Genomic DNA, 58,063 nt, shown 5'->3' on the forward strand with positions numbered 1-58,063 from the left:
TAAACAAGTAGGCGTGGGGTCTGTAGGACGGACCCCCCTGTAGGGGCCTAAGTTAGACACCACAGGAAGCTCCTGCATATTTAGCGTCTCCAGGGCAAACTTTTAACTATCTAACTGCAAAAATAATTACTATATGAAACGTTCCGTGCTCATTTTGTTTGTTTGTTTGTTTTGCTTTGAAGAGACTCCACTTCCTAGGATCCGCATCCGGTCTTTACGTACAAATGATCAAGAGCATTACAAAACTATGTGAGTGAAACAGGAACAATCTTCATATCAATTAGACGAAAAAGATTTTGTTAGTCACTAAGTAAACTTAGTCATACTAATGAATCATGTGGATGATAAATTTTATTTTGTGATAACGAATAACAAAATCACTTTGTCTGGGGAATGGAATGTCTTTAATAATTTCCTTTTGTTCATGTAAGACAAATAAGGGTGAATTAAGGTTTGCTTAAGTGAAGGACTATGCCTAGTGGGGTGGGTGTTTGGAAGCAGCGTTCAAGAAGTGCATATATGGGGTAAGGCTCCATCGTATTTTCCCCAGAAAGGCACCACAGTAAATTTAAATGTTCTTATCCTATCCGTTAACTAATCCGAAAACTAGGTACCGATATACCATCTCATTATGACCGCTCCGGTGGCCTAGTGGTTAGAGCGTCCGCCTCGGATGCGAGAGGTCGTGGGTTCGATCCAGGGGCTGATTAAAGCTCACTGGTCCCCTAAGCACTGACAAATCTTGGTGCCCCCCTCCTTTCCACTTACATCTGGGAAGATAACCCTAGGGTGCACCATGATCAAGAAACAGAACATTATGATCAATTTGCACTAGTGTTATCAATTTTTTTTACAAATCTTCATTCGTTTTTTTTTTTTCACCCTTTTCTCAACTTTGTGGTGCCCCCTTTGGCCCTGGTGCCCTAAGCACGTGCTTAGTCTGCTTAATTATTAATACGCCCCTGGTTCGATCCCTGGCCGATTCATGCCAAAGACACAAAAATGGTACTCACAGCTGCCTCGCTAGGCGCTCAGCATTAAGAGGTTAGTGTTAGGACTGGTCGGCCTGGTGTCAGGATAATGTGACTGGGTGTGACATCATGCTACATGTCTGCGGCATGATGCCCCAGTACTAGACATCACTACAAACTGCCACACTGCAGTCATCGTAGCGATATGACTGAAGAATTGTTAAAGCTACGTTAAAAATCCAAATCACACACACACACACACACACACACACACACACACAACTCATTATAGTTAATCGTTATGAAAACATATCCTTCCTATACAGACGTGCAAAGTCTCCCAGCTTGCTTTAAATTATAATTCAGTTGAAAATTTGGAATTTTTTTACCTTCCATTTGCATTTAGAATTCACCTTTGAGGATCTAATATATATAAGTACTGCAACGATGAGAATAATAATTCATGACAATGTGAAAATGATGGTATAAATACAAAGAGTACTAAAATTATGACAATATGAAGTTTATGGTATATTACAAAAAGAGTACTAGTTTATGACAATATTTGGTTATGGTATAATACAAAATTAGTATTAATTCACGACAGTGTGTAGATTATTGTGTGTGATTTGGATTTGTGATTTGGATTTTTAACGTAGCTTTAAGAATTTTTCAGTCATATCGTTACGATGTCTGCATTGTGGCAGTTTATAGTGATGTCTAGCACTGGGGCATCATGCCGCAGACACGTAGCATGATGTCCCACCCAGTCACATTATCCTGACACCGGGCCGACCAGTCCTAACACTAACCTCTTAATGCTGAGCGCCAAGCGAGGTAGCTGTTAGTACCGTTTTTATAAGTCTTTGGGTATGACTCGGCCAGGGATCGAACCCACGACCTCCCGCATCCGAGGCGGACGCTCTAACCACTAAGCCACCGGAGCGGTGAAGATTATTGTATAATACAAAAACAGGTATTAATTCACGAGAATATTAAGTTGATGGTATAATACTAAAATAATACTAATTCATGAGAATACGAAGTCGATGTTATAATACAACGTTTCCCAAATTTATAACATTCGCGTACCTCTTTTGGGACATCGGTATTATCGGCGTATTTTAGTGATATATTTTCTGCCACGTACCCCTTGAAACCCTTTCGCGTATCACTGCTGGTACAAGTACTACGCCTTAAGAAACGCTAGCATATACAAAAAGAGTGTGAATTCAAGAGAATATAAATGGATGTAAATATATGTGTATTAAACAATTTAGGAGTAGTTTCGACATTATTCTCGAGTTGGTGTTTACATGAAAATCTTTATGTCTGTAATCAAGCCCTCCACAACAACAGCAATAATTCACTAGTTTCCTTATAAGACAGCGGGGAACTATCAAGTATCATGCAATTAATCTGCGACGCTGCTATTCTTGTAAATCACATAAATTGTATTATCAGCGAAGAATATTTGTTACGGGAAATTAAAGGTTGATTCACCATTTCGGGCTGGCTAAATGTATGTAAAGCAGTAATGCGGGTTTTGGATTGTTATTACTTTTCTAGGTCGTAGCCCCATGACTGTTTCTTATTTAGCAAGCAAAGTCACAGACGTTGTGCAACCCGTGGACTATTAGCATTAATAATCCGCGATAGTTAAATGACCCAAGCTAGAATCATCCTGAAACACAGAGCAGGGACCGCCTATAACATTATTACGGTAGACGTTTAACTCGACTTTTATTGTCTCATATTTGCAATAGCATGGTTCCTTATTTGTGCTTGGAGTTGTCGGTGATTTTGCATTTCCGCCAACACTGTCTTGAATTCGGCCACGCTAATTGTTTTAATATCAATTAGCACCAAATATAGTTTCCTAATACGTATTGAACCTACTTTGTGCCGCTGAAAGCAGTTCTGAATGTTTTTATTTCACTTGTTTAGGCTCGAATAAACATTAACACAAGAAAGAGTGAAACCAATAAGCTTTGGAAAGAATGCAATAATTTATTTTCCTGGAAGAATTCTGTAAAAATTAAAAACAATATGAACTTACGGTTTGATAGAATCAAATCCAAAATGATCCAAGAATAAAATTTTAGTAGTCCTAATAACAAAATGTCCTACTGATTTCAAGTTCGAATCCCGACGAAGAATCCAAGATGGAAGACGATGACGTATGGTGAAATCTGTATTGTTGAATTCTACAGTTCATTGTAGAAAGAAGAATTATCACTCCGGTTTCTGATAGCTTAATAAATGTTTATAAACAACTGTCCTTGTTCAAGCATTTTACATGAGCACATGTATTTTCAAGAAAAATAACAGAATTAATCCTTTTGAATCCAAGCAATTCGAAATAATTCCAATCCAAGTAATTTTAAATAACTCCAAACAGCAGAACATACATCTTCCAATTTAACAGCACCGCTTCTACTGAGAATAACTCTCCAAAACAGAGGTTATATCGTCTCCTAAAACGTAAACAAGGGGTCACGTGATCATCTTCTGGAAGCTTATAGAAACTAAGTACTTGTTAAAGGTCACGTACCATGCCGAAAACTAATCATTTTACTCTTACAAGAAGAAAAAAAGTTTACATCTTAAATACGAAGTCTCATCATGACCTCGACAACAACCAATAATTTTAAAATAAAGATAGAACTTGTTCACGTGATTGCTACAAATTTCGAAACAAGTTCAGGATTTCGATCATTACCTGGTGTTTATAAACTAACATTCAAGGTCAAATTATTTTCAGAAAAAATTATCATCTCTAGTGAATAAATGTATATTACAATATCATGTAATAAAAAAGCCCACAAAAAACTGACAAACAATTTAATTGAAATAAATGTATATTAAATCAGATATAATTAAATCAAATATACATAACAATATACACGTATTCGTGAATGTAATTGCATCGAAACTAATTTCCAAGCACCACCAGAGACACCTATTACTATCGATATCCCTACTATAATTCCAGTTGGTGCAGCTATGATTGTTCTCGTGGTTGCGACTCCAGTCACAGCAAGACAAAGCGAGACCGCACATGGCACCTACAGCCAAACACGGCTTTTCTATTTCATGATCAAAGTGGGGTTCTTGGTGATTTGATCTCCCAGCTGCTCCACTTCGATTATTTATTTTTTACGTCGGTAACACTGGGGGTATTTCATAGTTCTTCTATTGATAATATAATCACATAGTACAATTGTACGACTGGGAGACTCCATCCCGACTCATTACGCCCAGGTGTAATATGCACACGCAATTCTAACCAATTACACTTTTATACTGGTACAACTGTCATACAATTATACAAATCTTTGAAAAATTCTTAAATTTTAATAAATTTTACTTTCTTGAGATCTAGCATTAAAGTTATATACAAAAATACACGGGTTGCGCCTGTGTCTGATGTATTAAACGCTTGTTCTCGTCGTCTGACAACAGCTATTCCACGGGTATGTGCATCCATGCTCAATAACAGTCGAGATATTTTTTGTCTCAGTTAACTTAATGTAAGTATTACAAATTCGTTGATGAATATAACCAGGGTGAATACAGCTGCGAATTTCACTCGAGTTGTCGTACAATTAGGGATCGTAGCCAGTTATCTTTCCTGTAAACCGCCAGGTGGCAGCATGGCACAAAGCGGTCCAAGATTATATCCGGTATTATATTTCATGCGGAACAAACAAACAATAAAAAATAGAGCATATTCGTCTTGCTTTACAAAATATCTCAGTCGGATGGATTATGTAAGTTATCGTCGGTGAGAGAGGATTTAAAAATGACGAGGTGCTATGCTATCTGGGTGAAAAAATTTCATCGATAGATAAATAAATGTTAGGCATAACCGGTGATATTGTAGTCGTAAGTGGAACATCAAATGTTCTCGTATCTGCATAAAAATAAAATACTCATTTCCACATAATTAACTCTGTGATTATCTTTTGAAATTATTGCTCAACATGTTCGCATCCATTTAATTGTATTAATCATGGACGATTCAGCCATCTATTCTGAATACTTCTTTAGACAGTTACTTGGTGGGGTAATTTTGTAAAAATATTCGACCTCATTAGAATTGATTTTAGCTGTTTAGTTTTGAAATTTACAAGATTCTCGCTGAATATCTTTTACGTTAAATATGTATCTGATATATTATTACGGTAATATCACATCTGCATTATATGCTACTGTAAATGTTCTTTTTCTCCTCAGGTTAGAGGTCGACGACAATAAGCTTTTTCAAAGATGTCATCCTAGACCAGTATTTTTATAAGTCATATAAGTGAAAAGGTTTGCTATGTTACTGCTGTACTCATCCAAAAATACAAAAATTCGGTGAAAAAGACCTATTATTAACTTTATTAAGACGACTATACTTCTTATTTAAATTGGTTTTAATTTGATATTAAGCCATAGATTGGTGAGAGAGAGAGAGAGAGAGAGAGAGAGAGAGAGAGAGAGAGAGAGAGGATGTAAAGGTGTGCGTGTTTTGTGTGCGCATGTGTGCGCAATGATATATGTAAGAATTGCTAGAAGTGAAATGATCTATTTTCATTTTATTCCGACAATCTATACATAAAATATTAATTGGAAGAACATAAAAAGAGAATTATCATGGTGTAAATACAGTTGTATTGTTCTCGGTCTGTTAAATTCAGTTTTGCAGTGACAGTATGCAATAAGATTCAAAACATTACATCGGATTCTGTCACAATAAAACATGTGGTGCAATATTTTAAAGGGAGTTGTTTCTGATTACCACACACACACACACACACACACACACACACACACATCTGTTCCTTTTTTAATCAGTTATTTATATGAGTCCTTGCCCTTTTCATAGAGGTAATCATTATAAATTCATACCAAGTCTATCTTCCTCTTTGTGACCATATATTAAAATTTTTTTAGCAAAATAAAGGCAATTATTTTCTTTTCGCTTAAAGTTTAAATACGAAATTGTTCTTACAGTTGTTTTGCATAAAATGTCTTATAATAAGTGAATAAAAATAATAAAACAATAAGTTGTACATTTTTTATTTACTTATTAAGTCCTTCCTTTCATGTAGTTAATTATAAAATGCAGCGTTCCATTTTTAACTATTGTTTAAGAGATTTCAATTAGGCCACACTAATCTGGTCGTTTAATTAAAGCCATGCTAATTGGAGGATAAGAAAATGAAGTTAATAGCATTAAGATTTTATATATAATAGGTTGGCAATAAGGGTTTCAACATAAGGAGACCAAAAGTGGTAAGATATATTATTCTAATTAAACAGAAAAAGAAGACAAACGTCGATTATGTGTCTTATAGTGCTAATATAGTATATATTTTGCTACATCTAAACATGAAATAAGACAATATCACAGTCAACACCAAGGAGCTCAACAGGTATCCTAAATTCGGCTGAAGTAACAAAGTTGGCTTTTTCTGAGATGCACGATCAGAACATTCCAAGCAAAACATGTTTCCTCTCTTAACTGTATATGTGGCACAAAGGAAGTAATTAGTAAATTGGTTACGGGTACTGATACTTTAAACGATGTTATGGAAAAATAAGGGGAGACGCTCATGGAGAACACCACCCGGTCAGTAGCGTTTATAACGAAACTTACATCTGCCATCCATGAGCAAACCATGACCTGTATGGAACTAAACAATAACATCACAAACATTTTATAACACCTTATCGAGAAGTGGAACCACCATGAAAAATTGGTTGGTGATAAAGATAAAAGTGAGGGGCGAAAAAATCCAAAAGAAGAGGGGGCAACGAAAAAAGGAAGAGGAGCGAAGAAATCCAAAAGAAAAGGTCAGAAGAAACCATTGACACGTCTGTGACAGGGAAAACCAACAAGAAAGAAGCGACAAAGAACAAAAGGATAAAGAAGCCCCGAGGGATAGCCAGAAAGAGAACATAAGAGAACGGTCGGCAAAACGTTGCAAGCATCGACTCTCAGCCTACTAGGGAGAGGCATTATTTTAGTATCAATTATGTATCTCGTACAACTGCTAATTTTACTCTGGTATCTGTAAAAAAATTGAGATTAAAACAAAACTACTGAGTTAACTAGGTTGCTGTAGCATTGTATTTGTTTAAAATTACCAAGTAAGTTAAGATTTTGGATGCGTTATATATATATATATATATATATATATATATATATATATATATATATATATATATATATATATATATATATATATATTCATACATTTTTAGACAGCCATGCTAAAATCAATTTTCTAAGTTTTTTCCAGGGATTATTGTGTATTTACTGTTTGTGTGGACACTAAACAGAAACGCGGAGGGTAATGTACTGGGCAGAAAATCTAGCCTAGTAATTTTTTAAAATTAAGTTCATTAACGTAAAGCTATCGGTGATAAAGCAAGGTAGGTAGTATTACTAATACTAGCGTCCGTATTTTGTGGACGGTACTACTAATGTATTGTATTACTATCCAAGATATCAGCCTCGTTTCCATGTAAGCACATTTGGAAGTCTCCCTTCGACATCTCGTCTGATGGTCGATTACGGTACCACCCACTTTAAAGGTAAACCTTTTTTGTATTGTAATTGTTATAATTTAGACATATATTCGTTATATGCAGACTTAGCTAATACTCTAAGTAATCTAGGATTTTAATCAAAATTATTAATTAAGGTGCGATTTTGTTGCTATCGGTAGCAACGTATGGTTGCCCCTGCAAACGCTGCTTGCAAAATTGTCCCTGTGGTTGCCATGCAGAGAACGGTAGAGGTTTCCCTGCCAGGCGCAGAATTCTGCAGGAAGTAAAACAAGGTTTGTTGGCGTCTGTGCTGGGACCTGTTCGGGTTTCCGTGGGTCGTGTTAAGAGTTCTGTGTGTTCATACAGTGCGTGAGAAAGTCGCTTTACTACTATACTACGAAGTCCATATAAGGCAGTGTGCAAAGAAAAAGTAATTCCTCTGTTTATTAATTTCCCGCTAATAAGAAATTTACAGTTAATATTAGCCAAGAAAAACAGCGTAAATTTTAAAAGTAAAATTTGGACAGGACTAAAAGTCAGTTTTGAAATCTGCATCTATTTAATAATACCCTAGGCAGTAGTTTAATATAAAATCGAAACATTGGAACTTTGATATTTGTAAATGTTCATGTCAATTTCTATCATACTAAGCGGTTAAATTACTTATTTTTGTCCAAATGCGCACTACCACAGTGACATAAATTCAACGAGTTCTTATTTATAAGTGATGCACCTGCTATCTGAGTCTTGCATTCTTACTGCCATATGATTTTGCGACTTTTAGTAACTCAGATGAAACTGCGTTTGATTCCTAGACCCACTGTTGTTGAAATGATTCCCCACTTCATCAGAGAGTCCCAGATATTTCTTAGAGTTAAGGTCTAAACGGGTCTTTATTCTAATGAGATCTTCTTTTTTGGCCAGAGAGCATTGATCATTAATTTCTCCCATTTGTTAAAAAGAAAATATTGCTTGGACTGAAAAATGAGCATGTTTGTTTCCTTGCTTACTTTCTCGTGACATTTGTTTATATATATGGTATTAGCTGGCTTAGTGCCGTGCCAGGTGCAGGATCCTATCACATCAGGACATACTAATGACTTTCTTACTTTGAACTGAAGACTATATAACTATTTTGATCTTGCAACACTTACAATTAACAGTTGACTGCGACTGGATCTAAACCAAAAATGATTACTATTTTTAAGAAACTGTTCATAAAATGTTACTATTTTAACGGACTATATGGAACGGTCCTGATGTGAGCTTTCGCTCCACCCACTAACATTTTTTTGGGACAATCTGTCCTCTTCATTATCATTTTCCCGAACTAATATCTATTTATGGAGCAAGGGTGTACCTATTGTGGACTGCATATTCTGTATGATATGACTCTGGTCACAATTATTACTTCCGGTTCGGTATCCATGTTATGTAGTGCCGTCCATTTTTAGGCATTTTAACTCCTCTCCTCTTGTTGGTGACAGAAGAGTTTGATTTTGGCATTCGTAGTTTTGATTTAAAGGTAATTGTTTATTTTTTAAAGAATTTCAGTATCACGGTATGGTTGTCTGTGTGTATTTCGGCGACAGTGTACATTGATTAATGAGAAATTGATGTTGCTCCGGTAGTGAAATCAGTGACCCAAAATGCCCAATGCTTTGACGGTAGTGCAGCCTATCTAAAAACAAAATGCCGGATATCATACACCAAACACTTCACCACGAGTTCATCATAGAACTTACTTCACAATGAGATATGATTTATATTCATTTGGACACCACGGAAATTTCAGTACTGAGAAACAAATGCTGAGTATGTATAGTAAAATTAATAGTGACCTGATTCCTGTCAGTAGTGTATTGTTGAAAGTTTTAATTGGTATTAAATGTTTATTATTATTGATAGACACAGGAAATTTTGATATGTTGTTTATACTGATTTTAGAAAAAGAAGAAATGAAATTTAATGTTTTTAATTTTTACCTAAAAATGTACATATATAGAACTTATTGGGAATTATATTAATTATTATCAGCATATCCAAGATGTATTCAAATGACAAAATTCAGCCTTTATTCAAAACACATGAAGACATGTTTCAAGTTGGTATTTTGCCTTTCTGCCATTTATTATGGGTCCATGCAGTAGAGCATTCAATAATCGTCTATATACATAGTTATGATAGAGATGATAATTTTGTGGTAGAACCTACTCATGTTGTCTTCTAAATCATTTTAAACTGTCAGAAAATGACAAATGTCAAAAGAAATATAGGTCAAATGGATAAAATATACTTTCCCCAGCTATTTGTACCCTTGGATTTGAGAAATAACACAATGATGTAAATTGAACACGAAATGCATTCCATTATATTGTTCAGCATGGTTAAGACACTGATTGACATAGTGCGGCTTTTTGTGGCCTAAGCCAATATTTTGAGAATTCTAAAGAACCATTTCACTTTATGCATTGTTAATTACTAATAATAATTGTTAACTGACACTCTAAAGATTACACCAGAAATATTCAAACAGATTATTTAGATTTGACATTGTACAACTAATCTGAACATGGTTATATATCCCACATGAGCAAATATCGATATATTTTAAAATGTTTGGGATCAGAAGTTCACACTCAGTACATCATACATGATCTCACTGTACCTATATATCATCTGTTAGGCACATAGCTGGCCCTATGCACTTAAAATATCCCAAAATGTTTTTTTTTCTCATTATAAATATGCTTTTATATGGTAACATATTTTAATTAAATACTTTGACAGAGTGCGGTATTGTAGCAACAGCTTATATCACATTGCAATGAAGCATTCCTTTTAATAATTTTTAATCGACACTCTTAAAAATCTACTAAAAGTTTTCAAACACATTATTTGAATGATATTTGTGCATTTGATCTTAATAAGTACATGGTACATGTCCCAATTATTCAAATGTGTCTCCTTGTTTACTTGTTTTGGGGATAAGAATTTCACATTTAGTTGATGAAATATAACCGATAGGTGATCTATGAAACATACAGTAGGCTCATTTTGCTTGCAATATCCAAAATTGTTTTGTTTTTTTAAAATAATGAATACGATTACTTATGGAAATATCTTTTACTTTATAACATTGTCACTTAACTTCCCTGTATACTGGTATGTACTAATTTTTCCACCAATGATCAAACCTCGACCTCCCCACATTGTCTTTTACTTTATGATACCTTGTGTACTTAATTAGTTATTTAGTCTGTAAATGGCCAAACATACTTCTAGAAACCTCATATATTCTTTGGATGAATTGTCACTTTAATACACGGCCATTGCGTAACATTTCTTAGTGACTCTATGTCAAGTATAGTATTTTTCCCCCTGCTTGCACCCTTATTGTAATTTCTGAAGACACCATTTCTAGCACATTTTAAAATTATTAACTAACATCATACTGTTGTATAAGATTAGGAGAAACATGTCATATGGTTTCAGGTAACTGGAAGAGTTTGATTGGTTCAGAAGCTCTCCAGTAGTCAGGCGGTAATATAAGGTTTCTTAAGAACACATAGAACGTACTTGCTATAAGTGAGCAAAATTTGCACGTATTACCGCACTGATATATAGCACCATACCTCAAATACATATCTCAAATTTTCATGAGAGAGATGATCACCATTGTTCAGTGAGTTAGAGCCTCCTAGGAACTATATTTTTCTATTACATTGGCGTGTTTTGTATTTATCGACAATAAAACGCAATGCATTTTTGCTCTACAAGATGATACTGATCACATCAAAATGTTACCTAACACAATGAATGTTGAAAATAGCATTTGTAATTGGTTCTTTAGTACGTACACTTATATGCATTTGAACAGGCATATTGCAATTTGTTTCAAAAATCACTGTACGCCATATTGCTTCAGCACCCCTGGGATAAATGCTATAAGTTGTACAGACCCAAACTAACATGTGTTTTAAATATAATTCATTAATTAACTTTGCTGTCTAAAATTTGTCAGTGTCTAAATGTAATGGTTTATTTAAATTTCCAGCAAAATTTATCAATATTTTTATTTATGAAACATTTTTGCAGACAGAACTTATTTGTATTACAACTGTTTTTTACTGCATTGAAAAATTCCTATAATTAAGGAAGATATAGCAAATTTAGCTTTGGTTACTCAAGATCACTTGGGCCAAATCTTGCACCTGTTAAACACCAGCACTACGCACTTTCCGACAGCTATGAAATTTTTTTAAAAAAGTCTTCATGTATAAAATTCAAATAGGTGCGGCAGATCAATATTAAAGTTTGACTAAAATTGGCCATAAATACTTTGGCCTGGTAAGGAATCGGGTCACAATTATTACTTCCGATTCTATATCCATGAATGTAGTCTCAAACTTATTTTTTAGAGCATGTTTCCTCTCTCCTTTTGATGACGATACAAAATTTCGATTTGGTCATTCTTAGTATTGATTTAAAGGTAATTGTGTATGCTTTAGAATTTGAGCATTATGGTATGGTTGCCTGTGTGTGTTTCGGCGACAGTCTACATTGAATAATGAGGCATTGATGATGATCCGGAAGTAAAATCTATGACCCAATGCACGGTGCTTTGTCTATATTCAGCCTCTCAAACAAATGCAGGATAAACTAAGATAAGTTTTTCACCGTGAGTTCATCATTGAAGCTACTTTAAAATAAGAAATGATTTATGATCATTTGGGTACAAAGAAAAGTTAAGTACTCAAGAAAATAAATGTGGGGAACATATAGTAAAATTAATTGTGACCTGATTCCGTATAAGCAATAGCAAAACCGATGGGCTCAGTACGTTCACACCTGAAACATTCAGAGCTCTGTTCGTAACAGGCGAGAAACATTGTATATTGTTTCAAATTTTAAAGGTTTGCCTCTTTGCTCACTTTAAGAGCCTTTCATCGCATAATTTAGTAAAATAATCTGATTTTTAAAGGTATTTAGCTTTCATGTCATGTATCTCTTCCAACAGCTGTTATTTTCTTTTGTTGCGAAATATTGTTTTAACTTGTATTATAAATTTATGATGTGTGATAATTAGTTTTAGAAATAATATACTTTCGAAGTTAGAAACCATGATGTTTCGGCATTTAGTGACGATCATTCAAAATTTTGTATTTTTTGTAATTCATGCAAAACGATGAGAGCATTATATATAAATTTTATATATATTTTGACTATCTTTGGTTGATTTGACATTTGGTCACTTACTTCATATATTAAATACAGAAATTCGATACCTTTATGAAATATTCCAGTCATGATTAGGTTTGTATAAAATAAAAAACCGCTTCCGCAACATTTAGAATTCTTGTTCTCTTCTTTATAGGTATAGCTCAACCCTAGACACCTCTTGCACAAATGAAATGTGACACCTATTACATGTCAGAATGGAGCGATACCTTCCCAATCATTATCTCTGTGTGGTGGTACAAAACTGCCCTTCTATCTCTCTTCTTTAGATCCAAAGAGTTTCCTGAGCAAACAATCCTTATGAGAATCATGGTGAAAACGTAACCTTAATGATGAACCGGCAAACAATGCACATTTCTGTCATAGTAACTGGTGTAGATTGTTTTCATCATAATAAAGGGATTACCTAAACAAGCCACGGAATGTGCATTTTGTACTAATGGAGAAATCGGTTATGAATTTCATTGTTTGATCGAAAGTAAATTTATTGGTCAAAAACTGCTAGTGTCATTTAAAAAACCCACAATACTTTTAAATTAGACCATTTATGATAAATATATAAAACTTGGAGCTGTGAAAAATATTGGTGAAGTGGAAGCATGTTTGTGAATATTTTGCTAAATACATTTTAACCCCTTCCATGTTTAATCATTAAAATTTGTAGTTCAACAAGTATGTAAAATGTCAATGAAATTATTTTTATTGTTATTAGTATAACCAAGCTGTAGTGTGCTACGAAAAATACACGGATTATCACCTGTCAACCGACCTGAGTGGATGTGTTATAACTGTGTCGAGGACACTGCATCTCATTATGAATCTGAGAGGTTTGCAGAACAAGTTATTCTTGGATTACCAAAAAGATTTAAATCTGTTCATGTAAATACATGTAGCTTCATAGACAAACTTCATCAAGTAAAATTTTTAGTCAGGATGCATGTGTTTGATATTGTTGCCATTGCTAAAAGTAAATGTGACTTTATTTTTGTTCATGATGCTGAGTTGTTTTATCCATGATGCTGAAGTTCGAAGCAATAGATACGGAATATAATCTTCACAGAGGTAGTGTTACATTATATTTCTGGTGATATCATCATGTGAATAACATAGCAGTATCAATTCCTGCCAAACTGAAAACTGTGGTGTTTGAGGCAAAGCTGGTAAACACATCCGGTATTGTATATGCAGCTGTTTACTGATACCCAGTTTTCTTTATGGAATTATTTTAAACTTTTAAACTATTGATGGAATAGTGAAATAAAATATATGACAGACTTAATTTGATCGAGGATTTCAATACTAAGGAATGTAAAACGTCAAAACTTAAAGACACGATGAATATTGATCAGATGTATGAAATAATAAAATAAAACACTCATGACACAAAGGACATAATCACACTAATTGACCGTATCCGTGCCCGATATTAATTTTTATTCTGGAGGCATTTCCCATCGTTTCATAAAAAATAAAACAATAAAAACAGCTGTTCATTGTGTGGTATAGTCAGTGAAGAAAAGAAAGGAAATTAAAATGGAGAATAGGAACGAAATTAGGCAAAGCACTCGTGTAAATCTTAAATACTGCGATTTGAAAAACTTAGATGAGCTTGGTCCAAGGATTGGAAATAAGTTTATTTTTAGACACAATGTTTGATAATATAAATATTGTATTCATAGATTTCAAGGATTTATCATTTCATACAGCATTTACCATAGGAAGAACGTGGCATCACATCAAATTCTAAGAAGTGGATTATGATGATCTCTTACCTGTCATGAGTACTATAAAATATCTCTTATCTGTCATGAGTACTATAAAATATCTCTTATCTGTCATGAGTACTATAAAATATCTCTTATCCGTCATGAGTACTATAAAATATCTCTTATCTGTCATGAGTACTATAAAATATCTCTTATTTGTCATGAGTACTATAAAATATCTCTTATCTGTCATGAGTACTATAAAATATTGAATATTGCATTATCTGCATACTTTAATTTAATGGGTTTTTTTAAATATTATTTACTGCACATGCAATAAAACAAAATAATGTATCTGCACTGAGTAAAACAAATATGGTGGCATAGGGTCTCTTTGTATATAGGCTCTTCTTACTAAAAATCAGTCTGATAAAAAGCCATTCTGTATAATCAGGGTTTAAATGGTTGTTATTAATAATCCATTTTTGCTATGTGCTCAAATTAAAATGCTTCATAACTTTGCAAAGAAGATTCCAGATGCTGAATCAAATGCATTTTCGTAATCAGTGCAAACTAGTTGACTAGGTATTTTGTATTTTAGGGACAGTGCAATGAAGCTAGCTGTCTAGCCTATTTACCTGCCTTCAATACATTTTGTACTCTCTGGGCTACATACATGAACGGTAATTTACAGCACAAATTTAGAAGGTAATAGGAGTCGATTGTTTTTGTTGTTTATTTGTTTATTTTATAACTGTTTTGGATTATCTCCTTTCAGTAAGCAAAGAATAAGAACGTGTATCGGACTAACTGAAAACTGTTGCTTTTCATGAACCTCATTCATTATTCTCGATATGAAATATTTTAAATCACTGTATTCTAGAGAAATAAATTATTTGTTGAATTTTACAAAACGTTTCGTTTTTGCTCTTTTCTATTACTTAATTTACGACCATATGGTCGTAATATCGCAATTCAGCAAATCCAAAAGTTGCATCTTTTTATCCAAGTTTAGGTTAGTAAGGCGGACATTTAATGAATAGTCATATATTTTTTCATTAGACAAAACTCGTCATTCTTGGACATACCTAGACAATATATTTTAACAGAAAGTACACTTGTTATGACATAAAATACGTGTTTTTGTTTAATCAGGTATGTGTTTGTTAAAGGTATCTTATGCAATAATTAAAATGCGAATATTCACTGATATGTGCCTTTGTGTAATAGAATACATTTCTTCATGCAAAGAATACGAATGTTGAAAATGAGGATATGCCAGTAAATAGGTCGGGCCATATTATCAATTGATCACTATAACCATTTGGGTCACATTTATGATTTTTTAGTATTTGTTAAACGTGCACTGAAATAAACATTTTGAAGATCCAGCCATGTTATGCCCTAAACCCACAGATAAATTGATAATATTTTTATCCAAGGTTTCAATCTAAAAATATATGTTATTGCTTTTCAAAACAGAGTACTGCGCATTTATACAAATATGTTAATGAGGGTAATGGGGCGACCTGTCGATCTTAAGTAAACAAGTAGTACGAATGAGAAAAAGGAAACATTAAACCATTTGATATTATTACTTAATTATCACATTTAATCGACGGGTGTCATATGAAAATAACAAAAAGTCATTCATATATGTAACACTGATAACTTTAAACTTTCATCAATTCTAATTGGGATAAAGTTTTATGGTAGACAACCGTACGATACATAACAATACTGGGTACTGTCTACAGAACAGTTCTAAGCGAATAGGGACGGAAGAGATTTCTAATTCATGATATTCTTGGAAATCAATATATTTCTTTCGTAGAAACATGTCAAGTATTGCTATTACTAATGCAGTGATACGCTACATGGAAATCTTGTGGAATAGCGTGTGGACTGATGAATGAACCACTCTAATTAGTAAGTGCAGGAGTTTTCATCTGTTTAGAATGTTGATTCAAGTGGCTGTGTTTGGTGCTGTTTGACAAAGTTTGAAGAACACAGGTGTGATATAACACATGTCTAGTTGTTGCGGTCTTTGCAGTAGCTCTTGAGAGAGGTTGGATTTTAAATTTGTGTAGTCTGTGATGTGTACAGTCTATGTGCCTGAGACAGTGTTTACTATCATAGTTCATTCATCACAGCATAGCGAATTTTATGCTATCTGTAGCTCAGTAAATTTTCAGGTCAGCATCATTAAATGTAGCTAACAGTATCTAGTTCATTTCTCACGAAGTATTTAAAACTAATTAGGTGCCTGTAGCTACATTTAATGACGTTGACCCGAAATTTTAGTGCCTTTGTTCTACAGATAGGATAAAATGCACCATGCTGTGTGGAACGAACTATAGTTTTAAGCACAAAACCAAATAGCTCGACTTCGCGCGCGCGCGCGCGCGTGTGTGTGTGTGTGTGTGTGTCTAAAACTGTTTTATATGGTATGTTCGCAAAGTTGGAGAGATCTTAAGTTGATTTACGTTTTTGTGTTATATATCTGTTGCTGTTGTTGTTTGATTTTATAAAAACTCTGTCAGGCACAGCAGAGAACAACAAGGGTTTCTTATTTTTATTAGTTCCTGGCGTTTGGACACCTTAACTGAGACGATTTGACTGAGACAAAGAGACAGAGATAAGAAAAGTAAGTTTATCAAAACAGCTAGAATTCTCTGTCGCATGGGTGAGAAAATAATTAATGAAGTCTCCATTCATAAATTACTAATATGGACAATATTAGTAAAATCCCAAAGCAAGGCGAATAATTGAAGCTATCGAATAATAAAAAAGAAAAATTATATGAAAACAAATTTGCAGGTAAACATACAACTTTATGCGAAACGAATAGGGTCCCTATACAATACTAATGACATTTTGAACAAAACAGGTAAATAGCGGTATCATTCTGAGTTGATTTTATTGCAAGTGTCTTTTATGGGTAAGTGTTCTTTAAATGGACACTGATTTTAGAGCAGGTAAAAGAAGTATTAAGCAACACTAGCAAAAGAAACTCGGTCGTTGTAAAGATTTATTTGAAATATTTCCCTCTTAACAGACTGTTCTATACGATCAACTCTAATGGTATTTGGCAATGTAAACTTAAAGTACAATGTATATTATTTGGGAACAGCAAATGACAAAATAAAATTAGCTGAGTGTTTAATACACTTGACAATTAACATATTTCAATGTCGTAGCAATTCAAAATACAAAGTATACTAGCATGTGGTAAAATTATTCAAGAGTTACACAATATATCATATCTGAAAATATTCATGCGGCTCGTGACAAAACACAAGTACAACAATAAATACTCGTCCTCGTTATGAATATTAGCAATCAGAAGTCGACGTATAAAGTATTGATTTCAAACGTCAAAGTCATGTGATGTCATCCACATTGTTCTGGTCTTCTTTTGGTTCTGAAAGAGTGGCAATTAGGGGAAGGTCAATGCAAAAACTGTATTAGTGTATTGGGCATATATTCATTCAAACCATTCCATAAATGTGAGGTTGCAGCTTTAATCCGAGTTAAAATAAAGCGCGAAAAAATTCATTTTGCTTAGTTTTAATGTTTCTAATCTAGACTTGTTCAAAAACAGTTAACACATGTGTATTAAAAAAAACAGTGACGCTTCTTTAACATTATTTTTGGAACTTGTTTCTTAAACTGTATTACCCCCAAATGGACTAAATGTTTTCGCAATTTGTCTAGGGTCCTCTCCTTCACAGAAATTACTAATGCAAGTCTAATCGCAAGAGGCGCTCCTAGCGATACTTTACAACATCGAAACAAAATGCAAGAAAATATTATGCAACGAACAAATGACAAAGTAACATTCTAGATGGAGCAGACAAGGAAGAAGAAATTAAGAAAATGAGACGCAAAACAAAACGAACATGAGCACGGAGCAAACTAAAATATAAATAAAATTAAACCTATGGACTCGCTAAATCAAATTATGGGTTTATTTTGGGAAAATGCCCTAATAAAAGGAGAATAATAAGTTCTAATTTATTTTTTGTAACTGTGGTATTATAATAAACGTTCTGCTTACTTTGTATAACGACCGTCTTCTCGCTGTATCCTCTAGCGAAGTTCTTGGTTCTACAGACATATCTGCCGTAGTCCCCGACTCCTAGATGACCTTTCCGGATGACCATGGACAGAAACTGAGTATTGAAGTCTTTCACCAACTCTCTATCCCGGATAATATCATACTTCCGGCCGGCACGGATTTCCTCTCCGTTATTTTCAAACATCCATTCCAATTCCCCTTCCATAGGATATGCCTCTACCGCGCAGTGCAAATTCAATTCCTGCTCCCCTGTGGTGGTTATTGTTTCTTGGAAAACTTTAACGTCCGGTCCAACTTATTAAGAAACATAAACAGTTCGAAATTGTAGCAAATAATTTAGGCGCAAAACGGATGATCTTGTTGGACATTATTAATAGTAATTCTATCTGGTAAAGCTGGTTCTATGTCATCGTACAAAGTTGGTAAGCTACTAAGTGATTAACCCTTTCGATAGTAAAAAATCTATATTCCAGATGTACTCGTGTGAACTGTACTTGATTAATCCGATCACACAAATAAACCCATATTGACACATACACATGTTGTAGGGACATAAATGAGTCAAAAGATGTGAACAGAAGTCTCGCAAGCATGAATGAATACGTAAAACTGAACAATATATGCTTCACAAATAATTGAAAGAATTTTTTATTCTTCAGAGACAATCCCTCATTTGACACCAAATATTCCATTTTGATATTTTCAAGTATCTAAATAATGCTATTAAATTGTCTTTATAGACAAACATTTAAAGAAGAGAGAGAGAGAGAAAGAGAAAGAAATATCCAAATAATGCTATTAAAATGCCTTTTAGATACACTTTTAAAGAAGAGAGAGAGAGAGAGAGAGAGAGAGAGAGAGAGAAAGAGACAGAAATATTCAAATAATGTTATTAAAATGCCTTTTAGATACACCTTTAGAGAGAGAGAGAGAGAGAGAAAGAGAGAGAAAGAGAAGTATCCAAATAATGGTATTAAAATGCATTTTTACATACACCTTTAAAGAAGAGAGAATGAGAGAGAGAGAAGTATCCAAATAATGCTATTAAAATGCCTTTTTACATACACCTTTAAAGAAGAGAGAGAGAGAGAGAGAGAAGTATCCAAATAATACTATTTAAATGCCTTTTTAGATACATCTTTAAAGAGAGAGAGAGAAAGAGAGAGAGAGAGAAGAGAAGTATCCAAATAATGCTATTAAAATGCCTTTTTAGATACATCTTTAAAGAGAGAGAGAGAGAGAGAGAGAGAGAAGTATCCAATTAATGTTATTAAAATGCCTTTTTACATACACCTTTAAAGAAGAGAGAAAGAGAGAGAGAGAAGTATCCAAATAATACTATTAAAATGCCTTTTTAGATACATCTTTAAAGAGAGAGAGAGAGAGAGAAGTATCCACATAATGCTATTAAAATGCCTTTTAGATACATCATTAGAGAGAGAGAGAGAGAGAAGTATCCAAATAATGTTATTAAAATGCCTTTTACATACACCTTTAAAGAAGAGAGAAAGAGAGAGAGAAGTATCCAAATAATGCTATTAAAATGCCTTTTTAGATACATCTTTAAAGAGAGAGAGAGAGAGAAGTATCCAAATAATGCTATTAAAATGCCTTTTTAGATACATCTTTAAAGAGAGAGAGAGAGAGAGAGAGAGAGAAGTATCCAAATAATGCTATTTAAATGCCTTTTTAGATACATCTTTAAAGAGAGAGAGAGAGAGAAGTATCCAAATAATGTTATTAAAATGCCTTTTTACATACACCTAAAAAGAAGAGAGAAAGAGAGAGAAGTATCCAAATAATGCTATTAAAATGCCTTTTTAGATACACATTTAAAGGAGAGAGAGAGAGAGAGAAGTATCCAATTAATGTTATTAAAATGCCTTTTTACATACACCTTTAAAGAAGAGAGAAAGAGAGAGAGAGAAGTATCCAAATAATACTATTAAAATGCCTTTTTAGATATATCTTTAAAGAGAGAGAGAGAGAGAGAGAAGTATCCACATAATGCTATTAAAATGCCTTTTAGATGCATCATGAGAGAGAGAGAGAGAAGTATCCAAATAATGTTATTAAAATGCCTTTTACATACACCTTTAAAGAAGAGAGAAAGAGAGAGAGAAGTATCCAAATAATGCTATTAAAATGCCTTTTTAGATACATCTTTAAAGAGAGAGAGAGAGAGAGAGAGAGAAGTATCCAAATAATGCTATTAAAATGCCTTTTTAGATACATCTTTAAAGAGAGAGAGAGAGAGAGAGAGAAGTATCCAAATAATGCTATTTAAATGCCTTTTTAGATACATCTTTAAAGAGAGAGAGAGAGAGAAGTATCCAAATAATGTTATTAAAATGCCTTTTTACATACACCTATAAAGAAGAGAGAAAGAGAGAGAGAGAAGTATCCAAATAATGCTATTGAAATGCCTTTTTAGATACACATTTAAAGGAGAGAGAGAGAGAGAGAGAGAGAGAGAGAGAGAGAAGTATCCAAATAATGTTATTAAAATGCCTTTTTAGATACACCTTTAAAGGAGAGAGAGAGAGAGAGTTCTTGGCAAGGAAGGATAAAAAGATAATTACACTTGACATGGACTCGGATCTCCCTACGATTAGTTGCAACACTATTTGAAGCCTCACATATGTATATGTTGTCATAGTAACGCGTGATATTATGAAGTACAAGTCTGGCTCCTTCAGCCCCACTATCTAAAAGAAGAAATTAAAAAACAAATTAAAGAGAATTAAATGAAAATATAAATGTGTCTTTGAATTCACATAGATGCTTGAACCGAACGTTCAACTTAAATAGCATGCACTTCACACGAGGAATCGGATAACAGTTCCGTTCCCATCAACATTTTTAAACCCTTCTTTCTATTTGTATATCCACGTTTGTTACTGTATTCTCGCGAGTACTGATACAATTCACCTGTAGCTTTTATTCATAAGCCAAATTATGCATTAAAATCCGTATATTCCTCGCTAATATGCAATGTGTTATTATGCATCAAAAACACCGGTCTTTCCTCATTAGTAGGAAATTAAACGGTCGCCCTCTGACTTGCCCTAAGTTTTACGTAAAGAATGCAACTCTTATAATTATGCCCTGGTCCACTTAAATAAAGAACACTTTTTAAAGAAAACACTGAAAAATGTAAACCAATGGGCCTCTGGATGTTTGATTTCCAATTGTAATTTTAGACAAAAATGACGTCACACGCAGAAAGGAGAACAAAGCCTAAAAAGTCATATGGTACAGTGATCTCTTTTACTGTCTGTGAAGGGCATACGACACAGTATGATATAAACCCTGTCATTATTATTACCAATGATGTATCGTGCAGTTGCTACACATTGTATTCATAACCTTTCAACGAGTAAATTCTCAATATTTAATTCCTGCGTTAAGTGTTCATAGTCCAGGTAGGTTTGTGTGCATGTTAATACGGCTCAGTAAGGTATTATTGTTATACATGATGTGAAATTAACATATATCAGGTGAATGGAAGAAAATAGTGTGTGTGTGTGTGTGTGTGTGTGTGTGTGTGATTTGGACTTTTAACGTAACTGTAACAATTTTTCAGTCACATCTCTACGATGTCAGTAGTATCGCAGTTTATAGTGATGTAATTTTAGATGTAGCATCATTTAACACCCAGTCACATTATCCTGACACCAGGCCGACCATTCCTAATACTAAACTATTAATGCTGAGCGCCAAGCGAGGCAACTGTTAGTAACATTTTTGTAAGCCTTTGGTATGACTCGGCCAGGGATCGAACCCACGACCTCCCGCATCCGAGGCTGACGTTCTACCCACCTGGCCACCGGAGCGGTTAAGAAAATAGTAAAAAAACTATGCAAAATAATAAAATAGTAAAAAACTATGCATAATAATACGAAGAGTAATCGTGATAGCATCGATAAATGTGACATAAAAGATATATTTCATGCTCTTCTTCCCATCAGTGAATCGCTGCAAAATGTTTCTTTAGACGCCGTTTTCCATCGACTAAAATGTGATCAATAAAGAAAATTTCATCAGCTGTTTGTGCATAACTGTGTGAACACCATCTAGGCAGAAAGATATAACTAACCATCGTAAGTTTCCTTAGGTGAATATTGTTGTCTTTCCACATGGAATTTTCAACACAATAAAGTTAGCATCTCAACGCCTGTTATTATAAAAAGAATTATTTATGTTATGTCTACTATGATGATAGAATTACATGTGTAACAAACTACGTTGTGAAAATAACTATTATGTTCGGAATTCTCAGAGAAATGTTACGTAGAAGAAACAAGGCCCAGTTGTTTATCTGTATTATTACAGGCACTGGTTTGCATTATATATACAGTTTCCCTTTTGTTATTTCTATAGGCATTAACAATATACCTTAGATGGAAAGTTTGTTACCCTTCTAAATATACATACATACATATCCTACCCGATTTTTCAAATGACCATTGTTATTCTCTGTTGTTCTTCATTTGGGTTTGACTGGTTTGGTTTCTGTTGAATACGTGAGTGGCTGATCAGGTCAATGTATGTTCTGAGCTGTCTTTGGCACATTTGACAGGAGATGTCACTAGGTTTGCTTCATCAGTTGAAACATGTGTTGCTTTAATAATATTTATGCTGCTCGCGCTTCGGTACTGCCTTTGTGGTTTTCCTCCGTTCAAAATATGTTGCTACGTGGATGAGACTCCACCAGGTGGAACCATCCTGCGTGAGATCTTCCCAAGACTAAAGGTCAATGTTGAAGTGTGTCTAAGATGATTTGAGAGGTTCTTTTAAGAATTTCTTCTGACCACTCTGTGATCGCCTTTTATCCTTTTTATGTCGCCGTATATTTGGTTTGATAATCGCTCTTCTGACATCCTGGTGACGTGCCCTGCCCATCTCAGCCTGTAATATCAACAGCAGAGTTTGGATAGTTTGAATGGCTGCTTGTCTGAGAATCTCAGTATATGGGACCATGTTCTGCCATCTTATCCACATCAGTTTCCTCAGGCATCCCCATGTTATAATTGTTCAGCTTCGTGGCATGGAGTCTGTTCACCGTCTAGGTTTCGCAAGAATCTGCAACACAATGGTTTTACAGACCTTAAGTTTTATTGGCAGACTGACACGTCTGTGCTTCACACATTTCCATGTAACTTGCCAATTGCCACACTTGTGTGAGCAATTCTGGCATTGGTTTTGTCATCGAGATAGGTGAGCTTGTGTACTGCCACGAAGGTTTGGCCATGTGCAGTGATGGTGGGCTGTACGTAAGGCTTTCCTGGTGCAGGTTGGCGCATCACCTCTGTCTTCTTGACACTGACCGTGCCACCAAAACTGTCACAAGCTGAAGAGAAATTGGCGATACTGTGTTGCATTCCAGACTTTGAACTGGCATTCCAGGAACAATGGTATTCAGATAGGAGATCACGAACGGCCAATTCCTGTGACTTCGTCCACTGACACAACATGCGACCGGTCAAGATCAGTAATTATTTAATGTCGCAAGGAAAGCCACCAACACCCCTTCTCCGCCAATTATTATCCGATTAGTAAGACCAACCAATTGTCCAATTATTGTATTTTAAGCTGATTTCTAGAGAGAAATTATTCACTTCTTCTGAAAGATTTTTGATGAGAGTTTTAAATATACCATGCTCCCATTCGAAATCATGAACCCCTAAAGGGACAATAATACCCTGTTATAGATAACACATAAAGCAATACAAAGGCTTGTCACATATAACAACATTCATTTTATGAATTCATGTTAGAGACAACATATAAAGTAATATGAATTCATGTCACAGATAGCACATCAAGTAATATGAAGTCATGTCATATAAAACGCATGAAGTACTATGAAGTCATGCCATGGTCAACACACTATTAGGATGAATCCATGTGACGCATAAGTCATAAACTACTATGAAGCCATTTCATAGATAACACATAAAATAGTTTGAATTCATGTCACAGATATATAAAGTAATATGAGGTCATGTCACAGATAAACCAGATCACTATGAAGCCATGTCACAGATAACACTTACAGTACTATGAAGCCATTTCACTGATAACAAAGTATTTTGAAACCACAGCTTATAAAACACACCAAGTAATATTACGTCATGTCACGGATAATACATAGAATATAATGAAACCATGTCACAAATACCACATTAAGTAACACGAAATCGTGCCACAGATAGCATATAATTATTTTGAAGCCATATCATAACGAACACGTAAGGACATGGATGATATGATATTTAGATACTTAATATGACATACTTTGTGTGTAGATCATAACCAGTAGCTGCTAGATTCTGTCATATCCAACAGCATTGTCTGAGTCTGTCATATCCCTCAGCATTGTCTCAGTCTGTCATATCCAACAGCATTGTCTCAGTCTGTCATATCCCTCAGCATTGTCTCAGTCTCTCATATCCGGCAGCATTATCTCAGTCTGTCATATCCCTCAGCATTGTCTCAGTCCATCATATCCCACAGCATTGTCTCAGTCTGTCATATCCTACAGCAGTGTCTTGGTCTGTCATATCCTATAGCATGGATTGTCTCAGACTGTCCCATTTCCACAAATATGGTAAAGCTTCATTTATCACTACGATACATATTTCATTTTAGGTCGCAGTTAATTAACCAGAAAATGTGATGCGAATGTAGATACAGTCTGTCATTCTTGTCGCATTACATAGTTGAAAACGTATAAAGTTAGTAACTTAAATTTAACAAGAAATACGATTTGAATTGGAGTGATAATTTTGCATTGTGTACCATTCATTATGCTTACATTCTTGTTTCTATTTTTTTCTCTCCTCTCTCTCTCTTGCTATATATATATATATATATATATATATATATATATATATATATATATATATATATATATATATATATATATATATATATATATATATATATATATATATGTGTGTGTGTGTGTGTGTGTGTGCGTGTGTGTGTGTGTGTGTGTGTGTCTTCTGTGTAACTGACATCCGGTGAACATATTTGACCTAGCTAGTTGGTTCATATTCTGTGATAGAAATAAATTTCTTTACATTTTACATCAGGAGAAAAATAATTGATAGGATAGGCTGGAAAACAAAAAAGGTGAACTCGCTGTATGTGTGGTGATTTAAATCGAAATGCCACATTATCAATTGAACATTCTTAGTAACTTTTTCTGGTGTTTTTCCTAAAGCCTTGATAATTATCAATACGAATAACAATATATTGTACACAAGTAATGTACATCTAATTAGTTCATTTTCTTTTTTCCCGGATTTATTAAACTCAGACTTTCATTATAGCCCTTTTATGCTTATATGTAAATACTATCCATTTCCACTGACATCTTATATGTAAATAATACCCATTTCTACTGACATCTGATATGTAAATAATACCCATTTCTACTGACATCTGATATGTAAAATATTCCCATTTCTACTGACATTTTATATGTAAAATATAATACCCATTTCTACTAACATCTGATATGTAAATAATACCCATTTCTACTGACATTTCATATGTAAATAATAATACCCATATCTACTGACATCTGATATGTAAATAATACTCATTTCTACTGGTATCTGATATGTAAATAATACCCATTTCTACTGACATCTGATATGTAAATAATACCCATTTCTACTGATATCTGATATGTAAAAATTAATACCCATTTCTACTGACATCTTATGTGTAAATAATACCCATTTCTACTGACATCTGATATGTAAATAATACTTATTTCTACTGACATCTGATATGCAAATAATACCGATTTTCACTGACATCTTATATGTAAATAATACCCGTTTCTACTGACATCATATATGTAAATAATACCAGTTTCTACTGACATCTGATATGTAAATAATACCCATTTCTACTGATATCTGATATGTAAATAATACTCATTTCTGCTGACATCTGATATGTAAATAATAATACCCATTTCTACTGACATCTGATATGTAAATAATAATTCCCATTTCTACTGACATCTGATATGTAAATAATACTTATTTCTACTGACATCTGATATGTAAATTATACCCATTTCTACTGATATCTGATATGTAAAAATAATCATTTCTACTGACGTCTGATATGTAAATAATACCCATTTCTACTGGCAACTGATATGTAAATAATGCTACCCATTTCTACTGACATATGATATGTAAATAATCCCCATTTCTACTGACATCTGATATATAAATAATCCCCATTTCTACTGACATCTGAGATGTAAATAATACCCATTTCTACTGAAACCTTATATGTAAATATTACTCATTTATACCGACATCTGATATGAAATAATAATACCCATTTCTACTGACATCTGATATGCAAATAATACACATTTCAACTGACATCTGATATGTAAAATATTACCCATTTCTACTGACATATGTAAATAATACCCATTTCTACTGACATCTGATATGTAAATAATAATACCCATTTCTACTGACATATGATATGTAAATAATAATACCCATTTCTACTGACATCTTATATGTAAATAATACCCATTTCTACTGACATCTGATAGGTAAATGATACTTATTTCTACTGATATCTTATATGCAAATAATACCCATTTCTACTGACATCATATATGTAAATAATATCCGTTTCTACTGACATCTGATATGTAAATAGTACCCATTTCTACTGATATCTGATATGTAAATAATACTCATTTCTGCTGATATCTGATATGTAAATAATAATACCCATTTCTACTGACATCTGATATGTAAATAATAATTCCCATTTCTACTGACATCTGATATGTAAATAATACTTATTTCTACTGACATCTGATATGTATATAATACCCATTTCTACTGACATCTGATATGTAAATAATACCCATTTCTACTGACATCTGATATGTAAATAATACCCATTTCTACTGACATCTAATATGTAAATAATACCCACTTCGACCGAGTCATGCCGAAGACTAATTAAAACATGGTACTAACAGCTGCCTCGTTAGGCGCTCAGCATTAGGAGATAGTGATAGGACTGGTCGGCCTTGTGTCAGGATAATGTGACTGGGTGTTACATGATGCTACATGTCTGCGGCATGATGCCCCAGTGCTAGACATCACCATAAACTGCCACACTGCAGACATCGTAACGACAGGACTGAGAAAAAAAATGTTAAACCTACGTTAAGGTCTAAATCACAATCCCACACATTTCTACTGAGTGCTACTATGTAACTAATACCCATTGAGAATGAGTGCTGATATATAATTTCTACTGCTGATAGTACCCATTTCTAGTGACATCTGATATGTAAACAATACCACATGCAGATATGTGAATATTACCCATTTCTACTGAATGTGGATATGTACCTATTTTTACTTACTGCTGATATGCAACTAATACCCATTTCTATTTACTGCTGATTTGCAAATAATACCTGTTTCTACTTACTGCTAATATGCAAATAATACCCATTTCTACTTATTGCGGATATGGAAATAATACACATTTTTACTTACTGCGAATATGCAAATAATACCCATCTGCACTTACTTTAGATATTTAAATAATACCCATTTGTACTTACTGCGGATATGCAAATAATAACAATTTCTACTTATTGCGGTTATGCAAATAATACCCATTTCTGCAGAGTACGCATTATACAATATGCAGAAAAAGAGTACATAAAGTTTGAAGCGTGTAGTAAAGATTTGATTACAATGTCGTTTCTGTAAATGATTACACTCTATTGATTTAGATTAAATGGTTTGAAGGCATGTCAGTGCAGGGTTTAATCAAGAAAATTTAAGCTCTCATAGGTTCAGGCATTTTTTTACATATTGACTTGAAAATCGGCAAAGCATCTAACTGAGCGCATTTCACCTGTCATACTGTCGAAAGTACCCTTTTACCCCTTAACATCTCACTTTTAAATGTTGTAGAATATGCAAATGTTTGTAAAAATTAGAGTGCAACCCAATGATGCTGACAAATGTGTCTAATGACTCTCTAAGACAATGTCAATGTGTTTCTTCCTACGAGCACATTCACGACTATATTAGAAAGAAGAACTAATTCTGATTCCTAAGCGCGCGCGTTTGCGTTTGCGTATATGTGTACCTTTCTTTATTCTGCAACTTTCTGCGAATTATGCTGTGTACCCACCTTCGTCAACAGTTTCTGCACGTAGATAACGTAAGGAGGGCACTAGCCCCTTTGGAGGCTTTTCCGTATATTTAAACAAAAAAATACAGGTGCTTTGCAGCTGGGTATGTGGATGGGGTAGGGAAAACTACCTTTATATTTCTGCTCCCAGTTAAGACAAAAAGAAAGAAAAAAAGTTATACTGCTCCTACAAAGCGGACTCTGTACTCCGTAACAGCTCGAATAACAAGTAACACCGGTAAATAAAAAAGGACTTTCCTCTTATATGCTAGCTGTTTTTAACCTGTTAGTGTTTGTCAGGCCGTTGATTTTAAAAGACATTATACTTAGTTTATACTTATTTTTGTGGACGTACACTTAGACTGTAAAGTTTATAGTAATCGGCCATGTTTGAACGAATTAGTCACAATCAGAGAAAGCTGCCACGTTAATGGGGAGCGAGAAAGTACATTTAGTTCATATTACGAATGCTTTTGACAGAACGCCAGACACTGCTACGGAGGACTAAGCAGATTTTGCAAAAGAAGTGATATATATACTAGTAGTTTTGGCTTTGTTGCATTAAACTTTAACATTAATATATTGTTCACACTATCATGCCGAGGAAAAGTAGTTAAGTGCCCTTCCCAAGGACACGCCAAGCCAGCCGCCTAGCAGAGAGATATGCTGATATCCGTGGAGACATGCGCTTGGAATTATTTATGAAGGCAGTATATACTGAATGTACGGATTTCTACTGCGGGTCTTCTTTCCACTTTTTGATGGAAGCAGTACAAACCTCCTTGAATTATAATGATTAGCGGCTTTTCATCGATTTTCATAGCAGGGTGTGCTTTGGGGCATGTGATCGAATTTCAGTTTTCATCTGATATTTTGAAACTTCATCCATGAGTAGCCAAAAACCGTCATCAGAGATGTCAATCTTTAAAGCCCTAGATGTGTGGTCTAAGACAATATTCAGCTTAGCTTCCACTACACACGGACTTTGTTGTGCCGTTGGTTTTTAGCAGGAGGGTTCCGGCTAATAAACGTACTAGCAACCCCAGGCAGTTCGTAGGCTGGAAAGGCTGTCTCAAGTCCCACATAAATGTGGGTAGCAATAAAGGCAGAAAGCAAGTATTGTAAGCTCCCATTCCAAAGGACAGCTATAATAAAGATGAAGTCAACGGCATCAATGTCATTAACGCGCCAACGATAATTTTTTTCTGCGAGCCGCTCTCGCCTCCCTTTCCTGCTCAAACCGGTGTCAGACCTTGCAGAGTTCGTAAATCCTAAATGTCGCTCAAAGGGTACATATGATTAAAATCCGACTTTGGTGTTGAAGAATGTAGTAGCTTCATCTTTTAACATTTTCGGAAATCATCTAGGTCTGAATTGAAAATTGGAACCCATTCTAAACCATTTTAACTAATTCTTATTTCCTGTATTAGAAAAGACATCTTTATATCAATGGACTATTTCCCCTTTCAATGTTGAGTCTTAAGATAGATGTTCTGACTAATTTATCAGTGACAATAATTGCGTGTCAAAATGAAGGTTTTCTCTCCCACCCATCCCGCTTATATATATATATATATATATATATATATATATATATATATATATATATATATATATATATATATATATATATATATATGTCTTTTTCTAAAGGAATTAAACCTTAAAATGTATTATGTTTCAACTAGTTTATTTCAACTTTCTGCAGACACAACGGTATTTGTGTTTCATTTGTTTGTCTTGTCTAGGTTTTGCATTTGCCTTTGAAAAAGACTCATTGAGAGTCGAAATCGCATAGGCTAGTTAGATACTAGTTTTGCACTGTTTGTTGTCAGTTTATTGCATATATATATATATATATATATATATATATATATATATATATATATATATATATATATATATATATATATATATATATATGGTTTCGAGATAGATTGTCCCACCGGCTGAGAATATCTACTTATGTTAGTTTTATTCAGCAATCAGTCAGGACAGTAATGTATAATCCTTTTTATATACTTATATAGTTTGCACCCTTAAGGGTTAGACCGATGTGCCCATCTACCCATCCATGTCAAAGAAGATAGTTGTAACTGAACGGTCGGATCTAAAAAGGACCCAGACTGGTTGTACAGGCCACACGTGATGCTATGCCTACGAAACAGAGTGACTACATATGACTTTTCAACATATTCTTGTAATTGCGTTGGGACACAGCTTTCCATTGTGACGCTGCAGATTTTATCAGGAATGTCAATGTTCGTTGATGAATCGCTAGAACTACCGCGATGTTTATGAGGCTACATTGTCCGTCACTGACAAGAAATTATAACTCGTTGATTATTATGCAATGCCGGTATTTAATCTGTGCATTAGAATATTGGACGGCCGTGGCAACGACACATTCGGGACAGGATGCATGAGTAATTCATAGCGTCGTGGAGGCAGTGCTATTGGAAATATTGTCTCTCGAGTAATCGTGGTTCGGACTGATAAAAAAGGTCATTTCGTACGGCCAATATACTTACTCGTCATAACGGCGGCACCGAGTTACCCATCACCATCTAAACCCGGGAGGGAACGCAAGCCAGTGCTACAGGATAAATCAACAATGACTAGATCCTCCTTCATTATCAGTCACCCTTGAAAACCTTTAGTGACAGATCTGAAAGACCCCAGTTGCAAGGCCTTCAAGCCATATAGGTTGACTCCATAATTACCGTATTCCAGGTAACAGTCACCTCCCGCTCACCCCTAACCCAGCAGTTGTCAGTGTAATGTTGCAGGAACTTCTTTCCCATTTTAGACACCTTCTAGCGCAACACACATGATGCAATAATTCATTCGCTGATTGCGGATACTAAATACCAAGTCGGATAAAACCGTGTTGGATGGAAAAGATTTAACGGTTGAAACTTTGTTGATTAATACGATTTGGAACTTACTTGTCACAATTCTGGGCGTATGTTCCCAACACTGACTCACCTACATTAAATATGAGGACAAGGCTGCCAAAACTGGAGCGAAACCTATTTCCCCGTTTGGTGCGCTATAATGGAATGCGTCATTTCGGCAGGGGACCACCTCATATCAAGGATCCTCTATGCACACCGGATGTCTGTTTCAAGTTGTATTATAAGACGCACATCATCGTGGCTGACATAGGTGCTCAGCAGCATATCAAATTTGCCTGTCGCGCTTAAAAAGACATGCTTGGTATGGAATATTATTACTCCTCTCAGATCGCCTACTAACCAACATGTGCAACCTTAAAGTACTCCCGACGAATAGTGTTGTACCGTGTCTTCCATGGCAAAACTACTAGCAGACGCTTGCTGGCATCCAGACCCCATCTTTTTGCGAGGCTCGTTTTTCCTGTCCTAGGATATTTTATGAGAGTGACAAATGAGCCCGCTCATGGTCAACTGGCAGCAAGCTCTTTTCCCATGTCTACCATCTCACTCCATTCGCTGAGCAGTTCTGCAATACAATAGTTCATTTCGTCTTCCGTCGCCTTCTTTTGGAACGTATTCTTCCATGAGCCGAGTGGCATCTAAGTCATCCCACTCATACTCTATTTGAAACTGTTTCTGTTGTTAAAGTGGGGTGGTGGGGGTGGTGCGCGTATGGAATATCCAAGAATATCTTTGTCCGACGCGTTTACCCGAACCTCTTGAAAAGGCCCACATCTTCACAGCGGCAAAGATCCGAATTTCCATAGCGAAAGCTGGCTTTTCCAACGCATTTTGGCTTCATAAGCAGACAAAGTAGTTTAAACGCAGTCTGTGCGTATGGTAACTACGGATTCGTCCAAGACGAAATGAGACGAGAAATGGGACGGTATCCTTCTGAGAGCTTATTCTGTATATGGTCGACGAAAAGCGTAAGGTCCGGGCTCACTCGGTATGGGGAACCAGGTTGGCAGAGTGGTCTAATGCGCTTGCCTTTAAAGATCACTTACACATCTCACCTTTGTCCACATGAACTCGAGTCTGGATTAGTGTGACGTGTGTAAGTAACAAAGTTGCCAAGTAGTTTCCCATGGGTCATTGTTTTTTTTCCGGGGTTTTACACCAGCAATATACTGGCCGCCATGTAGCATGTACTGAAAATAGCGTTAAATCCAAGAAAGTCAAGCAACCCATTCAGTATCTAGCTCACGCTGACACTGCATATAGACTTCCATGGGGTATTTGCAGAGCTACACCCAAGTGACCTTGATCTGTGGCTGAAGCCAGTGGCAAAACAACAACAGGGTAGCTTTAACATGATGAGATGAACTATAATCAATGTGACCGGCTTATGTAGTCATAGCGATGCACCAGCTAATGCGGACCTAGCAATGCGACCGGCTAATGTAGGCCTAGCAATGCGACCGCCTAATGTAGGCATAGCGATGCGACCGGCTAATGTAGTCCTAGCAATGTGAACGGCTTATGTAGGCCTAGCAATGCGACCGGCTAATGTAGGCCTAGCGATGCGACCGGCTAATATAGGCCTTGTAGATACTTTACTTCATTCACCATGTGTTTATCAGAATAACTGTGCTGAGATACATCTTTAAATAATAATTAATCACCAGATAGGAATATGCAATGGCCTTAAACACCTCCACGTGTGGAATATCAACTCCCGCACGCCACCCCTTCCCCCTACCCTAAAGCGGAAAATGAGATGTATGCGGATGGGGGTTTACAAATGCAGGGACGCCGCAAAAGGGATAGTGGACTCGTTTCATCGCCCGATTGAATCTCGCCCCTACGTCTGTCAAAGGTGTGTAATCTTGCTGAATAATCTAAAAGCAAATCATGTCGATTCCCTTCTCCAGCAAATTCACCATTAATGAAAGAATAAAGAAAAGTACATTTGTTTACTACAGGAATATTTAGCAAAGGTTACCCACCCTGCCTTATTCCGTCTACTTGATGTGGCGATTTCCAGTACCAGCGTACAGATGGAGCCGGGAAACCAGTCACGTTACACCACAAGATGCCCGTGTCTCCTTCTTCAAACGTCATATCATGCGTCTCTTGTATCATGGGTGAACCTGCCAGATAAAGAAATAAAATACATAAATACATCAATGAAACTGAAACATTGTAATTCTTCTGCTTTTAGCATACTTCACACTTTGAAACTGAAAGTATCTCTATTGGGATGCATAAAGTGTGTCGTAGTTTCTAATTCCATTTTCGGTCATTCAGATATGAGTTTCTACAGTGTACAGACACATTTATGCTACGTCAAATTTCACAAACGTATTACCACAAACATGCAGGCAGAGTTAGAGAGAGAGAGAGGCAGAGAACTCACAAAAATAAATCTGAGGCAACACCTTAACATTGATGTTCTGCACCTATTTAAGCCCGCCGCCCCCCCCCCCCCCCCCGCCACGGGAGAAGTAAGCTCACTTACAACAAATTAGCTTTTCGACCCAAGATATATAGTTTCCAGCATCTCTCTCTCTCTCACACACACACACACACACACACACACACACACACACACCAAGAAGAAAATGTATATTCACTTTTCACCACGAGATGGACCTGTGATATGACTTGTTTTCCAACTTTACATGTGTATTCTCCAGCGTCTACCACGTGCACATGCTCTATATGGATGTTCCATTCTCCGTCGTACAATTGGCTGATACTCATCCGCTTATTGTAGGTGTACTTGTTAATGCTTATGATGGTATTTGGGTTCTTGTACCAGCTGACCTGTTATCAGAATAGGAAATACAAAGACCATCTGAGTGTTCAGATCTATTCTGAGATATATGACACGAGTTCAACATTATGTATTTGAACTGAACTTATAAACTTAATTATAAATTAACACAAATGTAAGATTCTAACATCATGACGAGTACTGACTGAATCTATAAGCGGCTATATAGTGAAGAGAAATGAGGCCGCTTTAAAAGTTAGATACCCTAGACATAACGGCCTTGACATTTATAACGCCATGACACTTAGGGTCGATCAAAATATCGCTCGGATGTTTCCATCGAATGGAGAAATACCCTCGGATTAGCTGTAATACCCATAAATTTGTTGGTTTGTATGAATTGTCTCTGACGGAATGTACTACGTATGTTACAACAGACAAGAATGACAATATTCCCATTGTGACTTTGTCTTCGTTTGCCGCCATATTATGAATAAGTTCTCAAAAGCGGCGAATTACGTCCCATTTGATTTACTCAGCTAGACGGAAAGGCCTAGGGTATTCCGATTGACATTAGACTTCTTACAGGATGATAATTACCTTTAATATCACTATTTAATGTAACAGTACATTCACTATTCGCATGACCACCATCAGCTGGTAATATTTATGAGTCGCGTAAATAAATTAATTGAAGTTACCATTTAGAAAATGGCGAGTATGTAGTTTGTAATTCAAACACGTACATTCACTTTGTTGAGCATATGAATAAAATGAAGAAAAAAATCTGCAAGCTTCGCACCTGCCACCATCGCTCCAGTCTGGCAATAATACGAAACGTCATTGAGCATATGGGTAGAGCAAATTGTTCTTGGTTATACCTGATTTCGGGTTTCATTTTATTTGGTGATTTAAACAAGGAGGCTATTTAGTACCGAGGTAATATGAGTAATAGGGGCCCCGAGTGGCCGAGTGGTCTAAAGCGTTCTCCGTTACGGATCACTGCCATCTCACTTCTGTCTGCGTGGGTTCGAGTCTCGGATTCGGCTAATCTGGGTATGTGAGAAAGCTTGCCAGTAGCTTCTCGTGGGTCGGTGGTTCTTTCCGGGGTTTTTCTCGGGTTCTTCCTCCACCATTAATACTGGCCGCCATGTATAGCCTATCTTGTGCTGAAAAATTGCGTTAAACCCTACAACAACAACAATAGGAGTAATATGCCTTGCTAATGAACTTGAAGGCTGCACCACTGTTGTTAAATCGAAAGAAACACACCGGGTAAGTGGCATGAAATCAACTCTTTCAATATTATCACGTTTACAAATGGATATTGTTAACTGTACCTTCGTGTGTGTGTGTGTGTGTGTGTGTGTGTGTGTCTGTGTGTGTGCGCGCGCGCGTGCGTGTGTGTGTGTGTTTGTGTGTGTGGAGAGAATGGGCGTTTCAAGCTGTCGGGATAATAAATTAAAGAGGAATCAGCTTCCCCATTATGCACATTTACTTTGATGCAGTAATAATAACTTACTTATATTCCCGTATACCCAGTTTTTCTATATTTTTTCTCACACATATAAAGAGCCCGCGTTTTCGTTCTATATGAACTGCTGGACATAATTCATTATGAAATATGGGTGGCGTAGCTGATACATAGCTTGTACTACAAATCACACAGATTTCGTGGCTGCTTCTGAAGGAAACAAACATTAAGTAATAATTAAGATCGTTCGTTTCTTAAGAAGCTAATGATTTCAATACTTACCATATCATTCGGAACGTTTGTGATGTAGGTTGACTCTGACTTAGTACATTGATGCCGAATCTAATGTCACTAAAAATTTACCCATCCACCCCAGTCTCCGTTGGCGAGCAAAACACGCGGCAGGCAAACTTTACTGGTACAGCTGTTTTGACTGGTGTGTTTATGTTGTCATCAATGAAAATCCCTTATATACAAATACACACTGGAGTAAGTTTGACTTTGATGTTGACGAAAGTTGATCATTTTAGTGATTCGGATTGACATGAGTAAGCTCTGAAGTCGAACTATTGTTGTAGAATTCGAAACAAAAACTCACGGGGAAAATTCTCTTTTTCCGCTTTATTTTTTGATCTTTTTATATGAAGAAATGCATATTTCTTCATCTATAAAACACATACTTCTTGTTTTTTTGCTATTGTTTTCCTTTTATTTTCAACTTGCTAATTGAAGTTTGTCATTGTGACTATGATTTTCATTCAAGAAAATTGATTGGCCTATGGTTTTGTGGGATTTGGCTTTTCTGATTTACAAAGGGTAATATTCAAACAAGGAAAACATGCATTAAAACACAAAGGCAAATATAAATTACTCCAGGGTACCATTACAACAGCTTAATGTTATTTTTTGCGTTTATCATTGCATGAACTATAATTTACCGAATCAAAACTCCTTTCCAGTGATATTTGCTGCATGTTTCTGAAGCTGACAGTTTATACCACAATACACGAAGAAAACAGTTAACAATTAAACGACTTCTACGGACCATTATCACATGACTTCAGTGATATGACGTTCCTCAAACGCGTTCAAACTGTTATGTGTATTTTTTCAGATTGTTTTATGGTCAAAGAAATGAAAGATTCTGCCCGTTCAGGCCAGCAGGCTGTGTCGCTGCCTGGTTGAGTCTTTTGGGAGTACACTTAGTTCCCATTTCCTCGGCATAAGAATGTTATCTACATGCAATATTTTACAATAGTACAGCTTTCGTGAGCTGAATATTATTAGTCACGTGTTTGTTTACCTTGATGTTCTGAACGTTATGACAATCTTGAACTCAGCACACTCTTCGGCTTAGAGGTACTAGACAAGTCAATCTAAGCACGGGACATTATAACATTCATTACAGCACAGCAGATTAACATGTAATAAAATTATTACCTCATATACCTTAAATAAACTTATTTGGCGAAAGAATTACACAAAAGTTTCTCTCAGTTGTCATTTTTTCATATGTAGCCCACTTTTTTAATAAACAGCGAGCTAGTTTGAGGAGTTACCTCCCTTGCCGATTTCCTTACGCTACAATAACCCACCTTCCTCGCCCCTCCCCCCAGAAAACCCTGATGAAATCTTCCCGAACGACCAGTGAATCAGCTATTTGTAATTAACATAAATGTTCCTTCCTTTGGAAATACTTTTCAATGATAATAAATAATATACACCACGGTAACTCCCGTCGATATATAATAAAATAATGTCAGATATTGGATCATGAATAATCTGTTTGCATTTAATTTCTGAATATAAATTTTCCGCCATTTTTTTGTTGTCTCCATTTGTGTGTTAAAAGTCGTCGTGTGACTTGCTTACATCCATTTGATATGTTTGCTGATCCGCCAGCACCAAAGGCCAATAGTGTTTAGATTGTGATTTTATCTCTTCCGCTGTCATATTGTTCCACGTGAACGAAAATAATTTAGAATATTGTTCTCAATAGCAATACATTACATCCGAAGTTTCTTTCTCCACTTGACGGAAAAAGCCGAGGATGTTCCGATTGCCGTTTGTAAGTCTAAGTCACATGATCTAGTAATGATGCTATTGGATTTATTACATCCCTTTTTATCCAAATTATATCCTAAAATTTTGACTGTTGGCTAATAGAGTTTTATGATCTAGTAAACCTCGTACTGACCAACGCGAAGAGAATGTCACTATCGTAGGTTTACTGGTTCATTAAAATTTATATTGAAGAAACATATATCTGTAATTGTTTTGTTACATAATTTAGAGACTAAAATGACAATTTATTTTCCTTTAGATTTATATAAATGCATGATGCTATGAACCTAAGGTTATAAAGTCACGTAAAAGTCAATCACATCATGAGCAATTGACATAAAGCATGACCATCCAACATGAAGACATATCACATATCATGCAATGTTGAGAAATCCAATGAGAGAACCTCTTTCGCCGATCCTATAAAATAAATAGCACACTACGTCATTGATATAAAGTTCCATAGACTCGTTCACATTTATTCGCATTTAAAAAAAGAAGAAAATAAGTAGTCCCCTCACAAGAAATAAATAAAGATAACCACACACAAACAAAAACAGAAAAGAAAACTGCTAGAGTAATGGTATAATAAAGACAGGTTCATAAATTCAATGAGAGAACCTCTCTCGCCATGCTATAAAATAATTAGCACACAACGTCATTGATATAAAGTTCCATAGATTCATTTGACATTTATTTGCATTAAAAAAAAAAAGAAAATAAGTAGTCCCTCACAAGAATAAAGATAACCACATACAAACAAAAACAGAACAGAAAACATGCTGCTAGGGTAATGGTATAATAAAGGAAGGTTCATAAACTATATACCGTATTACTAACGCCTTGATTCGACACTTTACAGGGCAAAGTCGCCGGTTTGTTGATTTCAGCATTAACTTCGATCACTTCGCATTTTACACCACTGAAGACTGACCCTGAAATTGACAAGTCACTTTTGTAATGAACTATTTGCAGTCTTAATCCAATACCTACGTTGGAGTGTTGCCGTAGCTTAGCTGACAATGTGTCAGTCTCGTAATCATAGGGTCGCAGGTTTGATATCAGCCCAAGGTCGTTTGCTTCAGTGTGTCCGTAGGAAAGGTAATTAACTCTTATTTCCTCTGCATCTTGTAGCCATACATGTCTTAAAAATGTCGTTAAACCCCGAAAAACCCGAACAAGTAAATCTTCAATTGATTAATCAAAGACATGTGTTCAGATGTCTGTTCTATAAACGAAAATCAAAATAATTTTTACAAGAACAAGGAATGAGAAAACACATTAAAAGTTCGAAGTGCGACAAAACCAGTAGTTATTTGTTTCTGCCTAATGAATCAGATGTTAGTTTTGTATAAATGCAGCAAAACTATATATATATATATATATATATATATATATATATATATATATATATATATATATATATATATATATATATATGTGTGTGTGTGTGTGTGTGTGTGTGTGTGTGTGTGTGTTCATTACACTAATGCCTTTAATAAGATGCAAAGAATTTATGTAATTCTTTTTAACTGTTGTTTTATTACTTATATTTTCTGTTAGGTGAACGATGGTCATATTGTTTATTGTCACTTAATTTCCAAGAATTATGAAAATAAAAATCAATCATCTCTTCAATTTAATAAAAAAAATTAACTTCGGTTTTGTGCATTAAATGGATTATGATATTGATACAATTATGTATATTTAGTTGTCAGAAAGGAAATAGAAAACAGGTCCCTATTAGATGTTATTACTTACCGATAAGAAAACAAGCGAAGAAGGTAGACATCATCTGTAGAAATATTGGCTTCCTTCGCACTAGAACGCACAACACCTGTGAAAACATGCATAACAAACACGGATTCAGTATCGAAATGATTTAGCTATGATAAGGAGTACACACAACACACTCGACGTTTAACTAGGTAAAGGATGTGATAGTTCACGTTTTCGGGGTGTACATACTTTTCATTTAATTGGTCAGATTCAAATTAAACTTTTTCAATATCTATTTTGTTTTGTTTTGTTTTGTCATTTCACCTGAGCTTTCTAGAACTTCTTGTTTCATGGGTGAAAGGCACGGAATTAATGCATACACTAAGTATTGATTGTATTAACTGAGTCTGATGTACCTGACCTGTTTTTTTTTTCTTTCTGCTTTCTGATACGTCTACCTGTACGCAGCAAGTGTTTTGTCAGTTTTATCCTCAGATGTACCAAACAAATTCGCTTTCTTGGTAATTTTAATAGAAAAAATTGTATGTCTCTCCACTTATAACTTGCTCCTAAAATACAATACATTAGACCATATTTTTGAAACTCTGAAGTTTAAATGGTTTTTATCTATGTCTGGTGGTTTAGAAGATTGACATTGTGGAATGTCTTCTGGCAATTGACCTTACGCGAGATGATAGATCGCTCCGCCTACCAAAGCACGTGACATGACCACCTGTTAACCTCCGATAAGCATGCAGTATTTGGCAAAGAAATATGTTTCAATTTAGGTTATAAGTTTATTAAAAATGATTTGTGTTATACTTAGAAATGTAAAAATGCAAAGTTGCATAACTTATACTGCAGTAAAAAGTATGTATATTTGTATTTCAAGTTCGTGTAGTAATAACCTTAGTGTTTTATTTCAGTGAATAATAAAAATCAATTTAAAAGCTGCTCAAGAAGTTATTAATGGAAAAGGAAATTCTCTCCAAAAGATGCTAATGTATTTGGTATATAATATTATCCTCATTAATTTTATCTATCTGATGTTTCTGCTGCCTTGAAAGTAAACAACAACATAATCCTAAATGATTGCTGTTTAGAAGTATATTGTTGAACATAATAATTTAAAGTTCTAATGTGTTCGTCAGACGGAATTTTGATCAATGATGTATGTTGATGGAAACATGTCTATGCATGCTTAATACATCGAACGACACTTATCTAAATCTGTTCTTATTGTATTCATCTATTACATTTTGTATTGTCATGTATATTTGATTTAATTGATATTTAATTTGATCAGGTACTTTGCCTTTTTCTGAGAAGTCTTCTTCCAATGAGAGTTTTCTTATTCAGGGAGGAGAACGCGGCTGATTGATTTTGGAGGAACAGATCTTTGGAATTCAGAAATTATGAATGATCAGGACCAGAAACTTTCATATTTGCACCAGCAAGAAAGGAACGAGCTTAAACAGTTATTATTTGAATATGAGCACTAATTTCCAGATGTTCCTAAAAGAACAAACGAAATTTTCGATGACGTTGAAATTATACATTCCAAACCTGTGAAACAACACCCATGTAAGATCAACCCTCTCAAAAAAGGAATAATTGAAAACAAGAAATTCAGTATTTTCTGGAGAATGATTTCATAGAGCCCAGTAAAAGTGACTGGAGTTCACCATGTATACTTGTTCCGAAACCAGATAAAACTTTCCGCATGAGCACTGATATAGGCTGACAAACAGTTTGACTAAAACAGATTCATTTCCATTACCAAGAATCGATGACTGCATTGATAAAATCAGAAATGCCAAGTATATCATCGAATTTGACCTTCTGAAAGAATTTTGGCAAATTCCACTGAAGGAAAGAACAAAGGAAATTTCGGCATTCGTGATTCCAGATAGACTTTACCATTATAAAGTGATGCCGTTTGGGATGAAGGGTTCGCCAAGTACTTTTCAATGTCTAATGAATATGACCACCTCTGGTCTAGATAATTGTGATGCTTACACCGATGGAAAGAACATTTAGCAACAATTCGGAAATTTTTTGGTAGACTCACTGATGCAAGTTTGACAATCAATCTATCCAAACGTGAGTTCTGTCGTGCTAGTGTAACATTTCTAGAACATATCGTGGGACGTGGAAAAGTTAAACTTATGGATGCTATGGTCAAGGCTATCTCTGAAATCCCTGTGCATGTTAGCAAAAAGCAACTGATGTGATTGTTAGGTATGTTTGGATTCTATCGGAAATGTTCTTTTCAATTTATCCCTAATTTATATACTTTCTTTGGACTGAACATTGCGAGGAGGCTTTTAATACGTTAAAACCCATACTTAAAAGCGCGCATGTTCTTACGGCTCAAAATTTTAGTCAATCATTTAAACTGTCTATTGATGCAAGTAATGGTGCAGTTGCTGCAGTATTGGTTAAAGAAGACGGAACGCACCAAAGAAATTATTCAACAATCGAGAAGGAATGTTTGGCTTTGATATTGGCATTACAACATTTTGAAGTTAACATTAGTTCAGCTCCTTCTTCGATTATTATGTTTAGTGATCACAGCTTCCTTACTTTCATCGGCAAGATTAAAAATAAAAATAAAAGACTACTAAGGTGAAGTTTGTTGTTACAGAAATATAATCATGACATCAGGTACATGAAGGGAAAAGACAATTTAATAGCAGATGCACTTTCTCGTCTATGGAAATGTATTATTTTATGTATACTTTATATAATTCATAAAAATTCTTTTTTTTTTTAAACCTCATGTATAATAATTATATGGTAAAAAGAAAGCTTTATTATATAAATCTTTCTTTTTCTTGATGGGGAAGTGTTATGTTTACTTTTTTAAATTTATATTTGATTTAAATTAATTTTTGTGTGTTAGTTTTAAATATTTTAACTCCATTACATGCTATTGTAATGAAATTGTATTTGCTGGATTTGATATTTTCCAGAAATTAATTTCAGTTTTTCACAAACACTTATAATAGGAACTTTGTATCTAATGCTGACCTAGTTCCTGACCTTGAGTCAGAAATCTTATTCTTTTTTAGAGCAGATTCATAAAGTGAAATCGAGGCCATGCTTGGAGTACATGAGAAATAACATGTATCAATTGTTTCAAACTCTGATTTTTGCGGAAGATTGACCTGTACTGACCCGCATCCGGGCATCAATTTTGCGCAGTAGCCAGAGTTAATATTGATGTATTGAGAAATAGTCATTATTCTTGCCTGAACACTTGAGAAGTCAAAGTGTTTTTGTTGTGACCAGTTTGAGTTGAAGTTTTAATTTTTCTTCAAACTATTTGGATTCCAAGAGATTATTTTCTCCTGGAAATGCCTGTTGTCTAAGTTAATTCTTGGACAAGGACAGTACTCGAATTTTACTCAGAATGCAAATACTGGAATATTGTTTCTGTGGTTCAACAAAGAACTGTTGACACATCAGGAGTACACTGACCACAGCATACGTCATCGACTTCCATTTTGGATTTGGGATTTCATCGGGATTCGAACTCAGTTTCATTAGATCATTTTATTACTAGAACTTTTTTTTGTTCTCGGATTATTTTTGGATTGGATTCGTTGAATCGTTAAGTTCTTTTTCTCATTTTTACTTTGTTTTTATAGGGAAATAAATTCTTTGTTAAACTTTACAATGCTTATTTCTTCACTCTTTTCTTGTTAGGATTTCTCTCTTTTATAGGGAGCAATTCTAGAAATGTGAGACAAAGCAATCCTTGCCATCACTGTACAATCCCGAAACTGATTAATTTGAATATATACAATGATGTCATAATTTTAATAAGAATGTATATACAACATGGAAAACCGTATTCATGGCCTATACCTCTGTGTTATAGATTAGAAATATGTGCTAAGTATAGAAGTAAAAAAATGACAAAGTTAGCTGGAAACATGGAAATTGAAATTGTCCAACCCCCCCCATTTCTATAATTGTTCTATCGTGAAAAGGCAACCTGGACTTATTTCTGGTCAGCTCTAGAGTTGCGACACAAGGCAATTCTTATCATCCCAGTTATTTACTTTGACGCAGGGTTTCAAATCACATGTTGACTAAACTACAAATAAAGAAAATTTGTGAATAAACTATAAAAAACTTAATTACAAAATCAGAAACATTGCATACAACATTTTGTCTCATAGAAAGGTGATCTGAATCAAGAGGGTATGCCACATAATGAATAATGTGACAATTAACCAATACATCTATGAAATAGAAACGGTAAAATCATTGTACACTAGTAATACTTGTCCAAAATCATAAATATCTTGCCACCATTGAAGCTGGATGTATGTCATCCGAGAATAGACTACAAATGAATGAATACGGAGACAACACAGTTTCGTCTGGCATTTTTTGGATAATCGTTTCTGTTCCTGTGTTCTCAAAACGTGTCATTCAAGAGGTGGTCATGTGAAATGTAACTATTGGTAATATTGCTTTATTAATTGGTTACGTGCCATGGTTCTCTCATTCCCCTCTATATATCTTTGTGCCTTCCAGTGATCATATGATTTCCTCTGTTCCATTCCACCATGAACGTAAAGGGGATTTCAAGAAGTGCAAATTTAATTTAGAGATATTTTGCGTTTCACATCACACACAGTGCTTAAAAAAGTGAAATTTACCTAAATAGAATACCTTTGATTTAGAGTAACGTGTTTAATATAACCAGATGCAACCCACCCACCTCAGAAAGTTGGTTCTGTAGAGTTAACTGAATATGTTATAAAATGTACACATTTTGTAATATAATATTTGTGTTTGGGTATGCAAACTAGTGAAACATAATTACACAAGCATTAACTAAGTAAAACCGTTCTGTTTTCTTTACTTTATAACTTAAATCTCTAGGTTATATTTCAGTTCAAAGTTTGGTCATTATGTACTTACTGACTATATAAGTATGTCATTTTTGAAAATCTGTTTTCAAACATAACCAGAGTTCAGGAAAGTAGCTATGTAGAAAAGGATTTAAAAAATCAATCTTTATACCCGGCAAACGTCACACGGTTTTGAGTTCATGTAATGATCGGAACAGCATTCAGTCATTTGTCAAGTCATAAAAACGACTTCGTGATAACGACAGGTTCTTCTGATTGGATATTTGCTGGTTAGACCGAGATGTAGCGATTGATACCAATGTTTGGAAAGATTATGTCAATGAAATAACCAATCACTGAAACGATTATGATCTAATCACATTCCCTCCGAAGTAGTCCCCGAACGTGTAGAGGTACTTAAATGGGACATGAGAAAAAGGTGTGGAATGTCTTCTTAAGTTAGGAGTGACTAAATACGCAGATAGTCCGGAAACATTAGAATGGAGTCATCGAGGGGTCTGTTATGTATATTTTATTTAATTATATCTGATTATATATATATATATATATATATATATATATATATATATATATATATATATATATATATATATATATATATATATATATATATATATATATATATATATATTTCAATTTAATTGTTTGTCAGTTTAATATTTTTTTCATTACATGCTATTGTAATGTAAATTTATTAATTAGAGATAACAAGATTTCCAGAAAATAATTTGACCTTGACTGTTCGTTTTGTAAACAACCAGGTGTTGATCTAGATCCTGACCTTGATTCAAAATTAGTATCAGCCACATAAAAGAGTTCTATCTTTATTTTAAAATGATTGGTTGTTGTCGAGGACATGATGGGACTAAGTGTTTAAGATGTGAACAATTTTGTTTATTTTATTATTTCTTAGAGTAAAATGACTGGTTTCATCAGGGCCACACTGGGTGAACGTGATTTTTAACAAGTACATAATTTCTACAAGGTTCTGGAACATGATCACGTAGCCCTCTTTCTGCGTTTTAGAATACGATTAACCTTTGTTTTGGAGAGATATTCTCAGTATAAGTTAGGCTTTTTCTTTCACTGGAAGTTGTATGTTGTGCTGTTTAGAGTCATTTCAGATTACTTGGGATTCAAAAGGATTAATTCTTTTTCCCCGAAAAATACGTGTGCTCATGTGAAAATGTTGAACAAGGACAGTTTTATAAAAATTTATTCAGATTTACAAAACCGGAGTGATAATTCTTGTTTCTACAATGCACTATAGACTTCAACACTACAGATTACAATGTACGTCATCGTCTTCATCCTGGATTCTTCGCCGGGACTCGAACTAGAAATTATTATAACATTTTGTTATTAGGACTTCAAACATTTTATTCGTGGATTTATTCTTGGATTAATTTTGGGTTAGATTCTTAAAACCGTAAGTTCATTTTTGTTTTAAATTTTAAAGAATTTTTCCAGGAAAATAAACTATTATATTATTTTTAAAGCTTGTTGTTTTCACACTTTCTTGTGTTACGGTTTATTCGACCGTAAACACCTAACAGGTCAGATTGTGACCTGCGAGAGTTAGTTACATTGTGTTAATTGGGAGTGTTATCACTGGTTTCCCAGGTACCGTCATACTGGATTGTTCTTTTCTTTCTTTTAGGCTAGTGTGATAATATATAAATATAAATCACACAGAGAAACACATATGTAAATATGTTAATACACCAACAAAAATATCAGAATGCAAAAAAATTGTTACAATCTGGATTGTTGAAAGGAATAAAGACCAAAATCTGCAATATGTTATAAGCGAAAGATGAAAAAATATTTCTACAAATATGTGTTTTATATGTGACAAAATAATCAAGAACACAGTTTACTATGGCGAAGCGTATGAGCAGAAGGCTCGTGAACACAAATATTGTATTGGTACATTTAGATTTCCAGAATCAATGAAAGTATCTTGAATTATAAATCCTCAGATTTGCATACACGTGTTTATTCAAATGTTTCGTGACTGATATAGATGAAGAGAGTGCTTTTCTTGTTTTGAGATTAACGCTGTTTCTCATTGCAAGATAGGCTATACATGGCGGCCGGTATAAATGGCGGAGGGCGAACCCTGGGAAAGCCCCGGTAAGAACCACCGACTCACGGGAAGCTACTAATATCTTTCTCATATACCTACACTGTCCGAACCCGAGATTCGAACCCATGCAGAGAAGTGAGACGGCAGTGCAAGATGAGGAGATACATATCATATTAAACAGCAGCGAGAAAAATATTTTGTTCGGCTAGAATTTCAAAGTTGTTATGTTTATGTAAGAAGCAAACGAAATCACAGTCAAAAGAATAATAAGACTGGTAGACGGCTAAATATTAATAACACAGTCATCATAATAACTAGATAAACATTTAACTGATGAAAAAAATTACAGAGACACTGAAATATTTTATAGACATGACATCTAAATATTTGAAGAAAAGCATTAGCCGTACGAAAAAATTGATATAATTCAAAGGTTCAAAACAACATTTATGCCACCCAAAATAAGCTTTATTCCAATTTAAATTATTAAAACATCAGAACAAAGTCCTTTAGTCTGCTCAGTACCTCGTGGAACATTTTTACATGAAATTACGTACAGAAATATTAAGTAAAGAAATATGCATCGATGTTGTGTGATATCTTTTAGGAATTTAGTATTGTTTGTATAAATAATTACAAACAATGCTCTGCTCACTTTCATAATCTAAGTCTGAAGGTATCAGGTGTTGAATTAGAACTGTTGACATACAATTACATTTTCGTGACGACCAAGGGTAGAAAGGCGGTAAAATTAGAATAATACTACAAACATAAGCTGAAGAAAATTATGGACACTAATTGGGCTAATTGGGTCAGTTAGGCTAATTGGGTGTTTGTGTGTGTGATTTGGATTTTTTACGTAACTTTAACAGTTTTTCAGTCATATCACTATGATAGTTTATAGTGATGTCCAGCACAGGGTCATCATGACGCAGACACGCAGCATGATGTCCCATTCTGTCACATTATCCTGACGCCAGGCCGACCAGTCCTAACACTAACATCCTAATGCTGAGCGCCAAGCGATGCAGCTGTTATACCATTTTTGTAAGTTTTGGTATGACTCGACTGGGAGTCGAACCCACGCTCTCCCGCATCAAACATGGACGCTCAAACCACTAGGCCACCGGAGCTGTCGGGCTATTTGGGTGAATATGGTAAGATTTATAATGATGGTGAGTATTAGAAGTTCATGGTTATTCAGAATATATTGAGGTGCTACACCTATCTGATGATACATATCGGTTACGGTTGAACAAAAATTAAATAAGTAGAAGGAACACTTGTTCGAAATACCAGATAGTTACGAAACTGCTTCTGATTTGTAACGGAATTTGGGGATCCCATTAAACTTGGATGTCGTTTTTCAAGAGCTACAGAGAAGCTAATTCCAGAGAAAAATGATGCATCAGAGTCACCGAAAAAGCTCATAAATTGTTACAAGGTCGCCTAACTAACTGCATCAAAATTATTATGTATATTAAAAATTAAAGAAAACAATCATCATTCGCCACATACATTTACATACATGTAGATTTAAACCCTGCCCCACTCCCTTAGGAATACACCCACACCTACAAATTTGAACTCTTGCCTTGTTTGGACAACAACAAATCCACAACGACCTGAATACTAAAACGCAAGACATAATTTGAATACAGATGTTTTCACCGTAATTATTGGCAAAATATTTGGTAAACAGATGGACGATTTGATGAAAAGAAGAGTTAAAATATTTTTACAGATGAAAGTATAATCTTCAAATGCCATAAGCTCGTTTGCAATGAGAATATCTAGTTTGGATGACTTTACGTTAGGCATCTTTGAAAACAAGAAAATCCAATTCACAAGACCAGTGTACGGCGGATTTAAAGTTCTGGAGGCAACCGTGTAGATGATCCAAATACTCTATTGCAGCAGACTGAACAACAACAAATACGCTAATATGACAAGACTTCCGGTGACTGACACCTGAATTGGTGTGCATTCGTGTAGCAGTAGTGAAATGTGACTTTGAGACCATCATAAATTACATTTTGCTAAGGCACGGAGTATCAGTCTTTGTACTAGACCCCGTCAGCCTTTGCAGGAATGGATGAAGGTGGGAGTTGGGCAAACATGGTAACCTAGTATCAGGTGAGTGACGGGATCTTTGATCACCATAAATAACATAGTGTTATGTCACAGAGAAGCAAAGTTTTTGTAGGTAGGTCCCAGGCGTCGTTGGAGGGTGGGTTTAGGCTGATCTCTGGCACTCATGGTAGCACAGCACCAGGTGGGTGACTACCAACAGCACACAACTTAGATACGCGACAGTTCCGTGGGATGCCATTTACAATGAAATAAAGGATACTAACTTTGGATTACCAAAGTGAATAATACAGTTCCTGGCAAGTTAAGCACGTTGTCACTTTGTCAGCATTGTCATGGAACTTAGTGTCATCCATCGTGTCACTGAACCATAGGTTTCTTCTTTATTGTCAGTCCTGCCATGGAACTTGGTGTCATCCATCGTGATACTGTACAATTGTCTTTTTGATTGTTTGTACTGTCATGGAACTTGTTGTCATCCATTATGTCACTATACAAATGTTTCTGATTGTCAGAACTATCCTGGAACCTAGTGTCATAAATCGGGTATATGTGCAATGATTCTGTATCTTTTAAAATGTAATTATATCACCGTATTTCTTTTTCAGTATATAGTAAAAATCATTCATCAATCACTTGGATAGTATTAAAACAGGAAACCCACCATAGATGAAAGATTTATTTCTTTTTCAGTGTAATAGTGACTAGCACAAAGCACCATCACTAATTACCTTCTGGCGAATGATAGATTTTTGTGCCACGTGAATGATTGATATTCGTTTGTATTTACTTTAAAGGTTTTTTTTTCTTTCTCAAATTCTCAAATTTTAACTGAATATTGAGTTATGCATGAAATTAGAAATAATTCTTTTCAAATTTTTCATTTAGCTGTATATCTAGGATTTCAGACAGGATTGTTTTTGAGGCAATACACCTGCGCGTACTTTATTTTCGTTGATATGTCAAATTGTAGTTCTTAACAAACTGCATATTCACAATCAGTATATTTGCACAGCTTAAAAGATTTAAATAGTTTTAATTCATCTATGAATTGTGCAACGTCTTCCCATCTCAAGTGTGTTCAGGAAAATGCATAGTTGGTTGTGTAATTTCTATACGTTCATGTCTAAAATTTGATAGAATTTTAAGTGTTCTCATAACTGGATCAATATTTATGTCATATTCATTAATCCTTACCTTTCAAAACCACTATTACTTTTTTAAATTATACAGGGGTATTGAGAATCGAATTCATATTTTGAACGTTTTCTCTGTTCCTTCTGTGCTATAATAGTTTACCCTGCTGCAACATTGTCTTCATTATAATCGCTCGTTCGCGTTTTGAACCATTTTATTATTGACCTGCGATGATTTTGGATGCGCTGTTTTTTCTGCTCTAGGAGTTTTTAAATAACGCAAGTTTAACTTCTTAATGTCCCATTACGTTTCTTGTTTACCTCTGTCACATTCAAGAATTCTCATTAATGTTAAAAAACTCAACATTTTCATGCCACTGGATATTGAAATTGATCTATTGTTCTGCATATGCTCCCAGTATTAGTGTCATCACCGGAGTGAATGTGTAATTTTTGCACACGATTTATATTAATATAATAATGTTTTCCGAGTGTTCCCAACCGATGATCAATTCATCGTATCACTTTCATTTGACATGTACATACTTCCTGACATTAATCCTTTCTGTCTTCAAAAACTTTGATTATGCTATGTTGGTTTAATACGAAATGAACTCCTCATTGCAAAAAAACATCATTTATATACTCTAGCTCCAAATCTTCCAGTGTGTAAGCAACCGGATCGCCTAAAATTAACTGGCTCAGTTTTAATGTTTCTTCGGTAAAGCTAGAAAGTCAGTCTTATTATATTATATTTATATTTATAATATCTAACTGCTTCACCGATTTTAAAATTTGGGAATTCCAAAATTTTCATTAATTAAGTAACAAACTAGGTTGATTCATACTTTTAGGTTTTTTTCTTTCTAGCATGGTACGACTAAAGATATATATATTGATCTGTGGTAAGTATTTCTGTACTCTTCAACTAGTTTAAATATATTTTGTTGTTCCAATTGGAGTGAAACACTTCCAGATTCTGATCATTATGGTTCTGGTAGAACCATAGGTTAGAGATGTTTTTTTTTCTGAGAAAAGTTAAAATATTCATTGCCGTCATTTTGCAACAAATTTTGTTTTGAAACGATTTTAGTTCTTTAAACTGTACATTTTAGTTTTCGTTATTTAAATATTTCGTTTCTGCATGCATTTTATTAACCCGTAAATATGTTTCTGACTATCATATTGGTTGTACACGTTGTTGTATTTCTCATATCCGCACATGTCAACAATGTCTGTCTGCCACTAACCATCCTCGTGATTAAGGCAACTTGTTTTTTATGGAATTGTTTTCATCGCTTGCTTGTGTAAAATGCAAGTGTACTCCTCGATGAACCATTCTTTCATTTCAGCAGATTTGATCTTACTTCGGTCCCGTATAATATGCTGCCGCATTTGATTAATTCTTGCATAAGTTAATTGACTTTTAAGATTGTATCAAAGATGTCTTAAATATTGTTTTTTGTTCATTATTTCAAAGGAAAATTAAACATCCCCAAAATAGTCCCTGCGCGATTAAATTGTCTTTAGGTGTTATCAGCAAGCCAGCAAGACAATTCTCTATAACAGGGATTTTTATTTTCAAAAATTTGCAACGTTTTTTTTTCTCTCAATACCTTTAAACCTATGAATGATTTCAGATTTATGTCAAACTTTGCCTTTCCTATTGCAACGTTGTAGACTCTGCTAAGCAGGATTTTGCTCAGTCGCTTCATACAGTGAGTTACTTTGCTTCATTTTAAGTGAAATATTGTCCGCTATAAATTCTGTCTTTCTCTCTCTTGCTGAATCATTATAATTCGAATTCTTTTGATTTTTTAGTTCTTCAGGATGCACTGGAGTAAGTAATGTCATCCTTGTTAGATACTATTTGCAAATCTGCCTATTATCTGAAATATTGGAGGATATCGTTTTGTATTTTTGATATCAACAAATTAACATTTCTATTCTTTGACGTTATTATTCATCTCAATCAACTTCGACGATACTTTTATCCAGTGAAAACTTGTAAAAAAAATGCATTATAGACATTGTTCTTTATGTTTAACTCGACACTCATTTATATCATCACTCTGAAACTGTTGAATTGAAGACATTGTAGTTTTGTGCAATTATTTTTCCTGTGCAAACAATATGACGTGTGTGTGTGTGTTGGCAATCTGTCCAAATAATCCGACTAGTCTCATAATCTTTTAATTTGGAAATATTATCATCGAGTCTGACCCGTTCAGTCATTTTAAGAGTAATTATCAAACCAGGATTACTTAATAATTGAATTGGTCTAAATTGGTATCACACTTCGTAAAATTTCCATCTTGTATTTTTTTAAAATGTTGAATGTGAATATCTTTGAATAAATGGTGATACGCAAATATGTGTTGCATATAAATTTGCAATGATGCTGAAATCACCCCTCTAAGTTTGCTGGTCTAGTAAAGTTTAAATTTTCATTTTTAATTTCCTCGTTTTTTACACGCTATGGAAAAACAATAGATTGATGGGTATATTAGCAGGCATGTATGTAGGTAAAGATATAGAAGAAAATAGTTGATCCAACATGTACGTGTATGTATGTATGTATGTATGTATGTATGTATGTTGGATGGATGATAATCAGGCAAGCAGGGAGGTAAATAGGCAGATGGAAATTTTTTTGCTAGATTGATAACCATGCAATGAGACAACAAGATATTTAAGTTAATTTGTTATTGTATAATTGCATACATTATTCAATAGCAAATGACCATTGATTCATAAAATTTAGTGAACGTTTGAAATGTCTGAGTGGCTTTTAGGTTCGTTTCTTTCCTGCCGATGTAAACGAGTAGTATGGTAGAAATATGACATCCGTATTCCATTAAGTGGGTCTGATAGTTGCATCATTTTCGCGATAAAGGCGATAATGTTTCGAGCAAAAAGATGTATTTTTCGCTAAATATCACCATTTTGTGAAGAAAATGTATTTTTCACAAAGGTTAGTGTAGCTAATGCTTAATACTTTGTTCACGTAAAACGTGTGAATTAAGCCGAACTTAGTTTCTTCTCTTTGAACGCTGACTTTAAGTGAGAAAGGATCACAGCTTTCGTTAACGATTTTCTTAGTGAAGCACCACCAAGTTAATTACACAAACAGCTATTGCTAGTCGCTAGGCGGTGTTTCACGTCAGTTTTATACCTCTCTTTTGATAAAATTATAAAGCATGCTACCATATGTACAAAAACTTAGACACTAATAACAAAGCTTCAACATTTTAAATACCAAAAATGTATATAAACTTAAGCTTACCCCAGGTAGCATCTTGTGTCCTTTGTTTTGCTTGAACAACACAGCAGCGATGGACCTACAATGTATCAAGATGGACATTATTACAACCTCTATGCAAGGAAAGGGATGACTTCAAAAAGTAAACATTCTCAATTTCGCTCACTCCGATTTATTTTTATCAGGCTGAAGACACATAGTACATTAATTTCGGAAATTATTTCATCAATTCTTGAGGCTTATGTACCCTAAGTGTAAAAAAGAAAGGACATCTGATTGCACAGAATGACACATTGACATACAAGCGAGGTACTAAATTATTGTCTCGTGTCGATAGATGCTCTTACAGCTCGTGCTTTATCAGGTTATATAATGGTGTTCTCCTACCAAAGGAAGTCAGCCCAATGGACGGAAAAGGCTCTCACACATATACTTACTATAGCAGCTGTTGTTGCATATACATGTATATCTTTTGTTTTAATAGAATACGGTAAGTGCGCATGACATACCATCATAACATTGTTATTTAGCCACTTGAATGAGATATTAGCCGAAGCATTTGCATGTCTCGTTTTTTCACGTTTGAACTCACTCGAGAATTTCTTGAACGTTTGCTGCAATCCCATTGAAAGTATTATAATGCTTTTAACATAGTTAAAATTTGAAAGCAACTCCATGGAGCCAAACAGAAGATAGCAATGGTTGTGTCCCTTGATAATGTAGTTCCTCGTGCGAGGACACCATGATCGAGACGACATGTCTGCGACGACCGGACTGATATACGAAAAGTAAGCTTAGCATAAAGCAAAATATCTCTGTTGTATGGGTGAGAATAGGAGAATATATCTTTACGTTTGCACCGAGACATCCCAGTTAAGGGGTTACGGTATTTGTCTCCTCACGAGGTTCGACCTCGTGGTGAGACAAATAATGTAACGTCGCGACTGGGATATCCTTGCCTTGGTACAAACACCGACATAGATTATTTTTTCTCACCCAATTTTTTTTAATTAGACTAAAATAACCCTGCAATTTTAAATTTAGTTAAGAGATTCAAAACACAGTATTATTCATCAGGTTCTGTTATTGCTTTCACACTAAATAAAGGTCATCACATTTTGTACTCTTTTATGCAAAACTGAATAATTATTTATGTGTAATCTAGCTATAAATGCAACGCTGAGCGCCTAGCGAGGCAGATGTTAGTACCACTTTATAAGCATTTGGTATAACTCGGCTGGAGTTCGACCGCGCGACATCCTACATCCGAGACTGACGCCCCGCCCACTAGGCCATCGGAGCGCTATATATGCCGTTCTTAAAAAAGGGGAAAATATCTCGAACAAAAGTTATAGTTGTTAGGTGTTGGAAGTATTGCGGAACGAGCGTCTCGAGCCACGTACAATGTACTAGTGTTGTTATAAATATAATACTGAGCATTTATACAAATATGTTAACGAGGTCAATGCGGCGACCTGTCGACCTTAAGTAAACAAGTTCTACGCATATGAAAATGGAAACATAAAACCATTTGCTATTATTAATGATTTATTACATTTAATTGACGGGGGTCAAATGAAAATAACAATAAGTAATTCATATCTTTAATACTGATAACTTTTAACTTCCATCACTTCAAATTGGGATAAAGTTCTATGGTAGGCAACGGTACAATACATTACAATGCTGGGTACTGAATTCAGGACAGTTATAATTGTGTAGGGACAGAAGAGATTTTTTAAATCACGATATTCTTGGAAATTACTAGTGAAAGGATACACTACATTGAAATCTTGTGGAATTGAGTGTGGACTCATGAATTAACCACTCTGATCGGAATGTGCAGGAATGTTTCATTTGTTTACAATGTTTGATTCAACTGACGCTGTTTGGGGGCGTTTGACAAAATTTGAAGAACACAGGTCTGATGTAACACATGTCTAGTTGTTGCGATCTTTGCAGTAGCTCTTGAGAGAGGCTGGATTTCAAATTTGTGCAGTCAGTGATGTGTACAGTCTTAGTGCGTGGGGCAGTGTTTTCTTTCATGGTTCGTTCCACACAGCATCGCGAATTTTATCCTATCTGTAGCTGTGTGAATTTTCAGGTCAGCGTCAGTAAATGCAGCTAACAGTATCTAACTTGTTTCACACGAAGTATTTAAAACTATTTAGGTACTTTTAGCTACATTTAATGGCACTGACCAGAAAATGTATAGAGTTGGGCCCAAAGATAATATAAAATTTCACCATACTGCGTGGAACGAACTATGGTTTCTAGCATAATACCAAATTGATCAACTTCGTGTGCGTGTTTGTGTGTGTCTGTCTATCTCAAAATGTTTTATATGGTGTGTTCTCACAGTTGGAAAGACCTTAAGTCGCTATATGGTTCTTTTTGTATTATATATCTGCGATTGTTGTTGTTTGGGTGTTAAAACAACTCTGTCAGGAACAACATTAGACAACAAGGACTTCTTCAGCTTGAGGACACCATTACTGAGACGACCTGAGTGAGATAACCAGACTGAGATAAGAAAAGTAAGGTTAGATTTCTCTGTCGCGTGGGTGAGATAGTTTGATCCCATCGCGTGATAAAGTGTTGACATCAAGATTTTGTTTCCCATGAATTATTAAAATTGTGACAATGCACAAAAATCTAATACATCTTGAGTAAAGTCCAATAAAACAATGTGCAGTGGAAAACATTTCCAGATGCCTTAATATGTGGACTAAGGATTATTTGTCAGTTGACTAGTTTTTTTCATAGCTGTTTCATATACATTTTTGATAACCAAAAGAAGGATAAATAAAACATATATTAAATTCCAATTAGGAGGTTGGTTAGTTTTTAATTGTCCCAAAATAGTAAGTATTTACTAATTTAGAAATAAATTGATATGGTATGGAATAAGGGGTAGCTGCTTTCGTGTAAATAATAATGGGATGCACGGTACCACAGAAGGGTAACAGTTGATTTTCCGTGAAATATTTTGTAAAAGAGATGTTACCCCCATTCTGGGAGAAATAAAAAAGATCAATGCTCCCTGCCTTTTGCTCCTTGATCTTTCTTTGCAAGCAAAATGTGTAACCTGGACACATAGTGAATTCTAGGGGAATTTGTTAACAAAATCTGATAATAAATTGGAGATGATTGCTGCGGCCAAGCTGTTGGGTATATGTTGTGTTAAGCGTGAAGAACGAAAACGCTTAATTGAGGATGCTTTATTTTGGAAATATTGGAATTTTCATTCACAGCGTCTGCTATTGCCTACGTCAAGGTATGGTTTTATGCCGTAGTTCTTGTTTACCTATGTATGCTAATTGTACCACGTGACTCCTCACGTCAGTAAATAGAGGCGTAAGGGGCTAAAGTGGCGATTTTTGTTATTTTCTTTACTTAATCAACTTACCTACTTCTTATTTTCGCTCGGACTTGTCAGCTTCAATCGCTCTTGTTATTTTCTAAACAGTAATCAAAACTTCGCGTGGGGTTGCGAGTTATTAGTACTATGGCGACAACTGTTACGGGGCGAGAATCGATCTCTAACCAGTAGCTCTCCGAAGGATGAATAAAAGTCGGTAAGAAATTCCCAAGAAAATAGGACCAAGTTCGCAAAGTATGTCCAACCGGTGGCTTTATACGGAAATGTTACAAGCTATCTTGATACCAAAGAGGTAGACTTTACAGTTTAAAACTGTATAGATTGTTAAAATTGACTGATCTGCAGTCCAAAAAAAAAATGATGTGAATTGCCACCTAACTTTATGTCATTCCGAGAGATATAATAATATAACATTTTGCAATAACTTTAAGATTCCAAATATTCATTACTGGAGATGCAAAAACAATCGACAAATTTGTCATTAATAATAAATACTCATCCCTGGACATCATTTGACACATTAATAGATGTAACTATAAAAAAATCAGAACCGATTATTTGAGTAATGGGTGTCATACGGCAAAATCAATGCCAAACTACGTCGACATTTTTGAACGAGATCAACTTACAAATATGATTCAGTACAATCTAGATTGAATGTCGCGCGCTGTGATGTTCCAATGAAATCTGCGTATGTTGATAATCAAAACCGCACTACCATAGATTGTGTCAATTAGACTCGACCTGCGCTTTCCTTGGGCCGGTTTAGTACCTGACCACCACTGTAAAAGTCCATAGCGACAGACACTATTTGTCCAGAAGCTTATTAATGACCATTAGGTGCAGTCCGGTAATCTGGACTGAATGGACTTTGGTTAAACAAAATTAGTATTACATTTTAAAACAACTTTTTAAATTTAATTTAAGATGAGTAAATGCGCATTCATAACCTGTATGACTTTACTATAATGAGGCAAATGCTTTTATATTTGTTTAATAATAATGGTGATAGTATTGTATCTATATGTGATTTAAAGAAAATAAGCATGAAACAAACTGAAATTATTTATACTGATACTAATTGTTGTCGGAGATGGCCTTATTTATTTTTAAAGGAGACAATGAATTCCTGTTTTTTTTCTGTGTCTACTCCATTAACCAGATTGCAAACAACTAACCAATTAATGCAACAACAAAATCAGATCACTAATCAATTAAGACTGAAACATGTCCAACGGTTTCGAAAGCCAGTTTATCACACTGCCAATACATCTAGGCAATGCTACTGTTTCTTGTTTAGTTAAATGAAACTAAATGTTAGCAATATTTTCCAGCCTTCTGTGGTGATGTCATGAAATGATTTAGTTGGTGGTGGGGGTGAGGCGAGGACATGTTAGAGAAGGAGGAGCAGTTTAAGTAGAAGGAGAAGAATTATGAGGAGGTCCAGGAGTAGTAGATAGTTCTTATTTTGCTCCCGAAGCCAGTGAATTTCTGCAGGCTTTCTACTTGATATTC

General features: G+C 34.9%; 1 protein-coding gene across 1 annotated transcript; it reads right to left on the reverse strand.

Moving 5' to 3' along the window:
• Positions 1-17,362: 17,362 nt before the first annotated feature.
• LOC149801399 (neurotrimin-like) lies at positions 17,363-53,585 on the reverse strand. The gene is made up of 9 exons (XM_089955475.1): positions 53,514-53,585; positions 53,191-53,245; positions 39,739-39,814; positions 38,806-38,912; positions 34,297-34,489; positions 33,670-33,813; positions 21,125-21,250; positions 18,522-18,836; positions 17,363-17,885 (listed from the first exon to the last, which is right to left on the reverse strand). The coding sequence occupies exons 2-9, from the start codon at positions 53,200-53,202 to the stop codon at positions 17,845-17,847; spliced, it is 1,014 nt and encodes a 337-aa protein (XP_089811601.1). The 5' UTR covers positions 53,203-53,245; positions 53,514-53,585; the 3' UTR covers positions 17,363-17,844.
• Positions 53,586-58,063: the final 4,478 nt, after the last annotated feature.

This window comes from Sinohyriopsis cumingii, chromosome 4, assembly GCF_028554795.1.
Source record: "Sinohyriopsis cumingii isolate HCF-2022 chromosome 4, ASM2855479v2, whole genome shotgun sequence".
In the NCBI taxonomy this organism is placed as follows: domain Eukaryota; kingdom Metazoa; phylum Mollusca; class Bivalvia; order Unionida; family Unionidae; genus Sinohyriopsis; species Sinohyriopsis cumingii.

What these genes read in the sequence shown, in the direction of transcription:
- LOC149801399 (XM_089955475.1), bottom strand. An exon ending in CTTCGCTTGTTTTCTTATCG is followed by an intron (nt 38,913 to 39,738) that starts GTAAGTAATAAC and finishes TGTCAATTTCAG; the next exon opens with GGTCAGTCTTCAGTGGTGTA. An exon ending in ATCAAGGCGTTAGTAATACG is followed by an intron (nt 34,490 to 38,805) that starts GTATATAGTTTA and finishes TTCTGATAACAG; the next exon opens with GTCAGCTGGTACAAGAACCC.